We start from the raw sequence: 63,828 nt of genomic DNA on the forward strand, positions 1-63,828 counted from the left end.
ATGTGCTAAATAAACAATCTTGATCACACATAAACCATTTCAAAGAATGGTGAAAAAAATATGAAATTATGGAAATTACCTCAAGGTGACTCTAAGCTCATATTGCTCACCAGACCAACAGGTCAATAAATCGAGACAAATTGTTGGGGCAATGAATAGTGACTTTATTCTGAGAAACAGCAGACCTAGAGGATGGTAGACTGGTGTTCCACAGAACCGTCTTACCCAAGATAGAATCCAGGTTTCTTTTGTACTAAAAGGGGAGGGGTGTGGCTGGGTGTTGCAAACTTCTTGGTGACCTAATCATTTGTTCTTGCATCTGTCCACATCCATCTGTTTACAAAGTTCCTGTAAATCTTGGACAAGACAATTGTTATTTTCTGTTTCACAACTTTTTTTTATCTCTGTATAAATGGAAAAGTGTTATATACCTTTAAAGGTCAAGCCTGGGAGGCAGAGCTTTGAGAATGGGCTATCATGCATATTTCAGGCTGCAGGCAACATTCTTTTACAAATGTGCAGAGCCAGCCTGACTAAGCAGAGGCAATCCAGCACAAGGGTTAGAGCTACAGGAATAGATGTGATTTGGAGTCAGGTTTGTTCTCTGTCACAGTGGGTGAGGGTATAGTTCCAGCATTAAAATGAGAGAAGGAAGGAGGGAGGGAAAGAAGGGAAGAAGGAAGAAAGGAAATTATAGATCAGTCTTATTTATAAACCCAGATGAAAAATATTAGGTAAGATATCACTAAGTTGAATACAACAGTGTATCCTGATACCATAGGACATAGTCCAGGAATGCAAGGAAGTCTTTTCCTATAATATACCACAACACCAGATTAAATGAGAAAAACTATGGTTAGCTTAGTAAATGCAGGAAAAGATTTTATGAAATTTAACACTTAATCAGGAGTAAAAAGAACTTCTAATAAAATAAAAATTATTATTTTAAAAATAATAGAAAATCATTTCTTTAATACGTGACAAGGTATTTATCAAAACCTAATACAAATAATCTATTTACTAGTGAAACATTAGAGGTTGTCCCTTTAAAATGAAGAACAAAGCAAAAATGCCTACATCATTGCTTCTATCCACCATGGCATTGAATACAAGACATTCAATTTACACAAGCATAAGAACTGAAAACAGGAAACAAAACTTCCTATTTTCAAATTAGAGAATTCAGCAAGCTTGCTAGAGACCATATTTATATACAAAAATCAATTGAAATTCTATGCAATAGTGATAATCAAATAGAAAAGATAATAGGAAAAGATCTCATTCACAATACCAAAAGATTGAAATCTATAAGGAGTCTTGGAATAAATAGATGGGCTTTATGAAAAAATTGTAAAATATTATAGAAGTACATGAAAGGAGACCTGAATAAACAGAGAGATACTCCACATTCATAGATAGGAAGAATTAATCTCATAAGGATGTCAGGTCTTCCCCAAAGTAACCTATAAATTTAATGTAATTCCAATCAATATCCCAAAGGGGTTTTATTTATGGAATGTGACAAGCTCGTCCTTAAATTCACACAGAAGAGTAAAGGGCCAAGAAAATCAATGATTCTTTTGAAGAAGAGGAACAAGGTGGGTGGGTGGGGAGAGGGTGGGACTGAGGGATGGCAGCAGGGCAAGGGAGGAAGGTCCTTGCTCTACCAGAGTACAGACTGTCTATAAAGCCACTGTAATTAAGAAATAGTGGTACTGGTGCCAAGATGGACAGGTCAACCCAACTCTGCCACTTATTCGCTATGTGACGAGGGGGAAATGCTTAGTCTTTCAGAACAACTTCTTTAATCCCATCTGGAAATTTAGCTTAATCATCTACATCATGGGTGGGTTATACACATTACATGTAATCACTGACATAAAATGGTCAATTCAGGGAGTTCCTGCTGTGGTGCAGTGTTAAGAATCAGACTGCAGGGGCGTAGGTGGCTACAGCCGCTCGGTTATGATCCCTGACCCAAGAACGTCCATATGCTTTGGGGGGAGCCATCAAAAAATAATAATAATAAAGTGGTCAATTCAAGAGGAAATAGGAAGGACAAACAAAGAGTATTTAGAGATACATCTAAAAACCGAAAGTAGTTATTCAGCTCTAACAAGCTTTACTAAAATATTAATTGGGAAAATTAAACTTCCAAATGTTTGGGCTTCTCCTGGTGTTCAGAGTCCTTCTTTGCTCTGCTGCCAGCCTTGTGTATTCTGTACTTAAAAAAAAAAAATTCCTGGTGTTCCCACTGTGGTACAACGGGATCCATAGTTATCTCTGAAGTACTGGGATGCAGGTAATCCCTGGCCCGGCCCAGTGCGTTAAGGATCTGCCATGGCCACAGCTGCAGCACAGGTCACAGCTGTAACTCGGATCCAATCCCTGACCCTGGAACTTCTGTTTGCCTCAGGGTTGCCAAAAAAAAAAAGTTAAAAACAAATCCAGAGACTCTTGATTTGGTACCTCACTCGCTACTAGGTCTTGAACACCATGTTGTTTCTGATGCTGGTCTGCACCAAGCATGAGTCCTCATTCTTCTCTGAATAGGTTTCTTTGCGCTGGGCACAAACACATGGAGCTCAGTAAGATCCTTGGTCCTTCCCCTGGACCCTGGAGACAGCCCTCATGGGAGGGAGATCACATAGCCCATCTTCCCTGTGGCAATGGGCCAATAAGATACTCAGGGGAACAGGGATACTGTGGTCTAACTTTAATTAGAAATGACTTTTTAATACTCGAAAATACTACATGAATTCCTTAACAGTGGTTCTAGGAAATATAGTTTGCTTTGACTCTTTCAGCCTAGATTTATTTCCCAAATTTGCTATTCTTCTACAATTAACATGATTTTATAAGCATAAAAAACCTAAGATACTTGGAGGTATAAACAATATCAGATGATGTGTTTTTATTTAATTTCTTAAGGGAAAAAAATCCATTGTATTAGTATATTTCTTCCTTGTAGGAAGGGGTCTTCCGTTGTTTGTTGGTCACCGGGTTTTTTAATGGACTCGTGGCATATGGAAGTTCCCAGGCCAGGAACAGAATTCGAGCCACAGCTGCGACCTATAGGGCAGCTGCAGCAACACAGGATCCTTTAACCCACTGCACCATGGTGGGAATTCTGGGGCCATCAGTTTTGTCTTGGGTCTGGTCCACAGCACAGACATCAGATTTCATTACTGCCATTGCCTTTCATTTCTTAAGACATAATTTTCCTCATCAGAGCCAGAATTAGTCAGAAAAACCAGGACTTTGCCACTAAGGAACAAGTATTATAAATAATGTCTTTTAATTGTGCATTTTAAACTTATTACATGTAGCATGCATGCCTTCAATAGCACAGAATAAAACTAAGTTATCCACTCAGAGTATTCGTTTAGAATAGGAGGCCAAGGTCAGTCCGTATGAGGATGACAACTAACACCGCCCACTGCTTCTCTGAGGCCAAGAATTGCTTTTTACAGCTCTGGTGATCACTAAAGCTGGTGAGCGGGCTCTGGGAAGGTCTTGATTGGAATCTCTAGAGCCCAGAGAGTCTCACACCATTTTTTCTACCACCACGTACTTGATCCGTGATGTCCTCATGAGGGTCAGACTCCAAGGATGTACTCTGCTTACAGGCGGCAGTAAGATAATTGTGTAATGCCTAGCAATTCCTTTCTCTCCTGCTTCTCAAGAAAGCACATTAAAGGCAAATTAGACAGGTTTTAAGGGGAAAACCCTGAAACTGCTCTAATTTTTAAATAAATTCAGTTGCTCAAAACTTCACACCCTGGAGGTCCCTGGTGGCTCAGCAGGTTAAAGATCCGGCATTGTCACAGCTGTGGCTTGGGGTACTGCTGTGGCATGGGTTTGATCTGCGGTTCAGGAACTTCCCCATACTGCAGGCACAGCCCCCCAAAAACAAACAAACAAACAAACAAAAAAAAACTTCACGCCTTTCTTAGAGCGATCTTTACTGTCTGTCATGTGCTCCTCTAAGTGTTTAGCCTTAGGTATCACCTCTTCTAGTGACACTGCCTTCAAATGGTGACAATATCCTTCTCTGCTCGGTTGTCACAAATGCCCAGGAAGACCTCAAACTGTCTCTCTCTCTCCCCCACCCTCTTGGTGGCAGTGGTCACTTCCAGCATGTACCACACATCTCTGTATCACTTGATAACTCTCATCACGATGTCTAAATTTCATACAATGAATCCTGAAGGTTGGAAATCAAAATCCTATCTGGGTTGAGTTTCGGGTTTCCTGGTTAAAAGAGGAAACAGGAATCTTTTGGTTCAGTGGCACTTTTCAAAAGAAGTTTAATTGAAGTCTGAAATGTTGCATAAATGGAAGATATAAGTTTTAATTGAAAAATAATTATAACCACTTAATCATTTTTAAATGAGGGCTGTAATTGCAGTCAGCGCACAATAGCCACATACAGACGCTGAGATTTGCGCAATAAAGCAGGGATGGTACAGCTTGATTTGCTAATAGCACTTCCACTTCTCCTCCCTTTGTCTCAAAGATTAATTCAGGCAAGGGCTATTAGTGCTGTTAATTGGTTCTGCAATTTAGACCTTGTGCCTGTGAATGAATGACTGATGCAGTCGCTCAGCCAATAAATGGGAGCACTCTGTCAACGCTCCCCATTGTCCGACTGGGCACCATCCCGTTGCCCAGCCTCCCTCCCACCGGCCCTTGGGGACAAAAGGCACAGCACCTCTTCTGGGTCACAGCTTCAGCAGGACCTGAGATAGGCCAACAAGATGCCCTTGAAATGAGGCTGACTTACTGAGTCTAATGGAGATTCAAATTGAGCCTTTCCTCCTCCTGAAGGAAGGGTTTTGTTTTGAACCCTCCTCTCACTCTGTGATGGGGCTGTGAAGGAATAGGAGGCCCAGTTGTTGAGGAACTTGGCAAAAGGAAGCACCAACTGAAACATAAGCTTGAAGATAAATGCACCCCAGAGCTCAGAAAGAAAACCTTCTTTAATTGCTGCAGCGCCTTCTTGGCATGGGCCCAGCACCCCCAGGGAGAGTTATCAGACCTGATGGGGGACCATAGTGATTGTGCCAACCCTTGAGGACTTTGGAGATAATTGCAAGCTTGAAACACCACCAAAGAGGCTTCCTGATTGAAGACTCATTCACCAGCGGTCAATTGCAAAGCCATGTTGGATTTCACAATTCAGAAAAATTTCCATTGCTTTTCGAAGACAGCTCCCCCACCTCACTGACCACAGGCCCCTCCCTCTCTGCCACAGATATTTAGATCCATGATTCTCAGAATAAAGACATTGGGAACCAAAGGCTCCTGCCATTTTCACTCCCCAGAGCAGCCTCAGGCCAGGAATTGCTAAAGAAGAGGAGGACCTGGAATGCCCTGAAGAGGGGAGAAGGTTGGGGATAAAGAGGACCTCTGTGACCCACTTAACCTTGAGCATGGACACTCCCTGAATTCTGTGCAGATCGTGTACTGAGGTTACACATTCATGCTTCTATGCCTGCAGGGGGTGGGAGGGAGCATCTATGTTCAGTTTGGATTTCATTTGCCAAGCGATTCTTCTCTCCAAACCAAAAGTTTAAAATCTCCCCTATCCACTCAACAGAAACCACACCATATGGGCTCAGATGAGAGAGAGAAAGGGAACATCACAGCACCAGGAAGCAGTTTCTGGAATAACAAGTTGCTGAGTATAAATATCCAGCCACAAACTCAGATGTTTAAGAAAGTAACTTTGTCCACTCTTTTAACAACTGAGCATAATTTTTACTTTGAGTCCCATCTCACTCAATGACCAAAATTTGAATCTTCTTTCTCTATTTTCCTGAGAGTTGAGTCCAAGCTCCAGAACTTATATGGTATTAAGGCATATAAGGAAGCATCATCTGTAGAGAATTTAAAAGCAAATTTAAAATCTACTCAATGTCAATCTACTTTTTATTATCATCGTGTGACATTTCCATATGTCAATGATAGGAGTTCCCATCGTGGCTCAGTGGTAGAGAACCTTACAAGTATCCATGAGGACGAGGGTGAAAATCAGGTGGTGGGGCTGAAACTGACAGCACTAACAGCCTGAACCTAGCCAGAACACAGACTGGGACTTGAACCCACATGCTGGGACTTGAACCCACCCTAAACCCAGATTGGGAAAGAATATGTGCTGTTTCAATTCCGTCATTCTATAAGACCACGTGGAGTTCTTCTTGGTTTAAAATTTAAAACACAGGTGTTCCCTATGGCTCAGTGGGTTAAGGATCTGGGGTTGCCCCTGCTGTGGCTCAGGTTGCTGCTATGGCTTGGGTTCAATTCCTGGTCCAGAAACTTCTGAGTGTGCCACAGGCATGGCCAAAAAAAATTTTAAATAAAATAAAATTTAAAATATAGAGTAAATTATAATGTATTTTTTTCTTTAAAAAATCCTAATGAAATTACAAAGTATAAATTCATTACTTTCCTTCTTTTCTGCATTATAGTATTTGTTTTATTTTATTTTATTTTATTTTTTACTGGTATGATTATATATGGATCCTTGAGAAAAGAAAGCTCTCACTGTTCACATTGTTGGGGGGGCATTGTTATTACGTGTTTCATGATTACACGGAAAATAATTTGGTCACATAGAAGGAAGTAAATGTTAAGTGATCCTATGAGGGTACCAAATATACTGGGCACACACCATTGCTACTGTGGATATACACGCATATTCACTAAAATGGGACAGTTTTTTGGTCTCTCTGATCTGTGGACCTTTTGTATCTAAGGGTGACTGGGAAAGTTATGGGGCCCTCTTGGGGTGTCACTCACTATTCCAAGATTGAGTTTGAGTGGATACTTGGGGAGGGAAAACATTCTTGGGCTCACAACCTATGGATTCAGCTCCCTGATTGTATTTTGCAAAACCTGCTGGAGGGAAGAAAACCCCTGAGCTCTACTTGAATGATTACACTGGGCCCTTACATACATTGGACTGAAACATGACAGAAAGAACAAGAAAGATCAGCTAACAAGTGTCACCATTACATCTCATGTAAAGACATGCCTGGACACAGCAAGAGCTGCGGAGACACACAGAGAGGGTCGCCAGAAACCTGGTCACTGCCAGAGGGCCAGAGATGGCCAATCTACTCCTCATCCCGGGTGAAGACTTTCAAAAAGCTTCTTAGTGAAGAGAAAATTGAAAGTGATCACAGAACCTATTCCTACGTGTTTAATCCAATAGATATATTTATATTTAACTGCCAAGCAAAAATTTTGAGTTCGGTCTCATCAACCAACTTCTTTTTGGTCTTTATAAACATCCCCAAAGACTGTTCCAAATAGATCTGGACGGCTGGTTTTCATTTTGGTTTTGTTTTTTTTCTTTTTTGTTTTTTAGGGCCACACCTGTGGCATATGGAAGTTCCCAGGCTAGAGGTCAAATTGGAGCTACAGCCACAGCAATGCCAGATCTGAGCTGCATCTGTGGCCTACACCACAGTTCATGGCAACACCAGACTCCCCAACCCACTGAGCGAGGCCAGGGATCAAACCTGCATCCTCATGGATACCAGCTTCTTCTGCGCCACAACAGGAACTCTCTGGAGGGCCTGGCTTTTCGATCAGTGAGTTGGCCCCACAGAGGGGGAGACCAGGTAAGCAGCTCCCTTCCCCACCAAAGGCCACATGAACAAGCTTATTTCTGTCTGAGTGAGCTTCATGCTACACTCACATTCTTCTAAAAAATAAATAGAAATACTACAAAACCTTGAGTTGCACAGAAGATAAGAATCTGAAAAGTATTCTAATCTAAAAGAGTAATTGGAGGCATTAATCTTATATATAATTGGAGGGTAGAGACCTCTGCCCCCCATTTTGACACTAATTTCACTAAAAGAAGATATTAGGACACAACCTTGTAATGAAATTGTTAATCTGATTAAAACTTTACTCACCAACATGAACAAGCAAATCAAAGGAGAAGAAATAAAAATGTCCACGAATATAGAAAAGGCACTTACTGGCAGACAATAATCAAAGGATTGCAGGTTAAAATGGGGCATCACTTCCATCTATTTTTTCCTTGAAATTAATAAAATATTGATAATCTTCACTTTTTGAGGACATAGAAAATCATCTCTTAAACATACTGTTTTTTGCAGGAGTACAAGCTGATCTAAGTTTTTGAGAGGCTAATATGATCAAAATTTTAAATGTATATATATATCCTTTTTGCGCTGATACCAGATATTTCACTTTAGGGAGTTTATCCTAATGAAACAATGAAACAAGGAGAAAAAGATTAACCTTCTAAGGTATCAATATCATTGATGTCATTATAAATAATTATAACTTAAAAATTGGAAACAACAAAATATATATTATAGGGAATTGGTTAATTTTTTTTTTTTGGTCTTTTTTGCATTTTCTAGGGCCACTCTTGCAGCATATGTAGGTTCCCAGGCTAGGGGTCGAATCCGAACTGTAGCCTCCAGCCTACACCAGAGCCACAGCAACGCAGGATTCAAACCGCATCTGTGACCTACACCACAGCTCACAGCAACACCGGATCCTTAACCCACTGAGCAAGGCCAGGGATCAAACCCACAACCTCATGGTTCCCAGTCAGATTCATTAACCACTGAGCCACGACGGTAACTCCGGGAATTGGTTAATTTTTTAAACTAGTTAAATTTTTTCTCTTTTTTTAATTTTAATTTTTTTGAAGTGTAGTTGATTTACCGTGTTTCAGGAGTACAGCAAGATGGTTCAGTTATTCTTATATATTAACAGCATATGCGTATATTATAAATTCATTGTATTTATTATATAATACATATTACATGTTATACATAGTATAAATTGTATATAATGTACATTACATATAATATACATTATATATAGTATATAGTATACACATATTCAGTTATACATATATTTATTCTTTTTCAGATTCTTTTCCATTATAGGTTATTACAAGATATTGAATATAATTCCCTGTGCTATACAGAGGGCCTTGTTGTTTGTCTATTTTATATATGGTAGTCTGTATCTGTTAATCCCAAATTCTAAATTCACTCCTCCTCCCCCCTTTCCCCTTTGGTAACCATAAGTTTACTTTCTATCTCTGTGAGCCTATACCTGTTTTATAAATAAGTTCATTTGTATCATATTTTAGATCCCACATATAAATGATCTTGTATGATATTTGCCTTTCTCTTTCTGACTTACTTCACTTAGTAGGATACTTTCTAGGTCCATCTATGTTGCTGCAAATGGCATTATTTCACTCTTTTTATGGCTGAGTAATATTCCATTGTATATCTGCCCAACATCTTTTTATCCATTCCTCTGTCTATGGATATTTAGGTTTTTCTGGTTGGGTTTTTTTTTTTTTTTTTTTTTTTTTGGTTTTTAGGGCCGCACTCGCAGCATATAGAGGTTCCCAGTCTAGGGGCTGAACTGGAGCTGCAGCCTATGGCCTATACCACAACCACAGCTGCAAGATCTAAGCCATGTCTGTGACCTACACCACAGCTCACAGCAACACCAGATCCTTAACCCATTGAGTGAGTCCAGGAATTGAATCCGCATCATCATGGACCCTAGTCAGGTTCTTTAATCACTGAGCCATGAAGGGATCTCCCATATATCTTTTTGATATACAGTTTTGTCTGGATATATGATTAGGAGTGGGAGTGCTGGATCATATGAAATAAATTACAATATAATCAAATGATGGAATACTACATAGCCTTTTAAAAGACTGGGGTAAATTATGGTGTAATAGCATAGAAATTATCACATTATGTTAAATTAAAAATAAAGAGGTTGGAGTTCTCTTGTGGTGCAGTGGGTTAAGAATCCAGCATTGTCACTTCTATGGCCCAGGCCACTGCTGTGGCACAGCTTGGATACCTAGCCTGGAAACTTCCACATGCCATGGGTAACAACAACAACAAAAAAACAATAAATAAAAATAAAGAGGTTAAGAATACTGGAAATCACCAGTACGTTGAAAAGGTACCAGTGTTGACATAATAAAAATGCAATTTTATTTTGGGTCTATTTGGTCAGTGGGTATAAATTTCTTCTGCCATTAGGTGAAAACAGGAACAATCCCAGGATTTTTCTGCTCACTCTTGGTTAGACAATCCTACATTCACTGTAAATTACAATTACTGTCTCAAGTGAAAAATCAGAATGGTTGGTCCATGATATCATGAAAACTACAAACCTGATTTAATATCATTTACATGAGAGACCTATTAAGATATTAACTTTTCATCATTTGTCTTTGTTTTTTGATATGTTTGCTATACAGCAAATCTGTTTCAGGCCAGAAGCCTGCTATTGTAAAGGGGGGTAGGCCTGGCTTCTTTGCTCTTTTCCTCTTGGAACTTGTCCTCCTTCCTTCCCCTGAGGCACCCATCACCTCTCAGGAAGATCTGTTAGCTAATTTGGGCTCCTTGGGGTTGAGTGAAGTGGGAGGTGAGGTAGGGAATAGACTGGGAAGAGCAGTGAGGGGATAGGAAAGGCCTTCTCTTTTTTCTTTTTTTTTTTTTTCTTTGCCTTTTAGGGCCACACCCACAGCATATGGAGGTTCTCAGGCTAGGGGTCCAATTGGAGCTGCAGCCACAGGCCTACACCACAGCCACAGCAACACAGATCCTTAACCCACTGAGTGAGGCCAGGGATCGAACCCAAAACCTCATGGTTCCTAGTCGGATTCATTTCCACTGTGCCGCGACGGGAACTCTGGAAAGGCCTTCTTTGAATTGCACCATTGATAAACTCATTGCTCAAAGAAACTGAATCAGAAACCAGGGGGAGTTGTAGGACCCCAAAGACAAAAATCTAATCTGAAGTCCAAGGAAAGCAGGTAGCACTATTGTTTAAGATGGCCCAGCTCTGACAGAGAAGGGAGCAGAGGACATTCCAAGTATCAAGAAAGATATGGCGTGGCTGAGAGGTGAGAGAGAATGGCCTGTGCAAGAAACAAGGCTAACCAGCCCTTACTCTGCCTTATGTCTCTTACCTCTCCTGAGCAGGACCTTACATGATCTCCTTTAACAAAGGGCACAGCTGTGGCTCAGAGAAGTGGAGTAAACAGCAAAGCATGAAGTGAAGCCCAGGACCCCTGATTCCAAATCCCCTGTTCCTTCCACATGTCATGGATTCCCAAACAATCCACAAAGCCATTATCAGGCTGGCTTCTCAGAATCATCTGCAGAACTTCTTTAACATTCATAATCTATACGTACATACACACATACATACATATATATTTGTCTTTTAGGGCCACGCCTGGTTAGGACACCAGGCTAGGGGTCTAATTGGAGCTGTAACCGCCAGCCTACGCCACAGCCACAGCAATGCCAGATCCGAGTCTCATCTGCAACCTACACCACAGCTCATGGCAACACCAGATCCTTAACCCACTGAGCAAGGTAAGGGATCGAACCCTCATGGATGTTAGTCAGGTTCACTAACCACTAAGCCATAACGGGAACTCTATAATCCATAATTCTTAGCTTCATCCCAGGCCTACTGAATCAAAATCTCTGGGAGAATCAGAAAATTGGATTTATGCATAAGCCGTGATCCTGTGTTAGAGCCAAGTTTGGGAACAAATGTACTAGGTGTGTCACATTACCTCCAACATATCTGCAGAGCTAGGGGGAAATGAACCATTATTTCCTAAGCACCTTGCTTCACTTTCTTAGGAGAATCTCCTGGACACTGACTGCTCTCGTTTATCATCCCACGTTGTCCTTCCTGGCCATGCTTATGAGATTGATAACATGTCCACGCTGGTGAAGAAGCTGGTAACAATCAGGGGATGGGCTGAAAAGGCCCTTTGCTCATCAAGAGCAGAGCTGGGATCCAACCCCAATCTCTAGGACCTGGTTCCTAGTCTTTGTACCTTACCCCACTGCTAAGAAGGAGAAGACCTTGAGACGGTGGGAGAAGGGAGGAGAGACCAAGATACTGCAGTTAAAAGGGATAAACATGGAGCAGCTTAACACAGAGAGAGATCTGCAGTAGCGGCCCAGACTGTGGGAAACCTTGGCTGGGGAAGTGAGTGGGAGGGAAACTGAGGAACAGGTCCAGCCTCTGTGCTTGCGGATTCGCCCAGCATTTCCAGAGTCCCTGTGCTGGGAAGACCATGTGGCTTTGAGAAGCCTTTATTCCGAGAGGCTGGCTCCCTCTGGTGGCAGCTGCCACTCATCACGGAATGATCTGTGTGACCAGGCAGCCTTGTAGAGCAGAAGGTGGCAACCAGGCTGCACCCTGGAATCATCTAGGAGCTTGTAAAGCTCATGCTTCAGATCAATGAACTAAGAATAGCTGGGGATTTCTGGACCTGTGCTGTCCAACACTGTAGCCACCAGCCACATGCAGGTTACTGAGCACTTGAAACGTAGCTAGTTCAAAATGAGATGTAAGCGTAAAATACACACTGGATTTCAAAGACTTCGTACACAAAAAAGAATGAGAAATATCTCAATAATAATTCATATTACTCATATGTTGAAACGGAATTTTGGAAATCTTGGGTTAAAATACATTATTTCAATTACTTCGCCTGCCTCTTTTAACCTTTTAAAATGTGGCCACTAACTAGTGCGAGTTCCCTGGCTGGGTTAAGGATTCAGCATTGTCACTGCTGTGGCTCTGGTTATAGCTGTGGCATGGGTTCGATCCCCAGTCCAGGAACTTCCATATGCCGCAGGCACTACCAAAAAAATGTAGCTACTAGAAAATTTACAATGACATATGTGGTTTGCATCTGTGGCTCAGATTATACATAAATTTGTCAGATTTAGGGAAAACAATACCGGATGCCCAGTTCAATTTGAATTTCAGGTAAACACAAATAATTTTTTAGTAAATTTTTACATTAGCATATTGTTTAGTATAAATATGTTCCATGCAATGTTTAGTAAAATTTTAGTATAAACATGTTCCATGAAATATTTAGGAGATACTTATACCAAAAATAAAATTAATTTTTTATCGAAATTCAATTAAACTGGGTGTCTCAAATATTATCTGGCCACCCTACTGTGTCTACTGGACAGCATTGATCAAGACTCTTACTACTCAGAATGTGGTCTGAGGACCAGCAACATGTCTTACCTGGGGTCTTGTCAGAAATGCTAAATCTTAAGCCTCACCCACGGCTGCTGAACGAAAACCTTTCATTTAACAAGATACCCAGGTGATTGATGGGAACACAATGTTTGAGAAGCACTGAGCCTGAGATTCAGCAGCGGAGCAGAGGCATAGAGGAGAAGGAAGATGGATCTGCCCAGTGCCCTTGGCCAAAGTAGACAGTCCTGAATTCCAGACTCTGAACCAATCCACCTCTCTCCTCTATCCCCACACATAAGGGTCAGTTGAGTAAATGCGTTAAGTGCGAATGAATGAATGAGTAGCTGAGTGAGTGAATAAAGTATGTGCATGTTTGAGATAGTAAATAAATTCATAAATAAAATAGTAAATAAATTTCAGCACAAACTCTGCACCACATAAGGCCAGCAGAAGGAGGCAAATGGCTTAGAAAGAAAAGTGACCCAAAGAGTTGTCCCTTCCCTGGCCCAGGATAAGCCCATGAAAGCAGATCCACTCCTCCTGGCCCAAGACCACCATCTGCAGCCTAGGAAGTGTAGGGAGGAAATGTTTTCCCATCCAAGCCAGCTGCCTTGGGAGTTCTGGGGGGCCTGAACATGTAACCCCTTGCTCATCCCAGGGGCCTATTGATCTAACCTATCATTAACAAGTTCCCCCTAAAAGCTCAGCCAAAATTGCAGGAAATATTTTGGATTTTCTTTAATTCCGTAAAGTGGGTCAGGTTTTAAATAATTATTTCTTTTCCAAAAATGATCATGTCTTTCTTGATTTTTCTTTCACATTATAAATTGCATGCCCAGGTAGAGAATAGAACCTGAAAGCCCCACTATAATCTCTTCCTCCACAGAACATTTTGAGTACATCCATCTATACATGCTTTTATGTATGCAAACATATTTTAATATAAAATCATGCCAGACATAGTATTTTATGTCCTCCTTCTTCACTGAACAGTACATCTTTCATATCAACCAAAATATATACACCTAGATAATTCTTATTAATGGTTGAACATTATTCCATCACATGGATGCACCATAGCTTATTGAGCAAATCCCCTTTTATTGGACATTTAGGTTGTTTCTAAAGTTTGTTTCTACTACAGGCAATTCTGTCTACCCCCAACCATCCATCATTCATTGCCTAGTGAATTTCTACTCCTCTTCCACACTTCAGCTCACTTCCTCAGAGGATATTTTCCCCAAATCCTCAGACACACAAGCCCCCCTAGTCTATGCTCTAACACCACCATGAGCCTCTTCTTTGTGCCTCTTATCACTGTGGCGATTTCAGGTTTATATCTGTGATGCAATCAATGTCTCTCTCCTTATTGTTCTACCAGTTCAATGAGAGCAGATTCTGAGTGTTTTATTCAGTCTTGTATCCCCTGCACGTAGCATAGCGTCTGGCTCAGGGCAAGTTCTCAATAAATACGTGATGGAAGGATGGAAGGAAGGAAGGAAAGGAAAGAAGGGAGGGAAAGAAGACTAAGTGACTGAGTAGAGAATGAATAAACTCAAAAGCTAATAGAAGAAGGATTCAATGGAGAAATACATAGTGAACTCTGAACGGCACAAGGCCCAGTTGAAGGAGGCAGTAGCTCAGAGAAAGAAAAAAAAAAACTGAATGAATGAATAAAATGAATTGAATGAATGAATGTCCCTCTGCCTACCTGCCTAAACCCTGGCTTTAACCCTTCTACCTTCTCTGGGATTTCAGAATCTCAATTATCCATTTCACCTCACCCCAAACCTCCCCATCTCCTAAGCTTTTACTCCCCTTTCACTCCTCTTCCTCTCTCCTGTTTATCAGCAGTTACACACTCTAGCCATGCCTTCTCACCTACCTCTATATTCCTTCAACCCCATATCCCTTTCTCATCTCTCCTTTCACAGTCAAATTTATCCACTGTAACTCTCTCCTCTTCCCCATATCCTAGGCACCCCTCCACTCCATCCATCTGACTTTCTTCCCTCTCATTTTATTTAAATTGCCCTCAGAAGAGGACAGAAGAAAACTAGTGACCTCTTTGTCCTTCAATCCATGGGACACCACTCATTTCTCCATTGGCTTGATCTCTGGCAGCATTTGACACTGTCACACTCTCTCTTCTCCTCCAAACGCTCTTTTCTCTCGCCTTCCATGACCCCACATTCCACTTTCCTTCCACCCCTCTCAACCACTCCCAGTCTCTTCACTGATAGCTCTTGCTGTTCCTGTCCTCCAGTGTTGGTGATATTCCCAAGGTTCTTGTATTTGGCCCTCCACGCTACAGATTCTATGCTTTATTCTTTGTGAAATCATTCTTCTAATGACACTCATCTCTCTCATCAGGTGCCATCCATACTGATGACCCAGGAACCTATAGCTCCAGATCCCTGCTTCTAACTATCCAGGGGACACCTCTATATATAAAATTGACAGATACCTCAAAGTCAAACCCTACCCAGACCAACTCATTTGTGTCCTTTCTCCAACCTCCAAAGAGGTTCTCCTTCTGCCATGGTTTGTTTCGTTGTTTTGCTTTTTTGGGTCACACCTGTGGCATATGGAACTTCCCAGGCTAGGGGTTGAACCCACATCCTCATGGCTACTAGTCAGATTCATTTCTGGTGTGCCATAGTAGGAACTCCTGCCATGTTTTTAATAAAATCTACCATGATACCCTCAGAATCTAAGCTAGAAAGCGGATGTCCTTCTTAACATCTACTCGAAATCATTCACCAAAAATTATCAGCCCTGCCACCTTTGAAACAGGCACTTCCTGTTGACTCACGCAATGCCATTCCAGTTATTTTCAAGCATAACTTCCTGTACAGAGGTTGTACATTTCTGTTGCTTCCTTGCCACTAGGGGGAACCTATGTAATTAAGGTTCTTTTTTTTTTTCTGCTTTTTTTAGGGCTGCACCCATAGCATATGGAAGTTCCCAGCTAGGGGTCAAATAGGAGCTACAGCTGCCAGCCACAGCCACAGACATAGCAACACAGGATCTGAGCCACATCTGTGACCTACACCATAGCTCACAGCAATGCCAGATCCCCGACCCGCTAAGTGACGCCAGGTGTCTAACCCGCATCCTCAAGGATACTAGTCAGATTCGTTTCTGCTGCACCACAACAGGAACTCCTGTGATTAAGGTTCTTCTAATTAGGTGAAGTTGCATGACGCTTTGATCAGAACCAAGCTATGTAAAAGAGGCAGGGCATGGGACACCCACGTTGCTGGTGAGGGTAGCCACAGAGACAGTGTAGTTCTGAGTTTGGTAGTGACAGGAGCAGCTGTCTGGCAATAGCAGAGGGATGTCCCTACCACCTCCTCTACAGGTTTTTCTGGAAGCTCAGCCTAGGATCTATTCATGAGTCTTCCTGTGCATTCTGAGAGCTCCCTAATATCTTACAATAAATTACTTTCTGCTAAAATCACCTGGAATGGATTCTGTTTTCTGTAACTAAGAACCCAGACTCATACAACCTTTTAAGTAAACCTCAAATCCATCTACTTATCTCCATTGGCATTGCCACTCCTTCAGTCCTGGCCACCATAAGTTCTTGCCTGGCTCACTCAAATTGCCTTCTGGATTGCCTGTTGTCAGCTGCTCATTAGTCAATTCCATCCTCCAAACGCAACCAAAGTAATTAAGATGTAAATATGAGCATGCCCCTCCCCTCTTAAATCTTTCATTGGCTTTCCATCACACTTGTGATGGAGTCCAAAATCCTTAAGACCCCTCTAAGACCCTCCATGCTTCCTCCATGGCCTGCAAGTCCTCCATGTCCTGGCTTCTGCCCAACTCCCCATCTTCCCAGCCCCTCTCTCACACTCACCCCACCCCACTCTGTGCTGTGGCCATTCCATACCTCCTTCAGTATCTAGTCCTCCCATACTTACTCTTTGTTCCCAGCCTTTGCACAAACTACTCTGTACCTAAAACACTCTTTACCTGGCTCTTCCCACTTACCTCTTTTATAGCTCACTTCCAATCATCCTGCAGGTCTCAATCAGTTGCCATTTCATTCAGGAAGTTTCCATAGATACAAAGATTATATGAAATTTTGGAATATCATTCTGTACTGTTCATTCATTTATTTCATGTTTTTAGTAATTTCCTAATTTTCAAAATCCTACCTCTAGACTTTGAGCTCTCTGAGGACCAAGACTTCATCTATGTTATTCGTCCTTGAATCTTTAGTGCTTTGCAGAATTATTAGGATGCCAACTAATTTCTTAAATAAAGTAATGCTTTAGTAAATGTACTTGAATTTAAATTGTACCTAGTGTCTCAGTGCCTCAGTTTCTTCATCTGTGAAGTTGGGATGTTTAAGTTCCTATCTCATAGAGTTGTTTTCAAGATCAAGTTAGACAATACCTCTGAAGTTCTGATAGTAATACCTGGTAGAGTGCAAGTGCTCAGTAAATGTTAGTGGTCATTATTATTATTTCTCTACATAAGGGTGCTCTATGTGAGTTGGTATCATGAAAATTGAGGAAGAAGCTGAATTTGAGATCTGAGTATAGATATTATGGAACAGGCACAACTGCTGGGAAGAAGGATCCCAAAGGCAAAAGTGATATGAGAACTAAAGACTGTCGGGAAATTGCAGAAATTGTGGGCAGGGCTTCAGAGAGTCATGAGCTGTGGAATGAGTGATAGAACCTGTCCTATTTAGATCCCAAGAGGCCAAGTGCTCTGGGTAACCACAGCGCATACACACTCATGCATATCCATATCCAGGAGACCAACAAGCCTTTGGGCAAAAAGCAACTTCATTTCAAAGTGAGAAAAAACTTTTTTTTCACTCCATTAACTTCTCCTTTCCATCCGCCAAAATTAAACAGAGATATGATTCTAATTCAGGCAAACACCCCAGAAATGTACCTTACCCATCAGGATACTTGGATTCTCTGTCTACAAACATCTCAGTTATGGTTGGTGGCAGCGCCATATTTTCCCCAAGAATAACAAGTGAGTAAGTAATTTACATTTGTCTGACTATTTCATTAATTCCAATGGTGCCCAGAACAAGCCTCTCCTGAAGGAGTGTTACAGCCTCTGTCTCTAGTGAAACAGAAAACTACTTATAGTTTAAATGTTAGTTTTTGTTAACTTCAACCCATCCAGATTTCAAAACTCAGAGATTCTGGTTTTTCGAAAATCATATATACATAAAAAGCAAACACTAAAAATAATCTAAATATTCAAATATTTCACTGGGAGAAATCTTAAACAAACATGGTACATCCATGTAATAGAGTATTAAAATTTATACTTACAATAAATTTTTGATAAAGAAAATGTTTTGACGAATATAAAATAAAGTGAAAAACTTGCTTTAAAACTGTGTCATAGTGTGATCCCAACTATGTAAAAAACATATGCATTCAAAGAAAGAAGACTAGAAGGAAATAAAGCCAAAATGATCGTACCTTGTAGAGGTAGAATCATAGTTTGTTTTATTCTCGATGCTTTTCTTGTTTTTTTTTTATTTTTAAATTTCTTTTCATTTTATTTTTGAAATTTTTTATTATATTTTATTTTTAGAGTAGTTTAAGTTTCACAGGAAAATTGAGGGAAAAATACAGAGCTTTCCCATATACCTCCTGCCCCCACCCCCACATGGATAGACTCCCCCATTATCAATATCCCCCTCCAGTCCGGTACATTTGTTACAACAGACGAATCTGCATTAACACATTATTAGTGCCCAAAGTCCGTAGTTAACATTAGGGTTCACTCTTGGTGTTGTATGTTCTATGGGTTTAGACAAATATAAGCTGACAGTACAATGTCCTACAGAGCAGTTTCACTGCCCTAAAAATCCTGTGCTCCACTTATTCATCCCTCTTTGGATGTAAAAGTTTTTTGTTTGTTTTTTTTTGTTCTTTAACATTTTCTACCATTTTATTTCACTTTTATGATAAGAGAGAGACACTGTCATTTAAAGAAACGTCTTTGTAAAGGAAAATGCCATTTGGAGATTTCATTTGCCCAATGGCTCAGAAACACTTTGAGAATATTTTCAGCTTCCCTGAATAAAATACCAAAAGGTGAACAGGTGGTTTCTATGTGGAATATTATAAGGAGTCAGGGAGACTCTCGCCCCAGCTAATCAAACTGAAACCAGCCCTCCCCACTCTGTTTGCTTTCTTGCCTCATTCTCTTCCTGAGAGTGGGAAACAGAGAGTAGTACCAAGCTTCCCAATTCTGAGTGTGGGCTCAGATAAGGTGTGTGCTGGTGGTAAATGAAAACTCCTACGACCGTCACTCCAATCACTTGCCATGAAGGGGTTTCTTCCCATCTTACTGCAGACATTAATTAAACAGGATTCAATTTTATACTAAATTTTTTCATTAAAATTTTTCATTTCAGTCAAAAGCAGCAGGGTCCGGGGGACCCTCCTCATTTCATTACACAATATCTTTAGTTTGGAAAAGAGTCACTATCCATTCATTACCTTTATCATTAGTGTTCTGAAGCATCACTGCAATCCCTTTACCAGCCCAACGTACAGAGATCTCCTGTGGGGGACCAGTACTATTCTTTTCTGTAGCATACCTCCATTCTTCAAAGTGAAATTTCAATTTCAAATTCTTGAACAAGACGATTTCCCACAGTACCAAATATCATTGGTTCACCTTACTTTCTTGATTGTGTCCTTTGATGCACCAAAATTTTATTTTGATAAAGTCCAATTTGTCTGTTTTCTTTTGTTGCATGTGCTTTTGGTGTCATAGTCAAGAAACCATTGCTTATTCCAAGATCACAAGATTTATGTCTATATTTTCTTCTAAAAGTTTTATAGCTTTATCACTTACTTTCAGGTCTTCAGTGCATATTAAGTTGATTTTTGTATATAGTGTAAGGTAGAGATCCAACTTCATTCTTTTTGCGCATGGACATAGAATTGATTGGCATCATTTGTTGAAGAGACTATTCTTTGCTCCATTGAATTGTCTTGGCAACCTTGTCTAAAATAAGTTGAGCCCTGATGTGAGAGTTTATTTCTAGATTCTCAGTTCCATTCCATTACGTCTATACCACACTATCTTGATTACTGTAGGAACTATAATAATAAGTTTTGAAATTGGAAAGTGTGAGCTCTTCAATTTTGTTCTTCATTTTCAGGATTATTTTGACTATACTGGGTCCTTTGAAGTTCCACATGAATTTTAGGATAAGCTTATCATTTTTATAAAGAAGCCAGTTGGAATTTTTATAGAGATTGTGTTGAATTTGAAGATCAATTTAAGAGTATTGCCACCTTAACAGCATTAAGTTTTCCTATCCATGAACAGATGTTTTTCCATTTATTTTAATATTCATTTCAATAATGTTTTGCAGTTTCTTGTATTTTTTCATTAAATTTATTTCTAAGCATTTTGCTCTTTTTTGTACTATTGAAGATGGAATTGTTTTCTTAATGTCATTTTCAGATTTTCCACCCCAAGAATACAGAAATACTGTTAATTATTATATATAGAACTTGTAGCCTGAAACCTGCTCAACTCATTATTAGCTCTACTAGTTTTAGTGGATTCCTAAGGATTTTCTAAATATAAAATCATTTCACCTGCAAATATTACTTCACTTCTTCCTTTTCAATCTGGACACATTTTATTTCATTTTCTTGCCTAATTGCCCTGACTAGAATCTCCAGTAAAATATTGAATACAATAATGAGAATAGACATCCTTTTCTTATTCCTGATCTTAGGGGAAAGCATTCAGTCTTTTACCTTTAGATTCAATGTTAACTGAGGATTTTTAATAGATACTCTTTATCAGATTTAAGACATCTGAAATCAATTTTTTTACAGCCTACAAAATTCCTTTAGAATTTCCTTAGTTCTGTGTTTCCTGATGGAGAACTCACTCATTTTTTGGTTTTTGAATGTTTTTTCTTTATCTCCAGATCATAATGTTGTGTTTGCCGAATATAAAATGGTACATTGAGATTATCCTCTTTCCAGCACCTTTGAGATACAGTTCCACTCTCTTCTGTTTCCCATTGTTGCTGGCTGTTTAAATTAATCTCTTGTTCACTGACTGCTATAAAAAAAAAAACTCTCCTTATCTTTGATTTTCAGTAATGTCATGATGTGCCTAAGAATATATTTATTTTGATTCATCATGCTTATGATTGGGAGGGCTTCTGGAATATGTGCACTGGTGTCTTTCATCAGTTCTGAAAAGCTCAGCAATTCTCTCTTCACATCTGCTGCATTCTCTCTCTTATTTTTGGATTGCAATTATATAGATGTTTATGTCTTATCACTGTATCTTCCAGGATTCTTACCTCCTGTCCTTCTCCTCCCTTTCCCTCTCCCCCCACCTCATTTTATCCCCTTACAGTATTTTAGATAATTTTGTTAATGGGTCTATCATTTCACTAATTCATTCTTTGACTATTTCTAACCCACTGTTGTGTTTTTGTTTGCTTTGGCTTTTTTTCTCATTCTTTCTCATGGAGTCTTATTTCTGCGTGCCTGGTTATCTTTGGCTATGTTATATATTACATACTTTTAATTATTCAAAGGAACAATTTGAGGCTCACAATAAAGAGATGGTCCATAAGGGAGAATTTTTTTTTTTTAGGACCACACCCATGGCATATGGAGGTTCCCGGGCAAGAGGTCCAACTGGAGCTGTAGCTGCCATCCTACACCAGAGCCACAGCAATGCAGGATTCAAGCCCTGTTTGCAACCTACACTGCAGCTCATGGCAATGCTGGATCCTTAACCCACTGAGCGAGGCCAGGGCTTGAAACTGCGTCCTCATGGACGCTAGTCAGATTCATTAACCACTGAGCCATGACGGGAACTCCCACAAGGGAGAATTTGATTTTACTTTATACCAGGTGCCCAGAGTTATTGCCAGTCCAAAACCACCTTAAATCAAATTATCTGGAATGCCAGAGAATGGCATTGAGGTCATTCCTCAAAAGATTGAGCGAGATGCTCTAACTTAGGATAACCAGTTGTCCCACTTTGCCCAAAATTGAGGGATTTCCCAATACCTGGATTTTCAGTGATATTCCTGGGACAGTCCCAGGCAAAACAGAATGATGGGTAATTCTAGTGCTGATATCAGATGATTCAAAAAGCTAACATTGAGCCACAGTACTTTTTGACCTATATATCAGCAGTGCAAGTTTCTCCCTGGAGATTTCTGGTTTTTCCCCCTTTCAGGTCTCATGTAAGCCCTTCCCACCCTATCCTCTGTGGTTGACCAGAGCCATCAGTCATCACTGTATTACATTGTGGGGCTGAGTAGGTAAATGGCAGACCCAGCCTCATGCTGTTCACTTAATTGAGTCCAAATGAGCCTGATCCACCCCACCTAGAATTTCAAGCTCCCTTTCTGTTGATAGGCTCTACCTCAAGGATCACTCAACAGGTTTCTTGATTGTTCTACTTTTTCTTCCAGCCCCAAGCTACACATTCTTCTCTCTTCTTTTTCTTCATTTCACTTTTATTCATTCTTTTCCCCTCTTTCCTCTTTAATCCTAAGGAACTTGGGCCACCCTCTTTGAACCCCATTTCTTTTCCTCAACCTTGTGGTAATACTCCTCTCAGCAAAGCCATCATCACTCCTATTGCCAGTCTCTCTTCTCTCAATTTGCTCACAGTGGATTTGGCCAGTAATTTCCAAATAGGAAAGTGCACTGTGCAGGGACATACAGAACAATCTTCCTGGGGTACAGGAAAATTATTTCAGAACTCTAATTATAATCATTTTTGTATTACCTTCCTTTAACTTCCATGTTAGGCTGTGCTTTGCAATGTAATACATAAATATAGTAACACATATGTATCATTTAGAAATAGCTTTTCATATCTGGGAACATAAGACTGAATCTTATTCATTTCCAGATTCCCAGTGCTTAGTGTACTGCCTGGCTCAGCAATTGCTTTTTAGACAAATTCATCCATGAATGAATCAAGTAGACCACCTAAAATCAATGACTCAATCAATGATATTCCTTAGTCTCTGTCTAAGGAACATTCTAAATAGATCCTTGTGGAGTTCCCAGTTGTGGCTCAGCAGAAATGAACCAACTAGTATCTATGAGGTCAAAGATTTAATCCCTAGACTGCTCAGTGGGTTAAAGAAGTAGGTGCTGGAGTTCCCGTCGTGGCACAGTGGTTAACGAATCCGACTAGGAACCATGAGGTTGTGGGTTCGATCCATGGCCTTGCTCAGTGGGTTAAGGATCCAGCGTTGCCGTGAGCTGTGGTATAGGCTTGGATCCCGTTTTGCTGTGGCTCTGGTGTAGGCCATTGGCTGCAGCTCCAATTAGACCCCTAGCCTGGGAACCTCCATATGCCGAGGGAGCAGCCCTAGGAAAGGCAAAAAGACAAAAAAAAAAAAAAAAAAAAAAAAAAAGAAGTAGGTGTTGCTGTGCTTGCGACATAGGCCAGCAGCTGTAGCGCCGATACCACACCTAACCTGGGAACTTCCATATGCCACAAATGCAGACCTAAAAAGAAAAACAAACAAACAAACAAACAAATAAATAAATAAATACGTCCTTGTAAGGTCAAAGTCACTGTCCTTAGAGATTTTTCATTGCATTTCTCTTTTCCATGACTGATGAGAATGATTTTTTACTGCCCACACTTCCACCATCTCAGTCACTGTCCCCTCAACCAACATCCTCTTAAGTCCTCAAGAGCTCCATCTTTGCCCATCTATATCTCCTCCTAAAGCTATCACCCCTCCTCAGGATCACCCAAACTCCCACTCTCACTTTCTGCTCAAGAAACATATTTCTGGCCCCTATATCCTGACATTGCTCCCCCTCAACAAATCTTAGCAGGGAGCATCTTACTGGCTATAGGACAATTCCCAGTCCTCCAGCTCCAGGCTTCTGCAGCCATGCTGCTTCATGGACAATGCTGGTCCTCGATGATGGTTTTTGCACTTAAAAAGAAATGAAGGGAAAAAACATATATATCTATATATCGATATATAGATATATATCATTGTTGTCTATGACTGTCCTTTATTTTATTTTGAGATTGTGATTTTCTATATCTTTATATCAAAACGTTTTTTCTCTTATAAATGATGGTGAATATGATAATTAGTTATTTTCCTTACTGGGCAAAGTAAAAATTTGATAGTTCTCTTTGGGTCCTAGAATCTTTTACATGGAAACTTACTCCTTCATACTATACAAATCTCAGGAGATCACCAAACCGCTAACAAATACAGAATGTTTTGTTATATTTGTTTTTAAGGTGGAGAGAGGAGAAGTTGATTCATAGGGTAAAATTCCAAGAGTCCAGAAGAAGTTACAGATTAAGCTTTGCCATTTAATCATCATGCCTTAGCACATCTCTTTCCTAAGAGCGGATTTTAAAGCTGGGAATGAGTGTGAGGAGTCTGGTTCATTGGGACAGTGAGGAAGAAAGACAGGTGAGGGCAGGGGCATCTGAGGATCATCTGTGATGTCATCACACCTGTGCCAAGGGCTAATTCTGTCCTAAAAGGGCCTCCTGTATTTCAGGGTGCACCTCGATATTGGCATGAGCTGGCAACAGGAAAAACACTGACGTGGTAAATAATCCTGCCTTATTTTGTTTTATCCCCAAAGGGAGCAAAGTTTGGGTTTCCCAACTAAAACCCTGCTTGGCAAACAAATTAAGACCTAATTCTTGTCTAGCCTGAAATGATCCATACTTTTCAAATTCTTTTCCAAATAGGCTAGCCATATGCAATTAGTCACCCCAGCTGGGACACAAAAACAGAGGCAGATCTAGAAAGCTGATGCATGTTGGGCAGTATATTGATTAGCCTTGCCTACAGGCTTTAGAACTAAATCTTGAAACTCAAATGGGATGGGATGCTTGAGCCGTTTACACCCCCTGTCCGCAGTGAAGGGAGGATTATCTTGTTACTCCCACCAGCCAAACCAAATGGGAATGAGTCACTGCATGGCTAAGTCCTGTCCTTGGAACACCCACATTAGGCTGAAACTCTGAGTTCAGCGGTCATTTGTCTGAGTCATAGCTGACCCAGAAGCATAAGCTTATGACAAGGACGTGCTGAGTTTCTCCCACAGAATCTGGGATGGACATTTCACCTGGAAAGAGCAGGTTGGCTCTCTCACTTCAAGAAAATTGAAAATTCAGTACTGAAGATCTCCAGACATCATGGTATTCAGCCTGCTATTTTTCAAAATATTCCTGTACTATGGATAGGAAATATTTCTTATTTCTCTGGGGGACAGAGGTCCAGTTTTGGTAAAATGGTGTAAGTAAAATCCCACAATGTTAGAGTTAGGATACGAACTTCTTCAGATGTTATATATATTGAGATTGCTTTGTCTCTGCTTCCCAAATTTGGTGGAAAAAAATTCCTACAAGTTTTTGGGGTTTGTTTGTTTGTTTGATCTTCTATACACCAGCAGCATATGTAATTTCCTGGGCCAGGGATTGAATCTAAGACACAGCTGTGACCTACACTGCAGCTGCAGCAACGTCAGATCCTTAACACACTGTGCCACATAAGAACTTCAAAATATCTACAAGTTTTTAAAGAATCCTTGACCACTGAACATCTGGACAGAGAGTTAGCTATAAGGAGTGTACCCTTTGCCATGGACCTAACATGTACATCTGGCAGCCAGAGGGCCCGAGCTACAAGAAGCCAGCCTCTCAGTCACTGATGAACATTTTGGTTTTGGGGGGTTTTTTGGTTTGTTTTTAGGGCCACACCTGAGGCATATGGAGGTTCCTAGGCTAGGAGTCTAATTGGAGCTACAGCTGCCGGCCTACACCACAGCCACAGCCACAGCAACACCAGATCCAAGCCACATCTGCCATCTACACCACAACTCACGGCAACACCAGGTCCTTAACCCACTGAGTGAGGCCGGGTTTTGAACCCACAACCTCATGGTTCCTAGTGGGATTCATTTCTGCCGCGCCATGGCGGGAACTCCTGATGAGCATTTTGAGTCAGATCATCTCTTCCCAACTCAAGCCACACAACTGCCCCATTTCTGAGAGTTTGAATGTGTTCTGACTTCCATCCTCCCCATGACTGAGCACATCACCAGAATATGGTCCCTGTTCCTGGTCATGTAACTGAGATTTCCCCTAGGGGTTCCCCGTCCCTGAAGACCTAAATGAGATTGTCTTGAGCATTCATTCCACACCTCAAGAGAGTCTACTGCCCACATCAAGATTTCTCAGAATTCCCAGTAATTTTGCATTTTCATAGGCATCTTTGATTCCAGCATCCTGCCCCTAATGAAGTCTTGTTCTCTGCTCTGCCCTTCCAGAGCTGCTCTTCTCTCTCCATTCAGAGATCAACCCAAATATGGAACTCGGCCCTTTAATTCAAAATAGATTTTATGTTTTAGAGAAGTTTTAGGTTCACAGTAATATTGAATGGAAAAATAGAGTTCCCATATAAGCCCTGCCCTCACACATGCACAGCCTCCCCCACAACCAACATCCAGCAGTTGAATGGTCCACCTATTACAATCAAGGAACCTGCACTGACATATCACTATTACCCTAAGTTCATAGTTGACATTAGCGTATGCCTTGTACATTCTATGGGTTTTAATAAATGTATAGTGATGGAGATCCACCCATTATAGCATCACACAAAATAACTTCACTGCCTTGAAAATGTGTGCCCCTGACCATTGCTGATCTTTTTTACTGCCTCCATAGCTTTGCCACTTCCAGAATGTCTTATTGTTGGAATATGAGGTATGCAGCCTTCTCAGGTTGGCTTCTTTCACTTAGTCATATGCATTTACGTTTCCTTCATATCTTTTCCTGTCTTGATAGCTCATTTCTTTTTAGCGTTGGATAATATTCCATTGCCTGAATGTACCACAGTTTATTTATCCATTCACCTCCTGAAGGATATCGTCATTACTTCCAAGTTTTGTCAGTTATGAATAAGCTTCTCATAAACAGCTGTGTGCAGTTTTTTCTGAGGACATATGTTTTCAACTTGGGTAAATATCAAGAAGTGCAATTGCTGGATCATATGGTAAGAGTATGTTTAGTTTTGTAAGAAACCACTAAACTGTCTTCCAAATGGCTGTGCCATTTTGTGTTCCCACCAACAGCAAATGAGTTCCTATTGCTCCACATTCTCATTAGAATTTGATGTTAGTGTTTCAGATTTTAGCCATTCTAACAAGTATGTAGTTGTTTTAATTTGTAACTCCCTAATGGCGTGTGATGTTGAGCATCTTTTCAGATTCTTATTTGCTGTTTGTTCTCTTTGTTAAGGAACACTTCAGCTCTTTTGCCCATTTTTTAATTAAGTTGTTCATTTTCTTTTTTTTTTTTAATTTTCCCACTGTACAGCAAGGGGGTCAGGTTATCCTTACATGTATACATTACAATTACATTTTACCCCCACCCTTTCTTCTGTTGCAACATGAGTATCTAGACAAAGTTCTCAATGCTATTCAGCAGGATCTCCTTGTAAATCTATTCTAGGTTGTGTCTGATAAGCCCAAGCTCCCCATCCCTCCCACTCCCTCCCCCTCCCATCAGGCAGCCACAAGTCTCTTCTCCAAGTCCATGATTTTCTTTTCTGAGGAGATGTTCATTTGTGCTGGATATTAGATTCCAGTTATAAGTGATATCATATGGTATTTGTCTTTGTCTTTCTGGCTCATTTCACTCAGTATGAGATTCTCTAGTTCCATCCATGTTGCTGCAAATGGCATTCTGTCATTCCTTTTTTATGGCTGAGTAGTATTCCATTGTGTATATATACCACTTCTTCCAAATCCAATCCTCTGTCGATGGACATTTGGGTTGTTTCCATGTCCTGGCTATTGTGAATAGTGCTGCAATGAACATGCGGGTGCACGTGTCTCTTTTAAGTAGAGTTTTGTCCGGATAGATGCCCAAGAGTGGGACTGCCATGATATTTTTCACAGAACTAGAACAAACAATCCAAACATTTATATGGAACAACAAAAGATCCAGAATCGCCAAAGCAATCCTGAGAAACAAAAACCAAGCAGGAGGCATAACTCTCCCAGACTTCAAGAAATACTACAAAGCCACAGTCATCAAAACAGTGTGGTACTGGTATCAAAACAGACAGACAGACCAATGAATGGAACAGAATAGAGAATCCGGAAATAAACCCTGACACCTATGGTCAATTAATCTTTGACAAGGGAGGCAAGAACATAAAATGGGAAAAAGAAAGTCTATTCAGCAAGCATTGCTGGGAAACCTAGACAGCTGCATGCAAAGCAATGAAACTAGAACACACCCTCACACCATGCACCAAAATAAACTCTAAATGGCTGAAAGACTTAAATATACGACAGGACACCATCAAACTCCTAGAAGAAAACATAGGCAAAACACTCTCTGACATCAACATCATGAATATTTTCTCAGGTCAATCTCCCAAAGCAATAGAAACTAGAGCAAAAATAAACCCATGGGACCTCATCAAACTGAAAAGCTTTTGCACAGCAAAGGAAACCCAAAAGAAAACAAAAAGACAACTTACAGAATGGGAGAAAACAGTTTCAAATGATGCAACTGACAAGGGCTTAATCTCTAGAATATATAAACAACTTATACAACCCAACAGCAAAAAAACCAATCAATCAATGGAAAAAATGGGCAAAAGCCCTGAATAGACTGTCCTCCAAAGAAGATATACATATGGCCAACAAACACATGAAAAAATGCTCAACACCACTGATTATAAGAGAAATGCAAATCAAAACTACCATGAGATATCACCTCACACCGGTCAGAATGTTCATTTTCTTATTACTGACTTTCAATAGTTCTTTGCATATTTTGGGTGAGTCTTTGATCCAAACATGTTTTGAATTAAAAAATATTTTTTGCAAATTTTTCTCTCCATCTGTGACCTGTCTTGAGGTTGATACTCTTATTTTCATGTCACCTGGTTTCTATTGGTGCAATTGATATAATGACTGTAATTCCTGTCTTTTATTTTTCTAAAATGTTTTTCTCTTTATCTCTGGTATTTTTGCAATATGGCAATACATTCATATATTGTTTTATTTTTATTTATCTTTTGTGGAATTACTGTTCAACTTTAATTTGAGATTAATCCTTTTCATCAGTTACAGAAAATTCTTAACTAATAGCTTATCAAGGAGTTCCCATTATGGCTCAGTAGTTAACAAACCCAACTAGTCTCCATGAGGACTTGGGTTCAATCCCTGGCCTTGCTCAACAGGTTTAGGATCCAGCATTGCCATGAGCTGTGGTGTAAGTCGCAGACGCTGCTCCAATCTGCATCGCTGTGGCTATGGCATAGGCTGACGGCTACAGCTCCGACTGGACCCCTAATCTGGGAATTTCCATATGCCACTTGGGTACAGCCCTAAAAAGAATAAAATAATAATAATAATAAATAACTTATCAAATATTGTCTTTTTCTCATTCTCTTTATTTTCTTTCTTTTGTACTCCTATTGAATGTATGTTGAAACTTCTCATTCTATCTTCTATGCCTCTTACTGCTATTCCATGTTTTCCATCTCTTTATTTGTATCTACATTTTGCATACTTTTCTCAGTTCTTTTAGTTTATGAGTGCTAACTTCAGCTATGTGTTATCTGCCAATTACCTCTCGTTAGTTTTCCACTGCTTCCATAACAAATTTTCAGAAACTTTTCAGCTTCGAACAACACCCATGTATTATCTCACAATTTCTTTCAGTGTCTGGCATGCTATGATTGGATACTCTGCTTGTGGTCTCACCAGGCTTCAATCAAGGTATCAGCCAAGGCTATGGTTCTGATATGGAGTTCGAGGTCCTCTTCCAGGGTCACAGTGCGTTAGAGGAACTCAGTTCTTTGCAGCCATAGAACTGAGGTTCCTGTTTCCTTGACTTGTGACTCCTTTCACCTTCAAGTCAACACTGGTGTATCAAATGCTTCTCATTCTTCCAATCTCTGACTTGCTTTCTCCTGCATTTCTCTCACTCCCTGTTCTGCCTTCCTCTTTGGCTACTTAGGGGTCATAGGATTACATTGTGTTTCCCTGGATAATCTAGGATCAACTCTCTATTTTAAGGTCCCTGATTAGTAAATTGCTATCTGTGAAACTCCTTCTGCCCTATAACATAATATAACCATGGTATTACATGAGACAGAAACCATAGGGGCCAGAATTGTGCTTCCTACACTGTCCACTGAGCTTTTTGTTTCACTGACACTATATTTCACTTCTAGAAATTCTAAAGGGGATTTTGTCAAATCTTCCTGCTCTTTTTTCATGGTGTCTTATTTACTTATGATTTTGGTTACTTCTTTTATGTCTTTAACCAATATTATCTGATTTTCCTGGGGGTTCCATTGTAATTGTTAAGTCTTGGTGAGCTGGAGGTAGTTTGTGGGAGCTTGTTCTATTCCCAGCTGAGGTGGAACAAGCAACACTCTGCCTTCTTAGCTTATCCTGTAAATATGTGCCCTTCTCACTGTATATTTAGTGACATGTTATTCTCCTTTTAGTGCTTTTTTGTTGGTGATTTCTCTATTTAAAATGGCCTCAAGCATAATGCTGAAGCGCTGGCTTGTGTTACTTGGTGCAAGAAGGCTGGGATATGCCTGACAGAGAAAAGGATGTGTTAGGTCAGCTCCATTCAGGCATGAGTTCTAGTGCTGTTGGCCATGAGTTCCATGTTAATGAATCGATGACGTGTGTTAAATAAGGTGTCTTTAAGCAGAAACCCTCACTTAACAAGGCTAGGTATGGGCTGGTCGATGGAAATGTAACCAGAGGCTCATAGGAACCAAACCCTGGATTGGTTCCTCAGACACAACAATTCAGTATTCGCTAATTCAGTGTTCCTGGAGACTTTAGGAACAACAGTGGTTAATAATGAGAATTGGCTGTACTTCATAGCAGTGCTTAATGAGAATCAGCTGCCTTACCCAGGCTTTTAACTAAAGTGGCAGCAGTACCGTGGGAGGGCCACATAGATGAAGTCCTTTCATCTCCAAGGATTTTGTGGCTTAGCTCCTGGGAGCCCTGCCTGGCCAACCTGTGGGGCTTTTCAAGCAGTGGCCTCTGCTCCTGTTTTAAACTCTACAGAAGGGAGCCTGGCTAATCAAGAAAGAAACTCCCTCAAAAGGTAAACAGTGAGTAGGGTGTACAAATGGTGGAAAACAAATGGCTCTTGGTACCATGTTGTGGAAATTATCTCAGTCGGGTAGATAAAGGAGCAGGGCGAGCCCAGGTGGCACTGTTGAGTCCCCTCCTCCATTACCCGGCCCATTCGTGACGTGCGTGCCAGCCTACCTGAGAAAACTCCATCCCTACGGCACGGCACTCTCAGAACTGGGCTGTCCCTCTGTCGAGTGGCACTCCTTGTCAACCCCGTCAACCCACCATGGCCGTGACCGCCTGCCAGGGCTTGGGGTTTGTGGTTTCACTGATCGGGATTGCAGGCATCATTGCCGCCACCTGTATGGACCAATGGAGCACCCAGGATCTGTACAACAACCCTGTGACAGCTGTGTTCAACTACCAAGGGCTATGGCGCTCCTGTGTCCGAGAGAGCTCTGGCTTCACCGAGTGCCGGGGCTACTTCACCCTGCTGGGGCTGCCAGGTAAGGGCTGCTACCTGGCAGGATGGCGGGCGGGGGCATGGGCAGGGAGACAGAGGCAACAGGAGCCAGCGGCCCCTGCCTGGGGCAGAGTAGAGAGACCACGAAGAAGGAGGAGCAAGTGCCCCCACCACCAGGGTAGCAACAGGAGTGGAGGAAACAGTGAGAGAAGCTTCCTGGAGCAGGGAGAGCGCGTTTACCCCTAGCTGGATGGTACCCAATTCTCCCCAAGGGCACATTTTAAAAATAGCTCCAATAAGGCATTGAGCCTGGATCACCCACAGGTATAGAACCCAGGAGCCCAGGCTGTAACCATTTCCTACTTTTAGCCCCAAGTTCTCTGAATCTGAGTTGGGGCCTGTGAAATCCCCTGAACTGAATTTCATCTCCAGACCCCCTTGTGCCTGATCCCAGCTTTCAGGGGCCACCTCAGCAGGTGGCAGCAACAGAAAAGGGGCAGAGGAAAGGAACAGAGACAATGAACAGAGTGCTGTGTTTCTCTGGGGGGTGCCCCCTTCTCTGTAGCTTTAGGGTCCTGACCTCCAGAAAGTATTGGCCACATGGAACCAGCTTCAGGGCTCTCTCTGCAGGGAAGACCCTTGTGGAAATTGCGCTCTGCCACAGGGGGTGCAAAGGGGCAGGGGCTGTGATCCCCACCTCCCCAGCCTGGCATGTTGGCCACACAAGGATTTGTTTGCTTTGTAGATGGCAAATGTCACGTTAACTTGAAGAAAAAAATCAAGTTCTCAAGAGTAGGAAATGTTACAGTTGTCTAACTCAGGGAACAGAGTAAGACAATGAAGGCACTTGTCATTTTTATTTCTTAGTTCTTTGTTCCTTCCATAAATATACATCAAAGTCTGGAGTGAGGCATTGGTCTGATGTGGGCACAGTAAGGAGGATCAGAAATGGACAGTAGGGCTTCCCCTCCAGAAATTGCCCATTTGGCTGCAGGGTCAAGACTGAGACCCACAGAAGGTAAGAGGTGAAGATTCAGCCACATAATGACTTGGTCTTTTATATGTTCCACACTTATGGATGGAGAGCTCACTACCACCTCAGGATTCTGTGGTCTAGCAACCCCCAAAATGGGAACATGCACCCCAGGGTGGGTATGACAAGGTGATAGGTAGAGAGGAGAGGGGGCCAGTGCTGCAGGAGATGATGAGGGTGGACTGCTCAGGAAGAGACCCACTGATGAGGAAATCCCACAAGTGACCCTTGAAAGGTTGTTAGGCATCAACATCACAGAAGGAGAAACGGCAAAGGCTAAGGCATGAGGGTGCTCCCACCTGAGTCTGACTTGGGAGAAAATGAATGACCTTGGCTGGAGAAAAGGGTTTATGTGGAGAGGGATTGTGGAGAACCTTGAGTGCCAAATTGAGAGAGGAAGTGACTGGGTATAAACAGGAGAATGTGAGCCCGATCTGTGGGTGACCAGCTGCTGGTTCAATGGGGTCTTGCTCTACCAGGGACTGGAGGACGGCAAGCCACCTTCACGTCCCTGTGTCCTCTTTGCCCTTCCTGAGCCTGGAGACACACCGCCTGCTCTTGGGATTCTTCCCCACTTCCCATGTAAAATGCCAAAATCTCTTTAGAGGCTAGGACCTTGGTCCATGCAGAGCGAGGGGCCACAAAGGAGCATCAGCCTGAGGCTGACCTTACCACACACAGAGTGCCTGCATGACGCCTGAGGGATTCATAGGGCTTCACAAAGGGCAGATAACAATGGCAAATAGGGCACCAACACTTAAGCCAACAACTGCCTGGTGGACCTGGTGGTATCATTACTGCCCTTTAAGAAACAAGGAAGCAAAACTGGGGTAACTTGCCCAAGGTCACATAGAAAGGGAGCCAGGGCTCAGACGCTGCCTTGCCTGCATCTAAGCCCAAACTCACAGCCTTAACAGGGAACCCAAGGCTCTAAGACACAAAGGCAGCACAAAGGCACCTTCCTAGCCTCACCTCTTGCCTAAGACTGGGGCCGCAGTCTTGGGGGGCATCCTGGACTAGCGACAGCTGTCAACACCCACCCCTACTTATTTTGCAGGTGACGAGATGGAGACTCAGAGGGTAAAAAGACTTGCCCATGTTCACAGAGCTAAAACTGGGCCAGGCTGAAAGTGCTGTTAGGCCTTCTTTCCTTCTCTTAGAACCTTTGTGTTTGTTCGTATGTGAAGATCCTGTGGCTAAACAGTTCAGAGAAGTAGTTTTTCCAAAAGAATTTTATAGGAATCCCTTTTAAAAGAAAAAAATTCTTGCAGCCCCTCAATGTTGATTTCAATTATACTCATTTTAATGTCACTTTAATACACATGAGTATAGGGAGTTCCCATTGTGGCTCAGTGGTAACAAACCTGACTAGTATGCATGAGGTTGCAAGTTCGATCCTTGGCCCTGCTCAGTGGGTTAAGGATCTGGCATGGCTATGAGCTGCCATGTAGATCACAGACTCAGCTTGGATCCCATGTGCTGTGGCTCTGGCGTAGGCCGGCAGTGGTAGCTCTGGTTAGACCGCTCACCTGGGAACTTCCCTATGCCTCAGGTATGGCCCTAAAGAGGAAAAATATATATATACATACGAGTATAATAGATTTAAATTCCTAATGCATTATGTAATCTAAATACCATTTAAAAAAAAACCCTAAGAAACCAGAGTTACCCCTCTGGCTCGGTGGGTTAATGATCCATTTTGCCTCTCTGGAGGCACCAGTTGGATCCTGAACCCATGTTCAGGTGTGGCTGAAAAAGAAAAAAACAATAAAATGAAGGATCCTATGTATAAAAATACTTTTTTAAAAAAACTAAGAAACCCAAATGTTAGGATTCTTTGGGTGTTAGGGATTTTGTTGGTTTTCATGTGGAGTTTATAATAGGACAAAGATAAAGCCTCAAGCCTTATTTTGAATTTCTCCTTTCTCAGTGTTTTGACTTCAGTACTATTAAACAAATTCTCTATTTGCATGGGTTTGTTTTAGAAAATGGTATTAATAACTTTGAGGTACTCACATCTCACACTTAGCCACAACCCCCTCAGGGAATGCTCCTTTCCCATCTGTGGTGAGAAGGCATCTATACTGGCTGCTTTTGGCAGTGGTTTTGTTCATCTGAGGTTAGGTTGTGAAGCAATGCTACTGAAATGTGGCTTTCAGGCTATTGACCCAATTTCTTCTGGACCTGGGGAGGGAAAGGTCTCCACTGTGTATTCAATGCCCCTAATTATTGCATCGAGTTTGTGCAAAGACAGGACAGTGCAGGGCTTGCTGGTGATGCTGCTGGGGTATTGGTTCTGCACATAGGTGTCTAAGCTCCTGGTCCTAGTGCCACAAGTTGGGGAGAAATTCCCCTGACTCTGCTTCTGTCTGAACTGGAATGAACCCTTTGTTCCTGTAACAGTTGAAGTTATCACTTCATTCTCTTGACATAAACATAATCATAAACACCAATATAAACCTAAACCAAGAAAAAAAAAAAGCCTAAACCATAAGTGGCCAGCCAGAGCCACTTGTTTTAATTTCCTTCCCATTGCCATTGAAATGAAAGCACAGAATTTTTATATTTCCATAGAGAAGCTACACACTCCCAAGAATTCAGACACAGACACTCAGGCTCAGAGGGGAGAAGTCAGGGACAATGAAACACTCCAGAGAAACCCAGATGTAGGACTGGCATCAACCTTCGTAGACAAAGTCATTTCGCTAGAACCATAACTGGCTCCCTGTCCTGAGCTGACCAGGTTTGGACAAGGTTCCCTCTTGGCAGAGATAAGGAAGGAAAAGTAAAGCCTCCCCTCAACACAAAAGTATTAGAGAAATAAACAGCCACACAGAAATCCTGACACTAGAAAGAACATTTATTCATTCCACAAACATTTGTTGAGCACCTACTATGTCCCAAGCTGTCTGCACATGGGGAACATAGTAAAGTAAAAGACTCATAAATCCAAAAAGAGAGACAGAGGGTAAACAAACCATTGCCACACAAGGTTTCTCAATTTCAACAGTATTGACATTTTAGGCCATATAATTCTTTTTTGTAGGTTACTGTTCTGGGCATTACAGAATATTTAGCAGCATCCCTGGCCTCCAGCCACTAGATGGGAGTAGCAGCACCTTCCCTGCCCCCTAGCTGTGATGATGAAAATGTCTCTAGACATGGCAACATTGCCCCTAGAGGCAAAATCAGCCCCAATTAGGAATCACTGCAATAAGTATATTCATAATAGCAAAAAATTGGAAATGACCCATGTCCACTGATCAAGAGTAAACAAGATGTAGTCTATCCTCATGCTGGCATATTATTTTGCAAATGAAGTACAGCTGCATGCTACAACATGAGCAAATCTTGAAAACATTATGCTAAGTGAAAGAAGCCAATCAAAAGGACCACATATTGTATAATTCCACATATTGTCCTGAATAGGCAAATCTATGGACACAGAAATTAGATTAGGGGTTGCTGAGAGCTGAGGGAATGGAAAGGGTTGGATGTAGGAGCTAAAGTGTACGGGATTTCTTTCTGGAGTAAGGAAGATATTATAATATCTACTGTTTTTATGGCATATAACTGAAAATAATGAAAACCACTGTATTGCACACTTAAAAAAGAATCACTGCAATAAAGCATAGTCAGTGCCTTGCAAGGTACAGGGTGCAGACATGAGGAAAGGGAAGACATCCTAAAGGAAATGACAGCTGAGCGAAGTTATTAACGACACATCTGAGTTACCCAAGAAGATAAAGAGATAAAGGGTCTTCCAAAAAGAGAGAGAACATCATTAGAAAAGACACAGTGGCATGAGAGAGGGTAAGGCATTAAGAGAATTAAAATAACTTTGTTTCCTTTGTGTATGATAAAAGCTGGGGAGAGAGGCAACACAGGACAATGAGATATGTTAAACACTTAGGAATAATATCTTTAAATATTTGTCAAGAATCAAAATGAGTTCCCAGCGTGGTGCAGTGGAAATGAATCCGACTAGGAACCATGAGGTTACGTTTGATCCCTGGCCTCGCTCAGTGGGTTAAGGATCTGGCATTGCTGTGAGCTGTGGTGTAGGTTGCAGATACGGCTGGGATCTGGCATTGCTGCGGCTCTGGCATAGGCCGGCAGCTATAGTTCCGATTAGACCCCTAGCCTGGGAACCTCCATACGCCATGGGTGGCCATAAAAAGCCACCAAAAAAAGCCACAAAAAAAAAAAAGTATCAAAATGAAAAAAGAGGTTCACTAAGAAAAATTTGAAAGTCAATTAAATGGAAATATATACTACAGGCTCCTAGATAGCAATATTATAAAGATGAGAATTTGTTCCTAATTAATGTATAATAAAAATAATATATTTAATTAATTATATAATAATAATAAAATGCATTGAGACCTTACTCTGCACTAGGTATTGGTTCAAGAAATTAACATATATTAATTTACATTTTTGTAAATATAGTGTACATAATTATATGACTTTACATAAATTATCTTATACTTTGGTTTTCATGACAACCCAATGAGGTAAGTAGTAGTGTTATTTCCATTTTATAGATAAGGAAACTGAAGCACAAAAAGGCTGTACAATTTGCCCCATGACACCGTAATACTACATGGCAGGTGGGGGTTCAAACCTAAGCAGAATTTTTGCAGAGCCTAAGCATGTATGGACAACATTACAAGAATTCTAGTCAAAATACCAGTAAGAGTTTTCCTCTGGGAACTTGACAAGTTGGTTATCTATAAGAAGAAGATGAAAATAACTTTTAAATTTTTTTTAAGAATAATACAAAAGTAGAGAGCTAACTCTGCCAGATATTCAACCAAATGCTAAAGCTGTGAAAATTAAAAGGATTCTTTGGCCCAAAGATGGAACAGACAGGTCAATGGAACAAAGTCTAAAATTAGAAAGGCATATTTGTGAATTTCGCATAGATAGAGGAGGTTTTACAAAGCAATGGAGAAAGGGAACATTATTCAGTAAGTGCTGCAAAAAATATCACTTAGCTTTTTTGAGGGAAAAAAAAGAATTATAGACTGTAAGCCAAAATAGACTTCAGATTAATTAAATGTAAAAATACATAAATTTTCTAAAATTTTAAAATAATTCTAGTATCATTTCTAAATGGAAAATAAATTCCTAGGCATAGAAATGATGGAAGAAAACATAAAAGAACACTCATTTTACTACATCATTCAACAGATTTTTTTTATTAAGTACCTATTATGTACCAGGTATTGTGAGCATATAAATGGAATGCATGGAGCTCCATCGTGGTGCAGTGGAAATGAATCCAACTAGGAACCATGTGGTTGTGGGTTCAATCCCTGGCCTCGCTCAGTGGGTTAAGGATATAAAATTGCCTTGAGCTGTGGTGTAGGTCGCAGACTCGGCTTGGATCAGGCATTGCTATGGCTGTGGTGTAGGCCAGCAGCTGCAGCTCCTATTCACCCCTACCCTGGGAACTTCCATAGGCCAAGGGTACGGCCCTAAAAAGGCAAAAAAAAAAAAAAAAAAAGAGGGAGAGAGAGAGAGAGAATTGTTTGGAATTTGCCATGGTTTTTCATTTTTTCTTCAGACATAGCTTCATGTTAAGCTGGGATAATCCATAATGCATCCAGAAAGGAGACAAGAGAGCAAAATAGCTCCTGGCCATCTTGGGCTGCTAGTAACTTGGATACACCCTAAAAAAAATATGGCCCTGAAAAGCAAAAAATAAAAAAATAAAAATAAATGGAATGCATTACATTTTTTTCTAAAACCATGAAAAAAGCAAATAATCAGTGGGAAAAGATCTTCTTAGTATTCACAGCAGTATATTAAGATCCTTAACAAATAAATAATTCATATAAACTGACAGAAAAAGTAATAAAATTCCAGTAAATAAATGAGGAAGAAATACAAAGCGACAACTCAAGAAATGGGAAAAACAAAAACTCCATAAATTTCTGTTTAAAAACAAGTTTCAAACTCGTTAGTAATCAAAGCAAAGCGTTTAAAACAAGTGATTGCATATAATTTACCAAATTCACAATGTAGATAAGTGTACAGTGAGGCAAGATTTTTCAAATACTGCTGCTAGAAATAAAATTCATAGGAAAAAAAATCTAGTTCTCCATAAAAAACATTTTTTAAAACCTCACACCCTTTGACATCTTAATTCTACTCTTATGAATCTGCCCTAAAAGAGTAATCAGAAATGCTGGCAAAAATTAATGTGAAAAATGTTCACAACATTGTTTTTCATACAAAAAAATCTGGGGGAAGGGTGTAATCTAAAAAGATAAGAATAGATGCTGGAGTTCCCCTATGGCCTAGCAGTTAAAAGATTCGAGGTTGTCACTACTGTGGTTCTGGTCACTGCTATAGCGAGGGTTCAATCCCTGACCCAGGAACTTCTGCATGCTGCAGGTGTGGCCAAAAAAAAAAAAGATGCTAATTAGGTGAATAATAGCACTTCTATATAATGGAATATTAATATACTCAAATTAATACTAATTAATATGAGTATATTAATACTAATATACTCAATTTAACATTGAATATATTAAACATAGTTACAAGTTGCTTTAACTGCACATATATGCAATTAAGTGAAAAGAGCAAAACATTAAATGCATAATCTCCTAATCACGTAAAAATGAATACAGAGAATGGATAAAAAGAAAGTATGCCAGGAGTTCCCATCATGGCTCAGTGGTAACAAATCCAACTAGTATCCATGAGGATTAAGTTTGACCCCTGACCTCACTCAGTGGGCTAAGGATCTGCTGTTGCCCTGAGCTGCAGTGTTGTTTGCAGATACAGCTGGGACCCTGTGTTGCTGTGGCTGTGGCAAAGGCCAGTAGCTCCAGCTCCAATTCGACCCCTAGCCTGGGAACTTCCATATGCCACATGTGCGGCCCTAAAATAAAAAAAAAAGGAAAAAAAAAAAAAAAGAAAGTATACCAAATATTTTTTCTAGGATTTAAAATTATAAGTAAGATTTGCTAAATTTTTCCCTACCTCTGTATAACTGAATCACTTTTGTATACACCTGAAACATTGTAAATTAACTATACTTCAATAATAAATAAATAAATTTTAAAATTTCCCTGCTTCCAAACTTTCTATTATGAGCACCAAAAGGTAGAGTCAGAAATTAGGACTATAAAGGGTGTTAATATTTTAAAAGAAAAAAATCAATAGATGTATCAATTATTTGCCTCACTGATAATACTACTAATTTTACTCCTCTCATATTTCTAGCTATAATATTTTATATGGCTATTTGACTATTTTTCCTATTACCATAGATGGTTTTATGTTAATATTCCTATGATGAGGTGAAGAAAAGGTAGTGGAAATGTTTTCTCCAATATTAGTAAAATAAAATAAGCTCCTGGAAATTTACTAAACTGAAATGGCCCTGCCAGAACAATATATGAAACTGAACATGGAGATGATTCCCCCTAAAAAGTTAGCAAAAAATTTTTCTCCATTTGCAAGGTGATTAAACAATATCGTAACAACCCCACTAATTGTTAAACAGAATCAGACCATGAATTATCATTATTATTATCATGTATTATTATAATTAAACCATGAGCTATCGCCATCATTAGAGATACATTTAATTCATCTTAACAAAGCCTATTGCCATGAACAAGGAAGCCAGATGTTCCTCTGTGGGCCCTCATTTACTCTTTGACAGTGATAACTCAAGCAGTGGTCCACTCATTTCAGAGCACAAAGACTCACCAGGAAGTGAAAAATCCCATCCTCCAGATGTTTTAAAAACATGTCAATATTTATTTCACATAAAAATAGTGTGTAGACTTACAATTTCTACTAATTCAGTCTTCCTCCTAGATAGAGGGAGCTTTAGTTTACCCTTTAAAGTTAACTTCCCTGGAGGTTCCCTTGCGGTGCAGGTGTTTAAGAATCCACCATTGCCATTGCGACTGTGGTACGGGTTCGATCCCTGCCCCAGGAACTTCCACATGACACAGACACAGCTGAAAAAAAATTAACTTTTCCTTCCTTCAGAAAAATAAAGCCACCATCACTATTTCAAACAAGAGAAAAAAAGCTTAATGTGTTATTACCTGAGTAACCTTTTTGCCTGTCTTGAAGTTTTGCATAAAAACATTGGCATAGGGGTGTGGGAGGGAGAACTTCCATGAGTGAGAATAGATGACTATGATAACTTTTTCTTTTTAATTTTTCCATTTTCAATCTACTATTTGGATGGTACTATGGTCAATGTGTGTCGGGGGAAGAAGGCAGACAAATGGCATAAGATGAACAACTGGAAACCAAACTCTTACAGACCTCCTTGTGAATAAAAAGCCTGCCTCTTGGTTGAAACGAGAGTAAAATGAACTCTGTCCACAGAAGAAGTGGCAGAATCATCCCTGAATTATTCCAACATTTTCCTTCAATTGGTCAATCCTTGTCTACCAGCAGAGACCAGAGTCACATTTTCTAGCTGTCCCATCACCACCACTACCACCTTTTAGACTTGGCCTTGTAGTTAAGTTCAGGGAATTCAAAGCCACTAACATGACTTCACCTAAGTCAGATAACACTTGCTTACTCTCTTCTCTTGGGATTTCTGGCTTATTCTTCTTTCTCTACAAACACTGATCACAGAACGTAAAGCAAGGTGTGCGGTCGAGGGGAGTGTTGCCTCCATTCAAATCAGAGGGGAGACCTTGCATATTTGCTTTCTGTGTTTGCTGGGAATAAAGCTGTGGGAGTGGTATCTGGGTGCACCCAAGATAACATTGAAATGTCCAGATGCACAAGCTTGTTTCCTGGAGAACATGCATAGGCTAGAGATTGGGGTATGGGTGTGTGTGGGTGTGTATCAGGGTACTGACAGCCAGATTTGGAGAGAGTCTCCTTAAAATGTACCTGAATTCAGAAGCCAGATATGCATTACCCACAGGAAGCAGCAGCTCCATCCATTCTCCAACCTAATTCTAAAATCAAATTACATAGACAAAACGCAATGGCTGATCAGGGGCCAAGTCTCTCTTTCAGGTGATTATATAATTCCTGATGTTTTGACCAAATGTAGTGAAAACTTTGCTCCAAAATGCAGAAGTCAGTGTGTGAGAACTGCCAGGGCTCTTAAGTATTCCAGTTTAGTCTTCCCCTATTACAGACAAGAAACTGTGACCCACAGAGGTTGAGCCATTTGCCCCAAATCACCCAGCACATGGCAGATTAAGGACAGTGTCAGGAGCAGATCCCAGGCCTTTCCCTAACCAGGTCAGGGTGTCTGGCCCAGGCAGCACTGCTCCGCACTCCTGGCCTTTGGGGGACTTCTGCTTCTGCCTCTGCCTGCCATGTGGTCTTCTCGTGGTTCTTGCAGCAGGAGTGAAAGGGCGAGATGTCAGTCAGTACCGTGCCCTGCTTCTGTTCAACCCAGTTCCTGTATCTGTGGACCAAGAGCCTATCGCTAGGATTTGGCTTCCTGTTTGTTCTCAAATGTGGGGACAACTTTGCCTGGCCCTGCCACTCCATATGGAAACAAAGAGCCCCAGACTGGAAATTAAGATGGGAGCTCCACTTTTGCCATTTTTAAAGCAGCCATGGTTCAAAGCACTTGGACAAGTTCCTTAACCTATTTGTACCTGGCTTGACCCCCTCGCAAAAATATGGGTGGGGAATAATAATACCTGCCCTACACGTTTCTGTAAGATCCGAACGGAAAGATGTCAGTGGAACGTGATTTATGAGCTAGGAGGAGAAAATGCGAACATCTGGTGAAAGAGAGATCCTTGGGGCCATTTTTTTTTTTTTTTTTTTTTTTAAGTGTGGTCAGCCCAAGTGGTTTCCGTGCCTTTCCGAGGCTGAGCAGAGCCTCGAGGAAGGGCTTGTGGAGGGTCTCAGTGGTGCTTTTTCCCCAGATGGCGGCGCGCTTGCAGCAAAGCTGGAGCCCGGAAGGGGCGGGGGGGTCCGGTCAGACCGCCGCGCCCTCAAACCAGCTGGGCCTGCCCCTTGCTCAGCGGGACAAGTGCCTCTTGGGGCTGCTTCCCTAACAAATGAAAAAATAATGCCCTTGAACCAAGAGTGAAACTGAACTATCTAAGGAAAACACTGTGAGCAAACACCAAGGGCTGAGGGAAACCATCTGATCAGAGCAGCTTCGCAGCAGGACGAAGGCGGCAGCTGGGCGGAAGGACCAGGGCCGAGGCCATGTCCACCACCACATGCCAAGTGGTGGGCTTCCTGCTGTCCGTCCTGGGCCTGGCGGGCTGCATCGCTGCCACCGGTATGGACATGTGGAGCACCCAGGACCTGTACGACAACCCGGTCACCTCCGTGTTCCAGTACGAGGGGCTCTGGCGGAGCTGTGTGCAGCAGAGCTCGGGCTTCACCGAGTGCCGGCCCTACTTCACCATCCTGGGCCTGCCAGGTAGGCAAAGTCAGGCAGGAAGGAGCCTGGGAAGTCAGCGCGGGGTATAACCCTCGCGGCGATAGCTCAGGATCAGAGGTGTGAATAAGAGAAGTTGGCCCCGTGATGAAGAGCGCTCAAGTCATGGCGGAGAACATTGGAGAATTCCTACTCAGGTCCAAGGAATTGCTAGTAAGGAAGTGGGTCATGAAAAGAATGCGTCTCTCTTAAGGGGAGGTTCGTGATACTAGAACAGACAATGTTTCTAGAGGAGAAAAGTAACTGTGTGGGTGCATATGCGTGTGACTTGCTTCTGCCTGCGCGAATACGGGACTAAGGATGGAGGGTGGTGACCATTTCCTGACACCCGAAAAAGTTTATTGGGAGCTAATATCATTGAATTTTCAATTCAGTTCAGTTTTTCTTTGAAAAGCTAGAGTCTCTGTAGGTGCCAGAAAGTATATATTGTCATTTAATTATAAATATCCTTTCCTGCATTTGTGTTGAGAGGTTCTGGTGTGTATTCCTGAAACACAATGCATGGCAGAATATAAATTATAGACTTATACTTTAATAATGTCAGAATGTAAATATAATTGTAGATGTGACATCTTTTCACCCCTGCAGATGAAATAAGTTAATTAGGTTGTGATGATTGTACAACTATAAATATAATGAAATTCATTGAATTATTTTCAAAGAAGATGAAGTAAGTTAAATCTCTCTTTCCAATCCAGATAATGATTTCAAATAGGCATCTAGGAACTTTGCATTCTAGATATTATGTGAGCTCTACTTGTATTAATTTTTTTAAGTGAAAAGAAATTTAGAATCAGGCTTATCCATGGCTCCAAGAAGTGGCCAAGATGTGACTTTGGTGAGAAAAGGAAAACAGTACTGGGTTTTGCTTCTCTGAAACAAACACCTTGTGGACAGGTATTTGGGAATAAATTTGCAAGAAACTGTTAAGAGCCTGTGAAACCCTTGAAATTCATTTGGGAAAAGCAGTTCAACTAATTCATCTCCCATTTGCAGAAAGAAATAGAAGGTGAGTGACAGAGTAGAAGGATTGGGATACTGACTCTATTTCCAGAAGCCACTTGTATTGCAGGACAAACCGATCATGGACTGACACCTGATCAGAGAAGAAGGGGGGGTAGAACTTGGCCCAGAGGAGGAATGATGCTACGGTATGAGGGCAAAAAATCAGGAGGGAGGATATGGGAAACTGTGGATTGTAGAATTGCTAGCTACACCTAATTTTAACCATTAAAGGAAAAAATAAGATTGATCTTACATTCAAAATTAAGACACGACATTCCATGACTTCAGCTCAATAACCTCTTCCAGGGCCCCTTCACATGTTATCAATCTCTTGCTCATTCTGTATCTTTCCGTGGAGCTCCCAAATATCCCCAGTCCCCTAAATGGCCAGACCCCATGGCTGCCACTCTGGCTTGTATTTCCTGGTCTACTGTGGGATCCCATCCTTCCTGAGCACCTCTTAGAATCTCTCCTCATCTCCCCACCAGCTATCTATTCTCTGCAGAACAAGGTCTCCTCCCTCCCTCTCTCCAAGGCCAACCTCTCCACCAGGGTTCTGGAGGCCCCACACGCTCCCGTCTGGTTGTCCCTGCTGATCAGCCGCTCTCTTTCCTCTTTCTTCTCTCCTCCTCACTTATGCTTATATTTTCCTTTCCTGAAAAACCTTCTCTTGATTCAGATCATTGTCAAGTTCTGTCTCTCTCTGGCTTACTGACAACCAAATTAAGTTTTTCTACCACCCCTCCCTCTTAACTGCTTAACATCTGGCTTCTTTAGTATTTGCATGTTTGATTGTGGCAGAAAGTCAGACAGAATTTGCCAATCACCAGCTTCCAGCTCTCAGCTCTCATCTCCCTGGATATTTCAGAACCCAAACACTTTCCATCGTTCCCCACTCCCAGCTGAATTAGGCTCAGACGTGACAGCCTGGCACCCACACCCTCCAATATCCCTTACCTCCCTTCCCTGACCCATCTTTTACTGGTCCTCAGGCCCCAGCCTATGTTTCTCCCTGTCCACTTACTATCCCCTGGGCCTGGACCCCAGTGCCCATTAGTTCCATTGCCCAAATGCCCCCTCCTCCACCCTAACTGCCATCTCCATGTGCAAGAAGGCACACCTTCCATATGCAAAGTCCAGCTCAAATACCACCTCTTCCCTGAAGCCTCCTCACATCCCCAAATTACACAGGATCCCACAGCCCTCTGTACCACACCCCGAGCCTTCTGACAGCGCTGTGCATGCTTCCCACCCCTCCTAACACTGCTCACAAATCTGAAACCCTGAAAAGCTCCAGGCAACCTTCACAGAAGTGGACCCCAGCCCGGCCTGTCTGTGTCAGGGGATCAGGATCCCACTAAAAGCCAGGAAAGACATTTCTAGGGACTACGTTGTGGAAAAAGAAATACTTTAAATCACTGATAATGTATGGCTGTGGAGAACAGTGTGGATTTTAGAAGAGCCAGTCCTCAGGTAGCAGGAGTGACTACAGTGTAAATTGGCATCCTGAAATGCAAATATTTGCTTGATGACTTAAGATGTGGCTGACTGATGGAGGTGAGGGAACAGTGGGAAGATTACCAGGAGGAAAAGGCTAGAAAGTAACTCAAAAGCTGAAGGCAGGAACCTAAGGCAATGAAGCAGCTGGAGAGGAGGCTGCACTACGGGGTGGCTTGTGGACACTTGAGAGGCTCCTGAGGGGGCTGAAAAGAGTAGCATGAACCAGCCAGGACCCAGCACCTGGAGTGGACTTGACCATCAGAAATAGCTGCTGAAAGCACGTTCTTGCGCATGACAAGAGGCCTAGGGAAAAGACATCTGAAGCAGAGGAGCTGGGAGAAATGCCTAGAGGTGGAAAGGGAAGGTTGCCGAGAATTTAATTTTGACCTAGAACTCAAGGTTGTGGCGGGGGAAGGACCACTGTCCTGCAGAGACGTAAGCCTTCAAGTGCTATAAAGGCAAGAGGCAGATACCATTATAATGCTTTAATAATCATAGTCATCACCACCAATTACTCAATTCTTCCTAAATATAAGCTCTTTTCTTGCAAAAACCTCACTTAACTTTTCATTCATCTGATAAAGATGTATCACGTTTAGTAGGAACTGACAGCCATAGAATAACTTAATCCCATTCATCTAACTGTATTATATAACCTACAGATAAATGAAGGAGGTAAATGGTGGTGATGGCAGGATGGTTGACCTGTATATTTCCAGCTTTGTATAATTTATAGCACAAGATCTCTCCACTAGATTCTCAGCAGTTAATGTAGCGTGTAATTCTCCAAAGACAGTGCCCAGAAATAAAAGCAGCTATTGTTTATTGGACTGCACCTAAACTCTCCAGTTTAATCTTCACAGCAATACAAGGAAATGTGTATAACTTCATTTTTATGAAAGTGGAAACTAAGGCTCAGAGAGGGAGGCAAGGCAACATGCCCAAACTCTCATGAATAGAGGATTGCAGAAGCAGGGTATGAACACAAGACTGAAAATTTTCCACATCGTGTCTTTTCCCCTGCTCATCCTCATCCAGCTAAAGGGGCTTCCTTATGATTGAAGGGATAGGTCCGGGCTGGAGCACATTTAGAGGGTATCTTGGCATTTTGACCCATTTATAGCAATATCATGAACAATGCACAATTAAGTTTACTAAGTTTAAAGGGTGGATGATTTGTCTGTCATTCCCACTTGGAGACTGAGGGGAGGAAAAGGCAAAAGGCAGTCAATGAGCAGGGTGGAGAGGAGGCAAAGACCTGGCAAACTCAGGTCTCTGGCCTCCATGATGGTATCATAGTCAAGTGATTTTTTTTTTTCCTAATGCATTTGCAAATATTTGGATTGTATTTGGTGCAGTGGCAGGACCCTATGGTTAGAGACAGGTGAGTTGGGATCAAGACCATAGCTGGGCCACCTACATCTCTTGACCTCACTTTGCCCAGGCGTAAAATGCCTCACAGGAAGCCATTTGTGTGAGAGCACTCTGTGACCCATGTTTAAGATCTGGCTCCTGGTGTCATTAAGTCATTACTGTCCTGTTCACACCACCCAAAGCTCTCAAACAGAACATCTAATCTTCCAGATTTTTTCTTCTCCAAAATCAAACACCTTTTATGAATCCAAATATCCAGAGTAAAGATTATTTAGGGTCTTTTTTTTTTTTTTCTCCTATCCATCCCCCGTTCCACCCATGTTTTTACACTTTACTGGTTCTCAGCCCCTTTGCAGGCACTGTCTTTCTTTTGCACAACTAGTTACATTTCCCCTTTACCACTTCAATGTGGAAACACAGCCACTGGAGAGCTAGGGAGTTTCCCATCAACCTGTCAGTTATATTTCCATACACAGGGCAATTAGAGACAGGGGCAAGGGTGGTGGTGGTTAAAGAAACCACATTTAATTCAGAGAACAATTCAACAAAATCCAAAGCAAAAGTCTGTAAGGGAAAAAAATATGAAACTGCTCTTGAGTATCCTTTCTAAAGGAGCTGCCTTGTTTCTTCTTACTTTTGGCTGAATGCTTCACATAAAGTTTAATGCTCGTAATCCTGTATAACCAGCTCGTTTTTCCCCCATGTCTGGCAGAGGAAACTGGTCCTAAGAGGTAGTGATTATAGGTTAGTTATAAAGTTGAAATAAGATCTTGGGGAGGCTCTTGGTTTGGGGTCAAGCTGCTTTCCTTTTCTTCAAAAAAAAAAAAAGAGATGTTTTCGCACAAGCGCAACTTTTTAAATATGTGGACAAACATCTGAATGTGTACATACTCTTGTACATCTGAAGGAGGTCCCACAGGGAACTGAGAACACATCTACAAAGCCCAAGAGAACCTTTACCTTAAGTATAAAATGAGGCTGCTTGCTCTGATTTCTCCATGATCAAAGCTATATAGACCCAGGAATCAGGATGCCTCCTCAGCTTGTGTTGTGGAGGTTGTTGCTTTCGATAGCAGGGGCAGCCACCCACAAAGCATCACACTCTAACATGGACCAGTCAGTGATGAGGCATCATTTCCTGGTGGGGCACACATCATCAGAATTATATAGTTGGAGCCTACTTTAGAGTTGAAAAAGGAGGCAATGAGAACGGAAGCCCCTACGCTGCCTCCCCCACCAGCCCACTCCCTGATTCATTGCCCCACCAATTCCTGAGCCCATTTTTTCTGATATTCCTCCCTACCCTGGTCCAGGCCTTTCTCTTCCTCATTTTCTCAAATCTTCTTCCACTTCAGCCCTTCACACCCTCTCATGCATGGCTTTTTCAAATCCTTGACCATATTTTACCACCATCTGAGAGGATTCGCGTTTGTACACAGTTAATACAAGCCAAAGCCATGTGGGTTTGGCGAGAGATAACTTGTGGGCTTTTGAATTGTTCTTTTTTTAATTAATTTTACACAATTTTTAAAGGTTACTTTCACCAAAAAACAAATATTGGCTGTATTTCCCATGTTGTACAATCTGTCCTTGAGCCTATCTTACACCCAATAGTTTGAACCTCCCACCCCCCCATATTGCCTCTCCCCCCTCCTCAGCACTGGTTTGTTCTCTATAGAGAGAGAATTTCTTTTTAGGGAAGGGGAAGAAACTGAAACTTACTGAGCCTGGCTTCATTCTATGCTGGGGCCAAGCAGCATCTGATCTTCACGTCTCTGTAAGAAATATCTCTGTCCCACTCCAGAGTTGAGGAGACTTAGCTTCTGTGAGTTTAAATGGCTTGCCTGATGATAATCACTTGACATCACATCATTCTGTAGGATTTCACAAGATACCAAAGAACCTCCATAGTGGTTCCCTGGGATTTCTGGACAACAGAGGCTCTTCCGCCTTGTTCTGAAGAGCCTTCCCTCTGAGGTCTGGCCTCAGACTTCCCTCCTCAAAGCTCCTCTCCTTTGGACTCCTCTACCAGCCCTTCCTACTTCCAATCTGGGGCCAAACTGTGCCTAAAGATATGAGTCCTCTCCTGTCCTCCACCCCAACAAAAACCTGAGATCCAGACCTTTGGCTCCCAATGTCTCATCAGCCCCACCCCCACCTACCACCAGCTCAGTGACATCAGCCACTGGGGACTCTTTCCTCTCAACACTCCACTCTCCCTCTTCACCTTCCAGTTCACCTCCTTTCAGCCTCTCCACTTCACCTTCTCCTGAGCCCTCTTGAAGGCTGTTTTCCCAGATTATTCCTTGTAATTTTATATCATGAAATCATTAAATGAAAATCACTAGAGTTCAGGCCAAAGCATTAACATGTCTTTTAAAGTTTCCCCAGGAGATGCTAAAGGACAGCTGGGATTGGGAACCACACCCAAAGGCACCTTGCCTTTCAGTCAATAGCTACTTTGAGGGAATATGATATATTGCAACAGGAGGGAACATTGAGTTCCCATTTTTCCATTTGCTTCTCTTAGTCCTGACTCCTGCCCACCCTTCAGGTCTGATAATGCTTCTTTGTTCATTGAAAAGAATGTTGTAGTCACACCTTGGGTGCAAAGAATCAGTCTCCAAAGCCCGTTGACTCACCTGTTATCAGCTGATAAGCCTGGACCTCTTGCTCAGAATACCAAATAAGAGACAGTGGCTAAAAGAGAAATCTACCTCCTTTGGAAGCAGTTCCTCTGGTTACCCACCTATGGAGAAGGATTAGAAACCCAGATGGTAGAAACTTCCAGATGGAAAGGAAGTTCAGGTCACCACCATGCACCTCCATGGTCAATACAAGATATAGGGGAGTTCTAGCAATGAGTAGTGAACATTTCCCCTCACTTCCTGGCAACTGTCCCCGTCCTAGCTCCCACCCTCAGAAGAACCCCCCCCCAGGGGTCCCCAAAGCAGAGAAGAACTTGGTTCATCCATCCAGGTCCAGAGTTATGGCTCTGACAGCGGCCTTGCTTTGTCCAACCACAGGCTAAAAGAAAGTGCTAAGGGGCATTCCCATCATGGCTCAGTGGAAACAAATCCAACTAGTATCCATGAGGATGCAGGTTTGATCCCTGGCCTTGCTTAGTGGGTCAGGGATCCGGCATTGCTGTGAGCTGTGGTGTAGTTCACAGATGCAGCTCAGATCCCACATTGCTGTGACTGTAGTATAGGCTGGCAGCTACAGCTCTGATTCAACCCCTAGCCTGGGAACTTCCATATGCCTTGGGTACTGCCCTAAAAAACAAAAAAAAAAAAAAAAAATCTAAGGAGTAAGAAGTAAAGGGCTAGGACTAAGCTAACCTTAACCCTAGAAGGAGATTCTAAAAAATAAAAAGGAGCTCAGGGTCAGAGTTGATTCCTGATTCAAAGCAGGTATCAGTGTTCATCAGAAGTCCAGAGGTTGGGAGAGAGCAGGAAAGAAATGAAGCCTTGTCACGCAAACCTGACCCAGCAGACATAAGAGGGCAATGGAGAGCCTGAGTCAAAGGCTGACCAAGACAGGCTGGCTAGGGCTCCAGTTGCCAAGGGCTCCTATGGCACAGCAGCAGCCACTGGCCACATCGGGCAAGCCCACGGTGCATTTACCTCCCACCAGCCAGTGTCGCCGACCTTTCCAATCCAACAATGTCAGAGAAGATCACAAACTTCAGCCACAGCCACAGCACAGTGGTGATACCTTTCAGGAACAAATAGAAGAACCACTGAATTGAAAGAGATTCAATGACCCCATCTTTGCCAAGAGTCCAAAAGTATAATTTTGTGTGGAATGAGGAAGGGACATTCTTTATCCTGCTTGGTTAATATTGTTCATTTTTTGTTGGTTTGTTTGTTTTTGGTTGGTTGGTTGGTTAATTGGGTTTCAGATGTTTTAACCAAATGCTTTGCCAGGTGCTTCTCAAAATGGATTTTGTTCTCTGAATGGCTTAAGGCTTAAAATATCAGAACAAGGGCAGTTTTCAAAACCTCTAACAGGTTCCTAAGTAGATTTGAAGTTCATAAGAAGCCCATGGGGACAAGATGAAAGGAAAGTCAAAATCCCTTCCTCCTCTCTTATCAGTTTTCTGGTAGCAACATACAAAAGCAGAAGAATCCTGAGGATGTTTTCTGAAGTCTGGGACTGTCCCACAAATGTCCTCTCCATAGCTGTCCTGAACCACAGGCTTAGAGTTTAACTATGTGTGTTAAAGAGAACTAGAACTACACCATGAGTGACTATCAGAAAATGGTTCTATTATGATTACTTAGCCAAGGTACTCCTAAGGTGAAAAGAAATTTAAGAGAAGTTACTGTCGCGGCTCAGCAGTTAACGAACCTGACTAGCATCCAGGAGGACATGGGTTCGATCCCTGGCCTTGCGCAGTGGGTTAAGGGTCTGGCATTGCCTTGAGCTGTGGTGTAGGTCACAGACACAGTTTGGATCCCACGTTGCTGTGGCTGTGGTGTAGGCCGGTGGCTACAGCTCCAGTTGGACTCCTAGCCTAGGAACCTCCATATGCCACAAGTGCAGCCCTAAAAAGACAAAAAAAGAAAAGAAAAGAAAAGAAATTTAAGGTTCAGGATTTCCAGTGAAAATATAATCCTCCCAGGTTGTAAACTGCTTGAAGACAGATTATTTCTCATGAAGCTTTATTCCTCCTACAGCATCTGGCAAAGTGTTTTGCAAAGAATTTGAGCATAAAAATACTTGATAAATGGAAGTTCCCTGTGGCACAGAGGGTTAAGAATCCAGCGTTGTCACTGCAGTGGCTCAGTTCGCTGCCATGGCCTGGGTTTAATCCCCAGCCTGCATGTGGGTACAGCCAAAAAAAACAAAAAACTGATAAATGAATGAATGAATTCCTGGATGAGCATCTGAATATGTTGACGTATGACCATGAGAGTATACCAACCTGTGCTGGGTTCATTAAAGAGGTGTAAATGAATACACAAGTCAATGACACACACTTGCCTTTGTTAATGAGGAAATAGATGGGGTGTGTTTGTTCCCAGTAAATTTGGGGCCAACAAAGGCATTGGGAAAGTTTCTGGAAAATAGAGGCAACAGGCTAGAGCCCTCTTATATTAGGAGTGGATCCAAAGGCCACTGTTAAGCCTTCATGATTTGTTTTCATTGGACTGGGTCGCCATGGCTTTAGCATCACAAAGCTAAAAGCCCAAGACGTCAGTGTTCATCAAGTCTCCCAGGAATGAATGGTCAGATCCTGGAGTTGATTCACACCTTAAACTATCACGTTTACCCTGGGATTATACTTGTTAATAGGGCCAAGCCTCGTGATAAATGCTTATAGAAATCTCTTCCTAGCAAAGAAGCAACATTAAAATCAGAAGTTTCTGTCTTTTTTTTTTTTTTTTTTTTGGTCTTTTTGCCTTTTCTAGGGCCACTTCTAGGGCATATGGAGGTTCCCAGGCCAGGGGTCTAATTGGAGCTACAGCCGCTGGCCTACGCCACAGCCACAGCAACATGGGATCCAAGCTGTGTCTGTGACCTACACCACAGCTCACAGCAACGCCAGATCCTTAACCCACTGAGCAAGACCAGGGATCGAACTCGCAACCTCATGGTTCCTAGTCGGATTCATTAACCACTGCACCACGACGGGAACTCTCCAAAATCAGAAGTTTCTTTAGGAAGGAGAGAAGCAAAATCAAGTGAATGGAGGTCAATGGCACAGAAGCAGAGTAGCTGGTTACCATCATCTCTACACAGGGAGATTCCTGGTGAGAAAGTTGCCAGGGCCTCCATTCCTCAGACACTGCCGAAGGCTCTTTAACAAATTCTGCATGATCTTCCTCTCCTGTTTTCAATATTTTTCATTGATTGCCAATTCTTCGGTCATGACAAATTGCTTTGTGATACACACCTCGGAGTGAATAAGTAGGCAGCTCACTGATATTGGCTGTATTTGAGATGGAAATCTTCCCGAAGAGATTGAAGAGAATTGCTCCCAGGTCTCCCTCGTCTTGAGAGTCACATTTATAAATAATCTCCTACGACAAGTAATTCCCTGAGATGACTTTTGGAGAATATTCCTTTATATATTCTTAGCATCCATTTCAGAGGATGACATTTTATGGCCAAATCTCCAAGTTTGGAATATACGTTCTGTGGGGAGCTTACAAATCCCCTACCTTGCTGGCAGCCAGAACTTGGTCTGTTTTTCCAGGATGAAGTACTTCAGAACAATGTACTGTGATGGGAAAATAACCACTTTGAAATAGGCCTGGGTTTGACCCCCACCTCAGCTTTTCCTTTGTTATGTGTCTTTGGACAGGTTATTTAACCTTTGAGTCTCAATTTCTTCTATTATAAAATAGAGGAAATAGGAGTTCCTGCTGTTAAGGATCCACCTGGAATGGCTGGACTCATTACAGAGTGTTAAGGATTCAATTGGAGCAGCTCAGGTTGCTGTGGAGGCACAGATTTGATCCTCTGGGTTAAGGATCCTGCATTGCTGCTGCTGTGGCATAGGTCACAGCTGTGACTCAGATTCAGTCCCTGGCCTGGGGAGTTCCATGTGCCACAGATGCAGCAAAAAAAAAAATTAACTAATTAAAAAATAATTAATACATAAATAAAGGTGATGATATTACCTACATTGCAAGGGTTTTTTAATATGATGTGTAAGAAGTCCCTAATAGTTTTCAGTTAAAAGCAGCACTTGAAATGGATATGTGTATATGGATAACTGAATCACTTTGCTATACAGCAGAAATTATCACAACATTGTAAATCAACTAGATTTCAATAAAACTTTTGGAAATAAAAAAAATAACACCAATAAAATATCCAAGGTAAGATGTTAAAAAAATGTAGTAATTGGCTATGACAGCCAGTGTAGGAAGGAGCTTTCTGCTTTCCTTCACCTGGTGCTTCAGTTCTGCTCTATTAGAACTACCTACACCAGGGGGAGTTCCCTCTGGAAGATACACAAACTCATTTGTCTTCTTTTGTAAAATTCATTAAGCTTGTAGCAGACATGTTTAAATGACTGTCTCTCGCCACTTTGGCATAAACTCCACGAGGGCAGAGATCTGTATATTACTCTCATCCCCATGCCCAAGCATGGGGGCCCATTAAAAAACTGTTGAAATGAGCCACTGACTTTAAGGATGCACTGGAAACCACTTTGGAAATATCTGGAGGGGGAGGTCGCTGCTGGAGAGTCCCAGCAGGACGTGCAGCTTCTTTTGGTTCCTAGAAAGGGAAATGCTAAAAAATTGTGGTTGCACTGAAAGGCCTGAGTCTTTTTATATATACTCAAAACCTACATGTCACCATGACCTTAGTAATCCTTTTGGAAAGAAGCAACAGTACAGTGTCCTTGGCATACCACCTGTGACCTTGCTTTATTATAGACTATAAATGAGTTTTCCTGAAGTGGATCCAACTCTGAAGTATTGAGCCCATATGGAAAGACTAGAGAAGAAAATTCCTTGGGTTAGAAGTCAAAGTCACTGTTTTACTATGAGTTCTATCAGCCATTTCTCCTTCTTGGACCCTAGATTATCAAGCTTTGAAAAGAGGAAATGAAATAGCTAAATTCCCTCAGCCCTCCCAGCTCCAACAGTTCTAATTTTCTCCTGCTCTAGACAATTGAGTGCATGTCTTTCACCAATTAGGGGATTGGAAGCAGGTGGTCTTGCATTTTCCACAGTTTCATATCCCCTGACAATGACAAGGGTCAGTTTTTGGATTTGCTCTTTCTTAGAAGTTTGGTGCTGGTTGATTGTGGTTCCTTTGTTGTATTAAGCCAGAGCGCAATCAATCATGTTGAGGTGGTCTTACCTGTCCGCCTGTGTCCTAACCCTCTTCCCGCAGCCATGCTGCAGGCAGTACGAGCCCTGATGATCGTGGGCATAGTCCTGGGTGTCATCGGCCTCCTGGTGGCCATCTTCGCCCTGAAATGTATCCGCATTGGCAACATGGACGACCCCTCCAAAGCCAAGATGACACTGACCTCGGGGATCATGTTCATCATCTCAGGTACCCCAGGAGCCTGGGCTTTCCTCTCTCAAATGGGCGTCAAAGCAAAATCATCCTGGCAGAGGGAACACAGCTTCTCCCTGCTGGGTGTGGTTTGAACCTGGATCAGAGCTTCACACACTGGGATTCAAGATCTGAGCTGAAGGCTCAATTACAGTCCACGGAAGGTCCCTCTTGGCTGCCATCCTTACCTCATTATAAAAGATTCTCAACTCTAGGGTAGTGAAGTGACTCGATCCCTAAAGGCATTATTTTGGTGTGAGACTTTAGAAAATGATTTTATTGGGAAGAGCTCTTGACATCATCAAAGGACCTGCCCCGAAATATTTCTGCTAATTGACCCCGGGTCCCAAGATCAAAAATCTCTTTCTGCACAGAGACAAGTCCTTCTGCAACTAGGGAGATAAGAGAGTGTGAGGGTCTAGCACCAAGTCTAGCTCATAGTGGGAATTCAGTAGTCCATGCCCGGAGTGACCATCCTGTTATAGGAATGGGCTATTCTGCAGCTTGCTCATCTAAACTCATCTAAGCATACATTGCCTAAGAAACAATGTGATTCCTTCAAAGTTGACCCTGGAGCTTTCTCGTTCTCTGCCCACAGGTCTTTGCACAATCGCTGGAGTGTCTGTATTTGCCAACATGCTGGTTACTAACTTCTGGATGTCTACAGCTAACATGTACACTGGCATGGGTGGGATGGTGCAGACTGTTCAGACCAGGTAACCTCCTCATCTAGTCTGAGTATTCTGTGGTGAACGTTGTTGTAAAAATCCGATTAAAACATATGCCTAATGTGATTGTCAGTGCCTGAAATAGCAAAAATTTATCAGAGGCAACCATGCCATATCATAAATCAACAATGATCTGTAAATTCATAAACTTCATTTTGGTGAAATATCCCTGGTGATATGACTTGAGGCTGATCTGACATTTGCATTGAAATACTGCGACAGTTCACAGTATTTATCTAACACTCTTATGCAGGCCCATTGTGGCGGCAATGAAACAGGCACTATTAACCCAAGCATGTAAATGAGCATCAGCCCTCATCTCCAGGCCCTCACGGGAACCCGGCTAGGGAAAGGGAAAAGCTAGAATAGAAATGAGCGAGGTGCAATATAGGTGAGAAAAATAATGTTTCTTCCTTGTCCAGCTGCTCTTTCTCTCATTCATTCATTCATTCATTCATTCATTTTACAAATATATGCAACACCTGCTGTTGGCCAGGAATTTTCTGAGTTCTGGAATAAAGACAAGGTCCCTGTTCTCACCGAGGTTACAGTCTAGTCAAGGAAGATGAAACCTCACTGTAATTTGTTGTCTGAAGCAGGGTAGAAATTTTAAAAGGTGGAAGAGCAATTCCAATACCTGGATTCATTTAGCTACTTCAAAGGGATGTATTTCATAGCAAGAAGCAGCAAATTCCTGAAGGAAAAAGAGCTTGTTCCAGGGAGCAATGTAAATATTATACCTAAGTGACCTGTCATCTCTGGAATGGACACACTTGGTATTTCTTTAGCAATACATCATGGGAGACAGGCAGGGATTGACCACAGATTAAATTCATTACTCTCTGGCCCTGGGAATGCCACTCACCATCCATGTTCCTGCCTTGTTTCAAGAATGGGAAAGACAGAGTTCCCACTGTAGCACAGTGGGTTAAGAATCTGCAGTGGCTGCGGAGTTGTGGGTTCAATCCCTGGCCTGGTGCAGCAGGTTAAGGATCCAGCATTGCTGCACCTGTGGTGACTCAAACATCTCTTGCCAAACTTTTAAGGCACTTCCCTTTGCCAGTAGGGAGGGAGGAAGATTTCCTGAGATGTATCTCTGAGATTAGAGACTTACAGTTAATTCTATGCCTGAGTGATGCTAGGGACCCAAGAATCCCACCGCTGTTTTGCTGATGAGCTTCAGTCCCAATTCTGTTTTCCGGGGCACATGATTCAGTAGGCTGTGACCCGGAGGAGTGTGTGTTCTTCCAGGGTGAGGGCGGGTGGGGATAGGTGTGGAATGCAAAAGTGGGGACAAAGGGGATGGGTGTAGCCAGGTGTAGTGGGTGGAGCCCAGAGTGTTGAGCCAACTGCATTCACAGTCACCATCTCCCCACCCAGGTACACCTTTGGTGCAGCTCTGTTCGTGGGCTGGGTCGCTGGAGGTCTGACCCTCATTGGGGGCATAATGATGTGCATCGCTTGCCGGGGTCTGGCGCCCGAGGAAACCAAGTGAGTCTCCCCATCCCAGTGCCATATGACCTTTGCTGCAAGTCCATTTTAATGTATAATTTGCAGCTAGAATATCAGTGTAGGAAGGTAGGTATATGGAAGAACTTGATTGACAAATGGATTATGAACCTTCTCTTTTATGGGGACACGTAAAGAATATTTTTACCCATCTCTCCACCTCCCATCCTCCCAACCCCCTTCCCTGGGAGATATTTGGCAACATCTGAAGACTCTTTTTTTTTTTTTTTCCCGGTTTTTAGAGCCGCACCTGTGGCATATGGAAGTTCCCCTAGGGGTTGAATTGGAGCTGCAGCTGCCAGCCTATGCCACAGCCACAGCAACACAGGATCCAAGCCGCTTCTGTGACCTACACTGCAGCTCACAGCAATGCTGGATCCTTAACCCACTGAGCGAGGCCAGGAATGAAACCTGAATCTTCATGGATACTGGTTGGGTTCACAACCCACTGAGCCACAGAGGGAACTCCCAAAGACTGTTAATTGTGACAACTTTGGGGTAAACAGGTTGGGTGGTACTGGAATTGGGCGGAGGTCAGGGATGCTGCTCAACATCCTCCAAAGCACAGGACAGGCCCCCACAACAAAGAAGCATCCATTCTAAACTTGTCAGTAGCACTGCTGCTGAGAAAGCCTGCTGGACCTCCATAACTGGGCCTGGGGTTGGGAGCCCCGGATCCCAGTCTGGTTCTCCTGCTTATCACCCCCATGACCTCTACCCAGGCACTTGCCCTCTCTGAGCCTCCGTTACCCCATCCCCATGCTGAGCAGATTAGGGGAGATGAGTTACATGTAAACGCCTTCCAGCTCACAAATTCTGGAATTCTTTGGCACAACCATGTTCCCCTGGACATTGTTTCTGGTTCAGCTTCCTTTTAATTGATTAACAGAGGGAACTTACTAGTCACTAACCCCCAGCTCTGATACTAAGTGGAAAATTCTGCTCCACTGCAAAAGCAGAAGAGCCAGTGTCCCAATGTCCAGGAAAGTAGCTGTCTCAGGACTAACCATTAGCCCAGGACTAAGGGTTTTCCTGGGACACCGGACTTTCAGTGCTAAAAGTCAGACCTCCTCGGGTAAAAGAGTGGTTTTTCCTCCTACCAAATACATCTGTGGTCATGGAATTTTCTTTTTCCTTTCAGCTACAAAGCCGTGTCTTATCATGCCTCGGGCCACAATGTCGCCTACCGGCCTGGAGGCTTCAAAGCCAGCACTGGCTTTGAGTCCAGTAACAAAAACAAGAAGATATACGATGGGGGTGCCCGCACAGAGGATGAGGGACAATCCCATCCTTCCAAGTACGACTACGTGTAGCCCTGCAAGACACCTCGGTCTGGGCAGAGGAAAGCCCCCACCTAGAGCTCACCCCCAAACAAGGACATTTTACCTTGATTCCCAATTGCTTCTGACTCACAGTTGGAAATTACAAAGCCTTGATTTCACCTATGGTGAGGCCAGATGGTCTTGGCCACCTGTGTCTAAATGTTCCATCACAAAACAGCTGAGTTATCAGAGGTACATTAGAGGCTCTAGCCCACATTTTCTAATCCTCTTATTTCTTTTTTTTAATAGAAACTTTTAAACCTGATGATAGAATGTACTTTGAATTCCTATCAATCACTTAGATAATTTAGACAGATGCACCCTCCTCCTCTTGGCCAACAGTCCATTGATTATCTATTTCCCAACTCATCCCCTAGAACAGTTCTGAAAGCAAAGCCAAAAAAAGAGAGTCCATCAAAAGACATCATTTTCTGCAACTTGATTTTTGCCCCCACCTCCTGCCCTAACTTGGCTACTAATAAACACTGATAGAAGAAGAGGTAATAGGGGAAATATCTTTATTGTATCTCCAGCTTATTATCTGAGTTTTCTTAAACTGTGATCTTAAACAGTACTTGGACTAAAATGATTGCAGTTTGAGGAAACTAACCTTTTCCACTTCTGCTAATACCTGCTAATTCCAACTAAATTCCTCCCAGGGAGTCTCCTGGGCTTCTTACTGCAGGTCCTCTTTCTGTCACAGGCTAGAAAGACAAAAGGATTTTTTCTTTTTTCTTTGCTTTTTTTTTTTTTGTAATCTAAATATATTAGGTATTCTAAATATAGCTAGAATAAATAATGTATTAGTGAAATGATACACTGTCTCTGTGAATTAGCCTCACCCCTGCATGTGAATAGAAGAAAATGAAAAAATAATTGCTTTGATGTTGTCTATATTGTACTTTGTAAAATCACATTTAAGTCCGAATTTCATGAAGTGCTCACTGATCCTATTTCTTTCCCTTTGAGGTCTCCTGGACTCTGATTATAGATGATAGAATCAGTGTAATCCATGTAAGAAGCAAATAATGGGACACAGCAGGTCCTAGGAAGTGAGTCAAAACTAGTTCTTTAAAAAAAAAAAAAAAAAAAAAAAAGATGGTGATGAGCTTGAATGTAATGTTTCCAGGTGACATGTGGGCCGTACTTACATAGCTAAAGGCCACTGATAGTTGAGAGAAGCACTTATTTGGCACTGTGGTCAGCTTTGTGACCCTGAGAGCTGTGCCCTTCCGTAAATTCACGTCAAGTGGTTGGATCATTGGCTGTTTAAGAGCTCTCTGCAGCCACACACTTTCCCTGGGTTCGCATCACTGCTGCAGAAAGCCTAACTTCCTTCTTTCAGGCTACCAGCATCCCATCTCAGCACCAGAGCCAGAATAGACCCAATGGGAAACTGAGGTAAGGGAAGTCTCTCAAAACTACCTATTCAGGGGGCAGCATTGGCCCTGGGGCAATCTGACCATTTGGTTATTATTTGAGAAAAAAAAGTCTCATACCAATAGTGCATGTGCAAGTGGCATTGAAGGAGACCAGTGAATATTCATATGGGTCTTCATGGCCATTCCACAGAAAGGAATTGTGTCCACCCAGAACCCAGATAGTAAACTCAGGGACCCTTCTCACTGATACAGCAATGGTTTTAGGCCAAATCATAAAACTCATTGTCTGAGATGGAATGAAGGATGTTGTCTATATTGTACTTAAAACAATTCAAGAAAAAAAAGGGGGGAGAGAAATTTGAGCAATAGAGAATATGGAGATAGTTCAGGGTTCTCCAGATTTGAGTTGAAGGCCATGGGTACAATGACCTCTCCCTCCCACCACCAGAAAGTCCCTGGCCAGGACTGAGGCACTAAGGGGTGGCTCAGTTGGGCTTTTAGTTCATACATTCTCTATCCAAAACTTAATTGTTTGAAAGCCTCCATGTAGTTAGAGTGTGCTTTTTAATTTTTATTGTTGTTGCTGTCTCACTGTATATGGAGTATTGACCTGCATGTTTTGTTACTTAAATATTAAAGACACTGTTATCTCACATTTGAACAGCCTCTGCTCTTTTTTTCCTAAGCTTTGGGAATGGCGGTGGGAATCTCAGCACCTCAAAGCTGAGTGCATCTTCCTGGAGATCTTGCAGACTCTCTGTCTTCTCAGCAGCAGCCTGGTTCCTGGAGGCCAGTCAGGTCTGATCCAGCCCAATTAGGAGGTCCTGCAATTGGGGAAGCCTGAATAATAAGGGATTCCCAGAGCTGTCAGTCATGCAGTGTGGGATGCAAAAACCAAATTTAACCTGTCTGACTCTGAGTGTCTAATGTCATTGGTGAGCGCATGAGCTAGTAAAACAATAGAGCCAATGCCTATCATCTTGATGGTGTCAAGGGCTGGCTTGACCAGCTCAATTAGCCTACACACTGAGGCTGCATCAGGCTATGGAAATGACATGAGCCATAGAATCAGAACATCCCAACCTCAAATCCAGGCCACATCACTTCCCAGCTGTTTTAGCTTGAGAAAGCACTTAACCTTTCTGAATCACAGTTTTCTTACCTGTAGAATGGGATAATAATGGGAATAATAAGGCTAACAGAATAATGCAAGTAAAGGATCTATTTAAGTGACAAACACCCAACTTGCACAATTTTAAGACAAACACGGCTTTGGTTTGTAGCTGGATATGAGGTTAGTGTTTGTTTCAGGCACAGATGGATCAAGGCATATGACAAGTATCAACACAAAAACAGAACTATAGATCAGTAGAGCAAGGTGGAAAGCTCAGATACGAACCCATGCACCTATGGTCAACTGATCTATGATAAAGGAGGCAAGAATATACAACGGAAAAAAAGACAGGCTATTCAATAAGTGGTGCTGGGAAAGCTGAACAGTTAGATGTAAAAGAATGAAATTAGAGCATTCTCTTAATACTATACACAAAAATATACCCGAAATGGATAAAACTCCTAAACATAAGGCTGGATACCATAAAACCCCTAGAGGAAAACATAGAACCCTCTATGACACAAATCACAGCAGTATCTTTTTGGTCCACCTCCTAGAGTAATGAAAATAACAACAGAAATAAACAATGGGACTTAAAAAGCTTTTGCACAGCAAAGGAAATCACTAAAAAAAAGAAGACAACCCACATAATAAGAGAAAATCTTTGTAAATTAAGCAACTGATAAGGTATTAATCTCCAAAATATGCAAACATCTCACACAGCTTTATATCAGAAAAATAAACAGCCCAATAAAAAATAATCAGAAGGTCTAAATAGCCATTTCTCCAAAGAAGACGGAAAGATGGTCAAAAAGTACATGAAAAGATGCTCAATGTCACTAATTATTAGAGAAATACAAATCAAAACTGCAATGAGGCATTACCTCACACAAGTCAGAATGGCCATTATCAAAAAGTCTACACACAATAAATGCTAGAGAAGGTGTGGAGAAAGAGAACCCTCTTATGCTCTTGGTGGGAATGTAAATTGGCACAACCACTACTGAGATCAGTATGGAGGTTCCTTAAAAAACTAAATATAGAACTACAATATGATCCAGAAATCCTACTTCTGGGCATATACCCAGAGAAAACCATAATTCAAAAATATACATGCACCCCAATGTTCATTGCAGCTCTAGTTACAATAGCCAAAACATGGAAACAACCTAAATATCCATCAACAGAGGAATGGATAAAGAAGATGTGGTATATATATATATATATATATTACTCAGCCATAAAAAGCATGAAAGAATGCCCCTTGCCACAACATGAATGTACTTAGATATTATCATATTTAAGGGAATAAGTTAGGCAGAGAAAGGCAAATATCATATGATATCACTTATATGTGGAATCTAATTTAAAATGATACAAAAGAACTTATTTATAAAATAGAAACAAATTCACAGATTTCAAAAATCAAAATTAGAGTTACCAAAGGGGAAAAAGTGGGGGGAGGGATACTTTGGGAGGATGGGATTAACATACACATACTAATATATATATAATAACTAAAAGAACAGGGGGGTCTATTCAATGTTCTTTAATAACCTATATATAAAGGAATAGATACATGTATATGTATAACTGATTCATTGTGCTATAAACCTGAGCAAATCAACTATGTAACAATCAATTTTTTTTTAGAAGACTACCTTTTTCTGCCCACATCTCAGTCCTGCTTTCCTCTCAGTGTACTTCTCAGGCAGGTTGTCCCCACAGATAGCAGTGATGGCTGCTCGTATTTCCAGGCATAGGCCATCTTTCCACTAGGGAAATTTGCCAAAATGGAGGTTCCTCTTTCCTGCTATCTGTAGGAGAAAAAAATCCTGATAAAACTTATTGAGCTATTTGAGTCATGTATCTATCCCTAAACCTCTTCCTATAGCCAAGAGAAACAGTATTTCCCTTGGCCAAGCCTGGGTCCCACCTTTAAAACATGGAGATTTGTCATTATGCTACAAAGACTGTATTCTAAGGACCCAGAGTCCTTGGCAACCAGGCACTCATTGCTTTGATGCATTTTTTACCCCTTTGGTTGAAATTGAACTCTAAGAAATCTTCAGAGGAACAAACTTTAAACTTTTTAAACCGTTTACCAAATAACACAGTATTAACATACAGAGAGGGAAAATTTGAAAGACCACTTTTGTCCTCAAAGGAAACTGATAATTACAACCTAAAAATGGAAAAAAATGAAACCAAAAAAACCTTTCATATTCAATTTTAAACCAGTAGGATGACTAAACTGGATAGTGGAAAAGTGTCCTCAGGTATATAATTTTGAGCTATTCAAATTTAGATTTCCTAAGATTAGAGACATTGAAGACTCCAGGCAGAGACAGAAGTGAGGAAATTAAGTTACAATGTACGTACTCTAAGTATAACTCATCACTGTTCTTTATAAAAATCCATGGGGCATCCCCAAAAGACAGCTAATGTTTCACTGTTATCCACACTGAGGTCCAAAAGAAAGGGGTTTCAACACCTTCACACCATGCACAAAAATAAACTCAAAATAGCTTGAAAACTTTAAGACATGACACCATAAAACTCCTTAAAGAGAATATAAGCAAAATATTCCCTGAAGTAAACCATAAAAAATGTTTTCTTAGGTCAATTTCCCAAGGCAATAGAAATAGAAACAATAATAAACAAATTGGGCCTAATCAAACTTACAAATTCTGCACAGCAAAGGAAACCATTAAAAAAAGAAAAGAAAACAAAAAGAAA

At 41.7% G+C, this 63,828-nt stretch overlaps 1 protein-coding gene across 2 annotated transcripts; it reads left to right on the forward strand.

Moving 5' to 3' along the window:
• CLDN18 (claudin 18) lies at nucleotides 31,442–60,630 on the forward strand. 2 transcript variants are annotated; one of them, XM_021068338.1, is made up of 5 exons: nucleotides 31,442–31,717; nucleotides 54,867–55,031; nucleotides 55,633–55,750; nucleotides 57,143–57,253; nucleotides 58,413–60,630. In XM_021068338.1, the coding sequence occupies exons 1-5, from the start codon at nucleotides 31,498–31,500 to the stop codon at nucleotides 58,582–58,584; spliced, it is 786 nt and encodes a 261-aa protein (XP_020923997.1). In that variant the 5' UTR covers nucleotides 31,442–31,497; the 3' UTR covers nucleotides 58,585–60,630.

Source organism: Sus scrofa, chromosome 13 (genome assembly GCF_000003025.6).
Source record: "Sus scrofa isolate TJ Tabasco breed Duroc chromosome 13, Sscrofa11.1, whole genome shotgun sequence".
NCBI lineage: Eukaryota > Metazoa > Chordata > Mammalia > Artiodactyla > Suidae > Sus > Sus scrofa.

Bases quoted from the DNA above. Each gene is read 5' to 3' on its own strand.
- CLDN18 (XM_021068338.1), top strand. From the start codon at position 31,498: ATGGCCGTGACCGCCTGCCAGGGCTTGGGGTTTGTGGTTTCACTGATC. The intron at 31,718-54,866 runs GTAAGGGCTGCT...CTCTTCCCGCAG, and splicing joins CACCCTGCTGGGGCTGCCAG to CCATGCTGCAGGCAGTACGA. The intron at 55,032-55,632 runs GTACCCCAGGAG...CTCTGCCCACAG, and splicing joins GATCATGTTCATCATCTCAG to GTCTTTGCACAATCGCTGGA.